Raw genomic sequence first — 60,948 nt, 5'->3', positions numbered from 1 at the left:
AATATATATTATTTAGCTTTGTTACATTTTTTTTATTTATATAGGATAAGAATTAATAATTATTTAAAAGGTCAATTATTACTATTAGTATTATTTTTATTTTTATTTTCATTTTTATCTTTATTTTTAAGTACCACTTCATTAAAAATCATCGAAAATAATTTCGGATAATAAAAAACCAACTTAAATTTTTATTCTAAAAAGTCAGTGCGGGGCCCGCCCCTCGGAACCCGATAATTTTTTTACGAAATCCGAACACCCATTCCGATACGAGTTCAACCATACCAAAATTATCAAATCCCGATAACGGATCGCCCTTCAAATCTTAAATTAAAGTCTAGAGGATTTATACCATTTTCAACTGAGTTCACTAATTTAGTGGTAAAAACAATAATAGATTCATGTAATTTAACCAAAATTAAGTTTGGAATTCTTACCCCCAATGTTTTCCTTGAAAAGCTCTCGAAACATCGCCTCACCCAAGCTTCCTTGGTCCAAAAATGGAAGAATGAGATGAATTTGGACTTTATTCTGCTGCCCAGGGATTTGTTCTTCGCGTTCGCGATGAACAAATTCTCCAACAACCATTTTCAAACTCTTCTCAAATAACCTCTAGTATAATGGTCATAACCTTTTGTACAAAACTCCAAATGATAAATGGTATAACTTTCTGGAAACTAGACTCAAAGGGCTATAACTTTCAGTTGTTGCTCATCTCCTAATTCCTTATATATTCTGAGATATAAGCTTCCAAAGTCAGCACTGTGCAACAGAGATTTCCAAACTCATCCCAGACAACCTGTAGTGTATCTACTATAACTTTTGGTACACAACTTCAAATGACAAATGGTTAACCTTTCTAAATACTAGACACAAAATGTTACAACTTTTATTTTTTGGATCATATCCAAATTCATTATAGATTGTGAGATATGAGCCTCCAAACTCAGACTATTGCAACAGAGATTTCCTTCTTCACGAACGCGAGAACCTCTTCGCGAACGTGAAGAACAAAGTCCTAGCAGCAAAATCCTTCTTCGCGAACGTGAGAGGCTCCTCGCGAACGCGAAGAACAACACCAGAACCAACAACCAGCAACATCAAAATACTCAAACTTGGTCCGGAACCACCTCGAATCAAACCCGAGGCCCCCGGGACCACGTCCAATCGTACCAACCAGTCCCAATACATAACGCGAACCTGCTCGAGGCCTCAAATCACATCAAACAACATCAAAACTACGAATCACACCTCAAATCAAAATCTATGAACTTTGAACTTTCAAATTCTATATCTTGTGCCGAAACACATCAATTCAATCCGGAATGACTTCAAATTTCGCACACAAGTCATAATTGACATAACGAAGCTATTCTAATTTTCAGAATCGGATTCCGACCCCGATATCAAAAAGTCAACCCCCGATCAAACTTTCCAAAAATTTATCTTTCGCCATTTCAAACTTAATTCCACTACAGACCTCCAAATAATTTTTCGTATACGCTCCTAAGTCCATAATCACTATACGGAGCTATTGATAACATCAAAATTCTATTCCGGAGCCGTTTGCTCAAAAGTCGACTCTCCGGTCAACTCTTTACATTTAAGATTCTAAATAAGGATTGTTCTTTTAATTTAATTCTGAATCTATAGTAATTCAAACTCGACCACACCCACAGGTCATAATACATATTGCGAAGCTGCTCGAGACCTTAAGTCATTGAACGGGGCGTTAATTCTTAAAATGACAAGTCGGGTTGTTACACTAACACATCTCTCATACACGATCATCTCACGGGGAATACTTCTATAATTCCCCGTGCCACATAGCAAAATCTGAATATCAGCAGTCGATCAACCAGCTGAGCATCGCAATACCAATGAAGCATCCGTAAGTCAAAACACGATGCGCCTTCTGAAATGCGCACCCTTCTCAGGCAATACCAAGTAGTAATAGTATTCATCTAAACATCTGAAACAATCTATGTTGTCTAAGAATTCATGACCTTCGCTTCAAAACTGAACCGTGACCTGGCACATGTAAATCTCAATCCTACACAACACACCGCATTTATCATCCCATCATATGAAAAGGTATGAGAATCTCTTAATTAACTCTGATCACTAGCAAACTACATACTCAATTAGCCAAGAACCGTCCATTTGATTTCATCCAGGAGAAAATCCCAATACACAACATGTTCCTCACGCCAGTAGGAAATATCCACCTCAAACAGTGATAGAAATCGTCGAGAACTCTTCGAAACCCATTTTCACATAACCAGGACATCAGAACTGAGTCTCTCTAACTCAACCAAGTCGTAAGTCGCCAAACCCAAGATTATTGCCACAAACATTTGTAAAGTCTCACCACATCATAGGTAACCAAAGAACCGATCATACCATTACGATACTGGTCCATCCTACTATCCAGTCGTCCTACTTTCTCCGAGTTTCTTCTGAATTACCCTCAAGTTGACACTTCTCCTTGTCAGAACACTACGATCCTTACCCAAAGCTCACTACAAGACCTCCTAACATAAAACGACACCGCCCTAAGGCCCATAAGCCAATGTATTCTTCTTAAGCACCCCATAAGTACCACAACCTAAACGCCCACTCTGAAAGTATCTTTTGTGAATTTAAAATTATTCTTTTACCTTTCTTTTTATGGAATGTAGAATCTATAGCCATACAGAATTTCCGCAAGTCCAGGCACCATCAAATGCAAATCTCAGATTTTATCCATACAGAAGTCCGGAGAAATTCTCAATTGCTATATATAAACCTCGAACCCATTGGAACTTTCTCGAGAGTCACCCACTTTGTTCAAATCTAAATTGCACTGCGCAAACATGCCGAAAGACACATGCCCCATTATCACAACAACACCCCAAAAAGTAATCCTGCCTTAACACCATCAATCAAATTCATACTTCGTGCGCACTACATTCTTCAAAATAACAACTTAATCATTCTATGATTTTCATATTTTAATAAAGTGCAGTGTAACCCGTATTCAAAAAATTTCTTACTCGAGTCATCCTCGATCTCAAGCTCTGCAAGTCAAGCCTAACCCATGAGTATATCTCAGACCAAAACTAAAATTTAACATATAATGATGAAATTGAATAGTCAATAGCAGGCTCTCTCACATGTCTCAAAGCCATGGATTAAAACACTCGATAACTCACAATACTCATACTCTATTACTGCCATAATACCGCAGTGAGTTCAACAAAAATTCTTCTCAAGCTCAAGCAATACCAACCTTAAAATACCTCAATCATTCGGTAAGATTGCATTTATTCTCTTGACACTCAAGTTAACTTTTTCAACCAGATTCAAATTCAAATCTCAACACATACACTCCGCTAGCAGAAAAAAAACTCTCCACTCAACATTATAAGGATCACACATCCATAAATTACCCCGCAAGTGATAACCCGTTTGCTTGGCCTCAAACCGACATCTGTCTATACCTTTTTACAGCAATAACTACTACGTAATCATTTAACCTTCTTGAGTCCAAACTCATTGACAAGACATGAGAATTTAATTTGTCCCACAATTTAACAACATGAAAGATCCTTCAATACACTCACAACTCGAGACTATACGTCAAATCAAGACAAAAATCAAGTACCCAGTAGCAAACTCTCGAGTTACAAGTAAACTTTATTCGTCACATTCAACCCATCTGAACACATCCCGCAGTCACATCATACTTATCATATAGCCATTCAATCGCTCATCGAGAAACAATTTCCTCTCGTGGGGATATTATCGGACATCTGGGTCCAAATGTACAAGTTCTCATAACTGCAACTGCCGAGTCTAAGTTGCGGTCTAAACCTGGCCTCAAGTCCTTTAGACTGGCCTATCTCGAAAATACAGAATACACATCTCGCACGTCATCCCTGAAATCACAAGCTGGCGATGCACAGCTGATACCGGGCGCTCACATGCGCACACGAATGCGTGGAAGGAATTCAAGGAGTTATGCTTTAAGCTAAATCAATTTCGCATGATAAGGAAAACAATATGGGAAATTATCCTAAATGCTTTGTAGCCTCTCAAAGGTAAGTATGGATGTCATCATACCAATCCGCAAGACTCTACTAGACACTTGCTTATGACTTGTAGAATCTATGAATCTAGGGCTTTGATACCAACTTGTGATGACACAAAATCCAACTTGTCGTGATGATACCTAACCTCACCCGCTAGGTAAGCCAAATAATAATAATCCAATTCAATTAATATTTAACTTACTCTAATACACTTCCCAAGGACTGGTAGTACAAATCATGAGCTTCTAAGATTTGAATTTACAAGCTAGTATGAAATAAATACATCATATGTTCGAAATGTACATAAACAGATTTTTATAAATCTAAGGCTACCATGAACAAGAGACAGTTATGACCGGAACATAGGTACATCTTCAAATTCAGCTCCCGTCGATCACATCAATATCAACATCTAATATCTACATGCAACATGCAAAAGTATAGTATGAGTACTATCGACCCCATATACTCAATAAGTAACAAACCTAACCTTAGGTTGAAAGTAGTGACGAGCTGGAACAAAGGCCAGGGTCCAACACCAATAGCAACAACAATTCATAACAACATAATAGAAGTAATAAAAGAAGTAACTCAGACATAAAAGGCTCAGCTTGTTCACACTTCCAGAAAAATAGGCTTGCTTTTCAAGTATATCGGTGAAAACCTAAATCATTTACCGAAATCACCAAAACATGAGTAGGTTTTGTAAAACTGTGATTTTTCCCAAAAACTTTTCAACAACAGATAGGATGTTTAATTTTGAAATGGCATGAGGAAAATACATCTTTATGCCTACATGTCAATGAGTATGTGAAGTCATGAATTACGCAATATCGTACAACATGAGAAAAAATGCATCTCTATGCATGTATGTCAAGTGTGCATGTCAATGCAATGCAACTAAGTAATAAAACCATATGCATACTCTGAGAGTATCAATTCACTTAGTCCTCCCGGTAACTCAGTCCTCACAGTCACTCAATCCTCCCAATCGCTCGGCACTCGCACTCAGTAGGTACCTGCGCTCACTGGGGGTGTGTACAGACTCCGGGGGGGCTCCTTCAGCCTAAGCGTTATAATCTGCATGGACAACTCACGTGCTATAGTATCAATATCTGGATCCGCACGGATAACTCATGTGCTACACGGATAACTCACGTGCTATAATAAGACAATCTGGCATGCTACGGCTTACAGCCCGATCCCATAATTATCCTCACAATCAGGCCCTCGGCCTCGCTTAGTCATCAATCTCTCCAGTCTCTCGGGCTCACAATGTCATGAAACTAGCCCAAAATGATGATATGATGTATTTATAAATAACAGCAGAGATTGAGATATAATATGCAATGAATGAATATGACTAAGTATGAAATTATAGTTTAAACATATAATTCAACAGTAGAAATGACCTCAGTGGGTCCCAATAATACCAACATTTGCCTAAGCATGATTTCTAACATGAGTCACAACCCAGTTTCTATAACACATAAAAATACATGGAAGAATACAAGTTAATTGACTAAACAACTCTACGGAATCAAATGAGTCTCAATTTCTACGGGTGCACGCTCGTCACCTAGCATGTGTGTCACCTCCAAACAACTCACATAACGCGTATAATCAGGATTCATACCCTCAACTCCAAGATTAGAGATGTTACTTACATCAAACAAGGTGAATCCAATGTCAAATTCCATTATGCGCGTATCAACTTCCGAACGGCTCAAATCTAGTCACAATTAATTCTATTCAGTCAACACAAATTATAGGAATTAATTCCATATCAAAATACTAATTTTCCTAAAAATCCAAAATTACATTCAAAAATCGCATGTCTCAGAACCCGACAAAAGTTACAAAATATGAATGTCCATTCAACCACGAGTAAAACCATACCAATTTTACCAAATTCCGACATCAACTTGACCCTCAAATCCTCAAATTAAACTAAGAGAGTTTTCTAAATTTTCCAACTTAATTGACTAATTAAATGCTAAAAACAACCATGGATTCGGGTAATTTGACCAACGAAAGAATTTTCGTTTTAGCACCCAAAACTCATTCGGAACCTCCCGGACACAAACCATATATGCGTTTCAATCATAAAATATGCTACGAACCTGCTCGCGCACTCAAAACATCGAAAAGAGGTCATCTTGACCCGATATTGACCATGGTCAAACTTCAAATCTTTAACTTAACTAGTTTCTCAACCAGTGATCCAAAACACATCAGAGCCCTCGGGACCCTATTCAATCATACTAACAAGTCTTAAAACACGATACAAACTTAGTCGAAACCTCAATCACATCAAACAACGCTAAAACCACAAATCATACCCTAATTCAAGATTAACGAAACTAAGAAATTTCAACTTTTATATTCGATGTCGAGACCTATCAAATCAAGTCCAATTGACCTCAAATTTTGCACACAAGTCATAAATGACAAAATGGATCTATGAAAAGTTTCAGAACTGGATTCCTACCCCGATATCAAAAAGTCAACTCCCCGATCAAACTTCCAATTTAATTTTCTATTTTAGCCCTTTCAAGTCTAATTTAACTATGGACTTCCAAATAATTTTACAAATACCTTACTAAGATCAAAATCACCATATGGAGCTATTGGAATCAACAAACTCCGTTTCGAGGTCAAATTCACAAAAGTCAAACTTGGTCAACTTTTCCAACTTAATATTTCCTAGTTGAGAATCGTTCTTCCAAATCAATTTTGAATAACTTGAAAACCAAAATGGACGATTCACACAAGTCATAATATATCATACTGAGCTACTCATGCCCTCAAACTACCGAGCGAAGTGCAAATGGTCAAAATGACCGGTCGAGTTGTGACAAGAATAAAGAAAGATTTTCGACAGAAAAAGATATTTTTGTGGCCCACTATGTGGCCACAGAATCACTCTGCGGACCACATGATGGCAGCATAGTGAATCAGAGGCGGGGAAAGATTGGAGGAAGGTCTGTGGTACACTATGCGACCACAGATCAGTTATGCGGTGCATTATGTGATCGCAGAACATATCTGTCGGCCGTATAACCACCACAGACCTAACAAGACGATCCAGTTTTGGAGCGTCAATTATGCGACTGATATTCAGGCCGCATAATGATTTTGCGGTACGGTCTGTGATCGCAGACCCTGTTTCGGTAAGTTTAAGTTTTGGAAATTTTACCTGACCCTATTTTGATAAATAGCCTTTGGAGCTTATTTTGGGGCATCCATATGATGATTTTAGAGAGAGGTAGGAGTAGTTTAGAGGTAGAAAGAGGAAACCTAACATTTTAGTCATCCATTCTTGTCCTAATCTTCAAGAATCAAGAAAGTCAACCACAAGATCTTTATCTAAGAGATCGAAGTGGCTAAGATTTTCGAAATATTGTAGTAAATTAAAAGACTCGAAGCAAGGTATGTTGGCTAAATTTCTCTCTTAGAATTGAATCCCATGGTACTCATGTAATTTATATAAGTCCCAGGTTGTTCATTATAAAAGTAACTATTCTGAATAAGCTTATACTGAAAGATATATGTTCAATATATATCCCAAATGCTTTTATCATGTTATGTTATCATCTGGAAATGTGTTCAAAGTATGGGTTGTGCATTAAAAATATTTTGACTTCAATCCAAGTTCAAACGAAGGCTATTATGCCAAATTTTGTGAAAAACCTCTACGTGCCTAATTGTTCGCATGTGTACTAAAAACCTTGGATTTAAATGCCTTATTGTTGATGGTGATGATATTTGAAAGTGAAAATGGTGAGCACGAAATACTAAATACGATCGACGTGCCAAGAATGATTTTTATAATTGTGGCCACTAGGGCCAATAAAATGAAAAGATGTGAAAGAAGTATGAAATGAGATGATTGGTATAAAAAGGATGATGTCTCGAATGAGACGGCCTAGCCGATCGGGTCGTGATCGGACGCCATGTCGCATACGTAGTGGTGATTGTGCTGGAAATTGTAATTGGAATTGTGTTTGTGGTTAATGTCTCGAATTAGACGGCCTAGCCGATCGGGTCGTGATCGGACTCCGTGCTAAAAGTACGGTGGTATTGATATTGTGAACACTAGTATTGTGACCGATACCAAGTTTGTCATACCCCGATACTAACTTGCGACTAAGGGACTCTGAATATATAATATCATAATTTGGACATGGCGCCACATTGCAAGACAATTTGCGAAGTAAAATAGACAATTTGCGAATGCTGACTAAACTTTGATATAAGGCTGGGCCGACAAGGCCGTCATAACTACTACAACTGACAAACTAACAAAATATACATACCAGACCTACAAGCTCAACATACTGCACTAACTGACAGGATATGTATACAAGCCTCTACTAATGGATGTATTGTGATCGGAATAGGGCCCCAACCTACCCGTAACATATATACATATATACACAAGATGTACATAAAACTCTAGACCCGGCAACTCCGAAGGAGAAACACCTACTGAGGAGGTCTACCCGTCTGTCTATCAGAACATGCACGCATGAAATGCAGCGTCCCCAGAAAAGGGACGTCAGTACGAAATAATGTACCGAGTATGTAAGGCAATAACATAACTGAAAGCTGAAATTGAACTGATAATATAATAAATAAAAGTAACTGGGAGTCAAAGATGATCTGAAAATATACTTACATGCTGATACTGACTCAACTCCTTCAATATACTAAGTAAAATAAATGCCCGGCCCTATAAGGCTCGGTACGTGTAACTGCTCGGTCGTAGTAGGCTCGCTCATAGGCACTCGACCATACTAGGCTCTGTATCTCAACCATCCTGGGCTCGCTCATTGGTGCTCGTCCATAGTAGGCTCGGCAGATATAACTTACCATCTGATCAGAGGTTGCCCAATAGGGGCCTGCTCACCAATTATAGCTCGATGGTGGTAAAAATACTATAATACTGTATATCTAAATGAACAAGAAATGGGAAACCTATTTTAGGGTCAGAAGCATGTTAATACTTTGCCTTGAGATAATGAAATAGGACATTATATTGATCCTAATTTGAGGTTTGATGTTGTTTGAAGTTTCCACTGATATTATAGTTATACTTGCTTATATTATTTATCATTCTATTGAGAGGGTGTTTTGTCATTCATACTAGTACTATTCCATATGTACTAATATCCCTTTTGCCCGGGGCGTTGCATCTTCAATGGATGCAGGTGGTTCTACAGCAGGAGACATTAATCAGTGATAGCGGTACACCCTATTTCGAGCTGACTTGGTGAGCGCCACTTTATTTCGGGATCATGTATCTTTTGTTCCTTGTGTATTGTGTTTGAGGTATAGTCGGGGTCTTATTGCCGACACTATCATATTACTTTTCTGTATCTATTAGAGGTTCCGTAAACATAGTGTGAGATGTATATTGGTGCTGGGGAAGTCAAAAAATATTAGGTTTTGTTTGAATTACTTGTTCCACTTTAGACCGTAAAAAATGTGTGTGTAATTTGAAACTTTAAAAATAAAGTAACTAATAGTAATGAATTGATATTGTATACATGGTATCCTTGTCGTATAATTAATGAAAATATGTATTCTCTATATTCATAAGTGAGTTTGGGTAGAAAGTATCTAACAAGCTTGCTTGAGCGGGTTTACTCGGTTGAGCGTCGATCGCGCTGACTCAGTTATCGGTTGACAGATAAGGGTGGCTATATGAGAGATAAGGGTGGCTAGTGTCAGGGATGATATGTAGGGTTATTGTGTTGGTAATTTTTATGAGATGATGTGGGGTTATTGCGTTGGTAATTTTCATGTGATGTTGTGATTTTTCTTTTGTTTATTTTTATATCTTGTGCAACTTGTCTTGTTGTTTCGGTAAACTTGATAATAATCTGATTTATGTTAAAATTATGAGCATGTGGCTATCGCAGGACAAATTATGTTATATGGATCGGGTTGCACACCGCAATAGGTATGATTAATGTTATATGGGATCGGGTTGCACGCCGCAACAGATATGAAATGTGGGCACGAGGTGCCGGAAAAAAATATGATGATTTTTATTATTTGCACGTGAGTTGTCCATGCGGTTTTGATAGAAATATGGGCACGAGGTGCCGTGAAAATATGAAAGTGGGCTGAGACCCCTATTATAAAAATATGAAAGTGGGCTGAGACCCGTATTTTATGATTATGAAATGAGGTGTCATAGAGTGACTTTTATTGGAAAGAATTATATTCGAAAGATTTTTATTTGAAAGAAGTATATTCGAAAGATAGTTATTTGAAAGAAGTATGTTCGAAAGTTATTTATCTGAAAGAATTATATATGAAAGGTTTATATTTGAAGGACTTAATTAATTGGTTGTACTCGTGTTCCTTATTCATTTGAGCAATAATTATGGTGTTGTTGTTGCCTTGCTGTTTATATCACTGGTTAATTTTGTTGCTATTATTGCTAGTTGTTTTTCAGTACTATTCTATAATACTATATTGCACAGGTTATTTGACTAGTGAGTGTCTTGACTGTACCTCGTCACTACTTCACCGATGTTAGTCTTGATACTTACTGGGTACCGACCGTGGTGTACTCATACTATACTTCTGCATATTTTTGGTGTAGAGCCAAGTATTTGAGATATCGGACTCGGGCAGAGTTAGTGTGTTGATCGCAAGGATTCAAGATAGAGCTACTTGGCCGTCCCAATTCTTTGGAGTCTTTCCATTTTATTGTATTGTCAACTCTTATTCGAACAATATTATATATTCGATCTTTGAGATCATTCCATGTATTCAGTTAGAGTTCGTGACTCAGTATTACCAGTCTTGAGAGGTTGTTATAATTGTTTCCGCTTTTGGTTTCGAAACTTGTATTAAATTATATGTTTAAAAATAACTGGCTCGAAATATAATTGTAATCGGCTTACCTAAACTTAGAGACTAAGTGTCATCACAACGCTTGTGGTGAGATTTTGGATCGTGAGAGTAGTTAGCGCGTTAGTTGGTGGAATAAATACATTGTCTTTTCTGCTATTTTTTCACGTAATAAAAAAAGAACCAGAAAAGGCAATTTAAAAATAACATTAGTTATCGCTAATTCGAATTCGTGGTATTATATTTCAAAGTTTAATGGGAACAAACACGGTGACACAAATCGAACAAAATGAGTCATACTTTATTTGTACATCAAACCAATAAATCATTGAGTGAAAATAATCATTTTCTCACCTCAATTTATTCTTAACTAAAAAAAGTCATGTTATTTGAATAAACATCAGGTGCGATTTTCTTTTTCCTTACAACACAAATCAGTACTACGGAACATAATAAAAGGCAAGTTACGGATCTGTCCGGTCCGTAATATTATTTGATAGAGCGGCTATACAGTATAGTTTTCTCTATATAATCAATATAATTAAGAAGAATTACATTGATTCCCAAATAGCAGCCCACCCAACCACTTAAACTAAAAATAAGTGAAGAATGTATGATATCTGTATAATTAATATACAATATATGTATAATCGTGTATAATCAATGTATACCGATTAGAAAAAGAAAATAATAAATCTAACTGGCTATTTATGTAAAAATGTTAAGAGTAAAATTTGACTACGTAGAGGCCCATGAAATAAGACTGATTATAGTCGAAGCTTGGTGTTGGATCCAATCCAAATACTAAGGGCCGGGTGTTGGGCCGAGATGTCCAATCTACTAAATTTGGTGGGACTTTTTCGTATATATACGAGATTTTAAATTTATTTACCCGGTTTTGCCTAAGTTTGCCTATTTACGGAATGTAACTAATTTTTTTTTATAAAATATATACAAATTTGATCAAAATCTAAAATATATATACAACTTAAATATAATTTTTTCCGTATAGAATCCGGTAAAAAATTACAATTACATATAATTTATATACAATTATATTAGTTGTATATATTTTGCATGCCGTTTCTACACCCGAAATACAAAATATATATAATTTTTTTATGTCTTTTTTTTCGAATTTCAATATGAAATTCCAACCAAAACCACCTCGAATCTTAACCAAATTCTCTAAAAATTGAGATATAAACTCCAAATGATATTCCCAATCATTTACAACAACACCCAATCCAAACAAATAATAATTTTTCAAAATCCGATTTTTAAATTCAAAGCTTCGAAATTTTTTAATGGTTGTCAATGGAGTTTCACAATATCAATTACGTTCTAAAAGGGAATTTTAGTTAACAAGCAAACAAATTAAATAAAAGACAAATTATACAATTTCTAACCACGGTTTCCAACCAAAATCTCAGTGTTTTCGTAGAAACAGAGAATGTGAAACTTGAAATAAATTCTGGAAAAGAGATTTTGGGCGATTGGTTATATGGGGTGGGCGATGAGATACGCTATCTGTGTATTAGTTGAGAGATGTCGGGATTGGGTGTAAGTACGTTGGAAAGCTAATTAAAGCCCTATAATTTAGGGATGTTAAATTATCACTAAAACGTATATATTTAATAAATTATATATCAAACTGTAATTAAGTTAAAACCTTTTTAGTGTGAGTAAATAAGTGGGCGTTTGGACATAAGAATTGTAAAATTCGAAAAAATGGTGAATTTTTTTTTCAAGTAAAAATAGTATTTGAAATTTAGAGTTGTGTTTGGACATAAATTTCAGTTTGGGTTGTTTTTAAAGTTTTGTAAGTGATTTGAGTGAAAATTTTGAAAAACAGTTTTTTTTGTAGTTTTTTAAATTTTCGAAAATTTTCAAAATGAATCTTCAAGTGAAAATTAAAAATTTTATGAACAAACATTAATTTCAAAAAATAAAAGATTTTTTTTTTAAAAAAAATCTTCAATCAAATTTTATGTCGAAACGACCTAAAGTGGCCCGCGAACCTCCAGATGTTAACAAATAATAATGAGAAAAAAAGGAAAAAGAAAAACATTATCTGCCCAAGTTGAAGTAGTATTTTATTTTTCCCTCTAAGATTCCATAACAAAGAGGACACACACTGTAACAAGTAAACAAAAAGCAAGCAGATCCAGATCCACCAGCTTCATTCTCAAGATCTCGATCTCACTTCCACTGATCTTTCGATCCCAGGTAGATCCGTAACCCGACCCGACAAAACCTCCATTGTTATTAGTGCATAAAGTTGGAGTCTTTAGTTTCTAAGTTTGTGCAGTAAATGTAGTTGGAGTCTGTTCAGTTTCAAGCTCTAGTTCATTTCCAAACTGTTTTGATATTCCGAAGATTAACTAAATTTCAAGCGTGTTCATGTATATTTTGGCACTAATGTAGTGTGATTCTTTGCTGATGTTCTGAAGTTTCACTGCAGTTTGAAGCCTACGGAACAATTACATTAGAGTAGAAAAGCTGCAATTAAGCTTTACTGTTGAATTCCAATTATAAAGTATGGAGGGATTAGAGTAGTATTTAGTTTATTAATTGTGATTCAGATACAAGCATTTAGTAAACTAGTGCATCAAGTTTTCCTTGGAATTTATACTATGTCAGAAGCTTACATTCCAATATCATAAAAGACACGTAGAAAGAGGCGGATCAGTCGGATCCAAGATTTTAAGTTACTGGGTGCAGGGTACTACTGCCCCATTACTACTTTGTGGTTGGGTGTCAAAATTAAAGTAAATATATAAGCATACTGCTACAAAGAACCAAGCTTGCTGTGCCTTTAGTACTACCAAATGTTAAAAGAATATTGGCATAGGGGAGTTAATGTTATAAAGTCACCAGTCAAAAAATGTTATCGAAGTCATTTCCACTGCCGAGTTCTTCAAGTATGCCAATTTGTACAAGATATAAAGCAAAATTTTCATATAATGGATATTAATACTCCAATTTTTTGTAGAAGACATCTTATACCACACATCTCTTTTTGCCTAGTTTATGTGTTAGTTATATTGCTATACTCATCAAATGAAACAACAATATCTTGAACAGCGATCATAACCTTATTATTGACTAGTATTAATGTTGGATATGCTTCAGTTATTACTACTCGTCAAAATGTCAAGAAGGCCAACTACATCTCGCCGTCTTGCAGATACTGGGAGCATTCCATTTGTGGGCTCCTTTCACCCCAAATCACGTCCATCTCCTTTAATGTCCTTAGGACTTGTTGTGGTAAATGCCAATATCTTTTGTTATTATTGCCCTTTAATAGTGTGATTATTCCTAATAAAGTTTGACAGTTTTTCATATGAGGGGTTTGGCTTTGAAGAAAGTCAAGGGAAATTAATTTCATGATAAAAGCAAAGTGAAAACAGAGAATCTGTATCTTTTACAGTTTTCTTTAAGAGAAGTTACTTCCTTGCAAGCACGTTTTAAACTATTCCTTCAATTATGTGTTACCTATAGTAGTGCAATTGGAACTGGATTCTATTTTTAAAATAGCAAAATCATGAAAAACTGCCACACCCTCAAATTTGGTTGGAGAAGGGGCTTATTGTAGTTTTTCTTGGATAACTGAAGGGACTTAGTATGGAACAATGCAATTACTGGGGAACTACTCATATTCAAATTCTTATTCTATTGCGAGCTCTTTGGTACGAGTATCTAATCAATTCTCCCCAAAACAGAGAAGCTAAAGTAGAAATGAAATAGTAGGGTCAGAGAAGCCACTAAAACTGAGGGCTTGTTTTGCATGGTTTAGTGTAAAGCAATCCTACGAGGAACTAACAGAATCCCATCAAAGACATGCTTGATTTAAATGGAATAAGGTTTTCAATCTCCTATGCTTAATGTCATTCAAAATAGAAGCTACCTTACTGACAAATACATCTAATTTACTTAGATATATGTTATTACACATTTTATTTTTGTTTCAACACTTGTTGAATCAGCAAGCTTTTATCATTCCATTCATGGACCTCTTTACCATAAAGGATAGCTCATTTTTCTTATTGCTTAGGCAATGTCCTTTTCCTTTTCCATGCTACTCTTCTAAGTATTGATAAAATGTTGCTATTTGATGTTGTGCCAGTCTTGCTTTTCTTAATTGTCAGATCTTGTTACCCAATCCTATAATATCCATAAATTTGATCACTTTTTATGTAAATTTCAGGGTGCATTGCTCATCATTGGTTATGTGTACCATGGTTCAGGTTCGTAGTCATATACTTCTTTATAATGATCTTATACTGGCTAATCAGTTGTTTTTGCTATCATATAATCTTCTGATCATATGACACTGGATGGAAATGATTGCCTCTATCATATTTTTCTAAGATTATTGCACACGGTTATTCTTTTAGATGCCTTCTGAATTAAAAATCCTTTTTTGTTTTCTATGGTAGGTGGCAGAAGTGCAGCAGATGCTTTAAATAGACTTGAAGGTAACCATCCATGATAGCTGAATCAAAATTTTGCATTTTCACTGGCATGACAAAGTGTGCCCCAGTTGCAAGAACTTTCTATCTATATCTAAGGGAAGTGATGTAAAAGACTGTATTTAGAGTATTCCTTATGAAAAAATGAAATATAATCTATTCTCTTGAATGCTTAAAGTTTTTCACTGAAAAAAGATCCAGAGCATGGTATTTGTAAGAAAGGCTTTGATTTCTCATGTAGATTATGCATGCTCGGGTAATAACTAGGAATTTGTCAATGTTAAGCTTACTGGCTGTTGAAAATGCCCAGCCAAATACTGTTTGTTAGTCTTGCTGTTCCTTAACTTTTTTGTTCTTGCTGAAAATTTCAGTTATTGGCTTGGATGCTTGGCTTTGGACTTTATATTTTTTTTGTTTTCAATACAACTTCTTTAGGTGGTATGTCATGCACAGCTGAGCTTCACAAAGCATTACCTGTACTGAAGAAAGCATACGGGGATAACATGCGGAAAGTGTTGCATGTAGGCCCTGACACTTGTTCAGTGGTCTCTAAACTATTAAAAGAAGAGGATACCGAAGCTTGGGGCATTGAACCATATGATTTGGATGAAACTGATAGCAACTGCAAGCATCTTGTTCATAATGGGATTGTACGAGTAGCCGATATTAAGTTTCCTCTTCCGTACCGTTCAAAGTCGTTCTCTCTTGTCATAGTGTCTGATGCAGTGGATTACTTGTCCCCAAGATACCTTAACAAGACTCTTCCAGAGTTGGCGAGGGTGGCTGCTGATGGTTTAGTTATCTTATCTGGTAAATACTGATAACTTTGGTCATTTAACTTTTCTTAAATAGTTCAGCTGATATACATTGTGGAACTAGTGATGTAAAACTGAGGTAGGTTTACTCTGCAATACTATTTACTGTAAGAAGGCAGCTATTCCTATTTTCATGGATGGTTTTGACCGTGTAATAGAAACCATTTGACATATTTACTAAAATATTGGATTTCGTTTTTAGGCTATCCTGGTCAGCAAAGAGTTAAAGTGGCGGAGCTGTCAAAATTTGGTCGGCCAGTAAGTCAATGATCTTTCCATTGTGTTTCCTCAATTATATTTTGATGATGATATATTTATCTATCTGTAGATTAATTTTCATCAACAGTAGGTCATCAGTCATCTTTGTTTAGACCAGAACTAACCCTTCGATAGCATATGCTATGTTCAGACCTAGTTCCTCTGTCCTAGGAGTGGCAAACGGGCGGGTCTGGTTGGATATTGTTCGGGTCGAAAACGGATAAACTATCCGACCCGACCCATATTTAATACGGATAAAAAACGGGTATTATCCATGGCTTCTTGAATATGAACACTTTTAGGAGAATTCCTAGTCCCCCAAATTCGAGGAACCCTCAATTTGAGGCTTTACAAATGTAAAAGTTAAACCCATTAGTTATCCATTGGTTACCCATTGGTTATCCATTTTCTAAATGGATAATATGGTTCTTATCCATATTTGACCCGTTTTTAAAAAAATCATTATCCAACCCATTTTTTAGTGGATAATATGGGTGGTTAACTGTGTTCTTTTAACCATTTTGCCACCCCTACTCTGTTTTGTGCCTTGTATCTTGACTCGTGCAGCTATGTAAAAGGTTTTAAAACATGAGCTACTGTAATTGATGTTTCCTTGAGATTGAATACGGTTGGGAGTTTCTCTTAGCTGAATGCATGAATCGAGATAAAGACAGTTTATGGACAGGAGTTGGGTGGAAACTGCAATTTTTTTTTTCCTTTTCTGATAACAAGGTGAAACAGCTAGCTTCTGCGTATACTTATTTGTAATTGTTAGTATAGCAATGTTATGTTGTTCATTAGTCATTTAGAGTTGAGAGTATGAACTGATAGGGCTGTTATAGAGTTGTACCAGTTGCTCCCACTTTTTGGATATTAATGAGTTTCTAGTCTTCCAGCAGACAAAAAGACATGTTAAATCATAATTCAGAAAGCATATATGGTAAAGAAGACGCTCAAGGAAAGTGCCAATTCCAGCTCACGCTAATTAATTCACTTCCACCCTTAATTTCTGCTGGTTCTTAATCTCTTTCTGCTGTGCTTATAAAAAATTGCAGTCCAGGTGGATAATTAATGTTTGATTCTTGTGACAGCCTTGGCCGTAGTTGCTGATAATTTATGCCCCAATTTGTTCTGCTGTCATCCCAGATAGTTCTTTTGAATGTATAATTAATTGGTTCAACCCCGTTCTCTTCTTTCATAAAGCTGGAAAACTTAACTTGCTTATCTTTCTCTCTGTGTAGGCCAAATTGCGGAGCTCATCCTGGTGGGTTAGATTTTTTATTCAGACCAGCTTAGAAGAGAATGAAGCTGCCACTAAGAAATTTGAACAAGCAGCGGCCAAGAGATCTTACAAGCCAGCCTGCCAAGTTTTCCATCTCAAACCACTTCTTCGTTGATAATATAAGACCCCTTCTGTTCAAAAGATGCGAAGCGTCTTCAGCTATATTAAATGACATGCTCCAAGTATGAAAAAGTTGACAAATTTTTTGGGAGGAAGTTGTTTCTGTAAGATAGGATTCATGAATATGTATAATAGGCTAGGAGCTTGCTATCAATTGGTATTGCTTCTTATTGCTGCAAATGTCATGTCCAGACCAGAATTATTGTTTGAGAACGAGTACTGCATAAGCTAAATCAAAAAGTAATTTATGATTCTTTCGTCATATTGTGTACTTTGTTTCTTCTGAAATTAATTTTGTTTAGAATTCTGATTTTCTTACTGGCATTATAATATGCGCTGCAGTTATGTGAAAGAATTGCTTATTCAATATTTATGTACTGGAGGGTCGTTAATTTCTAATTGGGGGTTGGTGTTTTTGTTGATTTTGCGAATGTTCCATAAGAGCTTGGTTTATACCTCATGTAGAATACCATATAATGTTTATCAATTTTATTGTTGACAGTTGACACAAATTGATTTTGTATCTTCACCGAGGAGGCTGACCAAGACCAATAGCATGGAAATTGATAAGACTTTTTGCATGTCTCAAGAACAGCATACGACAATCATCACAATTTTCTCCCAACGACTTAGGCACTTCTAATGTGCGAATTAACATAATTAATTAAAGAGGGAAAAACAATAATGTGTGTGTATGTATTATTCGTTTTATTTTTTGTCTTCATATGATGATATTTTGAAAAGGAAAAAAAGAAAACAGGACTTGCAAATGAGGTTCTGCTAGACGTTTTAAGTTACAAAACTTCACTATTGTATGCATGTCATATGATCAAATGTAAAAGTGGTGACATTTGTGTTGGGATTTTAAGCTTGTGTAGCTTAAAGAGGGTGAATGAGAAATGAAGGGAAAATAAAATATTTGAGTTTCCCTTGGCAAAGGGACATTGTCCCATATCGGAGGAAGAAAAGGCTTTTGATGGGTATATATATAATTGTTCTTCTTCTAGCTCTTAAAGAGTTAAGAAAAAGGCAAGCCTCGCGCTGTCGTCGCTCGGCTCCGGCTTAATTTTTTTGGACAAAATTTCTTTCAATTATTTAATTAAATAATTAACGAAAAATTCAATCCGGAATAACCCATGACCCGCGACCCGGTTCGGTCAGGCCCGTTTTCTTTCCCGGATTATTTTAAATACATTTTTCCCGCAATATTTCAAACAATTCTTTTCCAACAGCCATGGCTGTTTCTGAAAGGTTGCCAGCAACTCTATAAATAGAGTTTGAATCCCACTATCTTTCGTTACGAAATTTTCTGAGCTTCTTCTTCTTCTTCTGCTGCTGCACAATAAATTCCAGTGTGTTTTACAGCCTTCGAGTGGCTCGCTGTTCACCGGCGTTTTGGTACCAACACTCTGGTGAATTAAATCATTCTATCTTGGGAGGATATATTCCAGCACCTCGGGTACTTGGGGGAAATAATTTCCTTAAAGACACATTGTGTATTCAGTGGGCTCGATTTATTCCTATACTGTTTTTGTTTTTCCAGAATTTATTTCGTTAAACAAGTATTACTAACTTTCTGTTTTATTTTTCCAGAAAGTTTAATTGTTTATTATAGCAATACAAAATTATAACATTCTTAAGGAAATTATTTTATTAGATTCTGTATTTTGTTTGTGAAGATTAAAATCTGTGTGATTTTCTACTCCTTCTGAATTTTACTATTCTGATTTGAAGATATAAAAAACTTCATCAGTGTATTGAAATTCATAAAACGATTTGAAGAACATAAAAACTTCATCGTTTTTCTGTGAAACAGTATATAAAAACTTCGGTTTTATTTATTATACATACTGTTTTTATTAATAACAGTATTATTTACTGTTCTGATTTTGCCATTAATTGAACTCTTCTGTTGTTTACAGTGAGAAATGGCAATTGATAACGGAAATTCTTCTGCGACTATTGCGGCAACGATGATAGCCTCGTCAAGCCGGACTGCTGTTCCACCGGCAGAGAAACCGGAGAAATTTTCCGGAGCCAACTTCAAAGGATGGCAACAAAGGATGTTCTTCTGGCTTACCACACTTGGTATGCAGAAATTCACTAGTGAAGAACCTCCAGTGCCTGCTTCGGATATGCCGGACAACGAAAAATTCATGATTGTTGAGGCGTGGAAGCAGGCAGATTTTCTTTGCAAAGGTTATATCTTAAGCGCTTTAGAGGATGACTTATACAATGTGTACAATGCGATAAATACTTCGAAAGAATTATGGGACGCACTTGAGAAGAAGTACAAAACTGAAGATGCATGCTTGAAGAAGTTCGTGGTTGCCAAGTTTCTAGACTATAAAATGATAGACAGTAAAACTGTTGGAACCCAAGTTCAGGAGCTTCAACTTATTTTTCATGATCTTATTGCTGAAGGTATGGTCGTGAATGAAGCATTTCAAGTGGCTGCAATGATTGAAAAATTGCCTCCTTCGCGGAGAGATTTCAAGAACTATCTTAACCACAAGCGCAAAGAAATGATATTGGAAAATCTTGTGATTCATCTCAAGATTGAGGAAGACAACAAAACAGCCGAGAAGAATTCTCGTGAAAATTCAACGATCATGGGAGCTAATATCGTTGAGGAGACTGCTCCAAAAAGTAAGAAGAGAAAGAGGTCTTCTGGACAGACTAAGGAGCAGAACAAAAAGAAATTCAAGGGTAGCTGCTACAATTATGGAAAAATCGGTCACAAAGCCCCTGATTGTCGTCTCCCGAAAAAGTATAAGAAGAAGGGACATGCCAACATAGTGGAGAAGAATGATGACATTGATGATCTGTGTGCAATGCTTTCGGAATGCAACCTAATTGAAAATTCGAAGGAGTGGTGGATTGACTCTGGAGCCATTCGACATGTTTGTGCTGTCAAGGAAGCATTTGTGACTTACTCTACTGCTGGTCCCGAAGAAGAGCTTTCCATGGGAAATACTGCAACAGCCAAGATTAAAGGTTATGGGAAGATATTCCTGAAGATGACTTCCGGCAAGGTGTTAACGCTCAACAACGTTCTCCATGTTCCTACTATTAGGAAGAATTTAGTTTCTACTTCTTTGCTTGTTAAGAATGGATTCAAATATGTATTTATTTTTGATAAAGTTGTTGTAAGCAAGAATGAAATGTATGTTGGAAAGGGCTACCTCACAAAAGGCCTCTTCAAACTAAATGTAATGGTTGTTGACAGTATGAATAAAATTGCAGCTTCTTCTTATTTATTGGAGTCAAATGATTTATGGCATATTCGTTTAGGACATGTCAATTACAAAACCTTGCAGAAGTTAATTAATTTAGAAGTGTTGCCTAAATTCGAGTGTAATAAATCAAAATGTCAAATATGTGTTGAGTTTAAGTTTGTAAAACATCCTTATAAGTCTATTGAAAGGAATTCAAATCATTTAGACTTAATTCATACTGACATTTGTGATATGAAGTCGACACCATCTCGAGGTGGGAAAAAGTATTTTATTACTTTTATTGACGACTGCACTCGATATTGTTATGTTTATTTGCTTAATAGTAAGGATGAAGCAATTGAAGCATTTAAGCAATACAAGAATGAAGTGGAGAATCAATTGAATAAAAAGATAAAAATAATTAGAAGTGATAGGGGTGGAAAATATGAATTTTCATTTGCAGAAATATGTTCGGAATATGGAATTATCCATCAAACTACTGCACCTTACACACCTCAATCCAATGGAATTGCGGAAAGGAAAAATCGGACATTAAAGGAAATGATGAATTCTTTATTAATAAGTTCCGGATTACCGCAGAGTTTGTGGGGCGAAGCTATCCTTACATCTAACCGAATACTCAACATAGTACCCCACAGCAAAACACAATCTATTCCATATGAAAAATGGAAAGGAAGAAAACCCAACTTGAAATATTTTAAAGTGTGTGGGTGTCTAGCAAAAGTAAAAGTTTCTTTACCTAAAAGGGTTAAAATCGGACCAAAAACTATTGATTGCATTTTCATTGGATATGCTACAAACAGTAAAGCATGCCGGTTTTTGGTTCATAAATCCGATAATCCCGAAATTCACGTTAATACGGTAATGGAATCAGATAATGCTGAATTCTTTGAAAGCATCTATCCGTATAAAACTGAATGTGAGTCTTAAGTGAAAGACCTAAACGACCTGAAGAACCAAAGGAAAATACTCCAAGTATAGAAGATCCAAGGCGTAGCAAGCGTCAAAGAACATCTACTTCCTTTGGACCAGATTTTGTGACATTCTTGCTTGAAAATGAGCCTCAAACTTTTAAAGCAGCTATGTCATCTTCTGATTCAGCGTTTTGGAAAGAGGCAGTCAATAGTGAGATTCAATCAATTTTGGATAACCATACATGGGAATTGGTAGATCTTCCTCCGGGAAATAAGCCTTTAGGTTCGAAATAGATCTTTAAACGGAAAGTGAAAGCTGATGGCACTATTGACAAATATAAGGCAAGACTTGTTGTCAAAGGTTATAGACAAAAGGAAGGCCTTGATTACTTTGACACTTACTCGCCAGTAACGAGGATAACATCTATTAGGGTGTTAGTGGTACTAGCGGCCGTGTATGGTCTTGAAATCCATCAAATGGATGTTAAAATAACTTTCTTAAATGGAGAATTAGAGGAAGAGATTTACATGGAATAACCTGAGGGTTTTGTGGTAACTGGTAAAGAAAAAAAAGTGTACAAACTTGTTAAGTCTATTTATGGACTTAAACAAGCACCCAAACAATGACATGCTAAATTTGACCAAACAATGTTGGCAAGTGGGTTAAAAATCAACGAGTGCGACAAATGTGTTTACATTAAAAACACTCCAGGTCATGAAGTCATTATTTGTTTATATGTTGATGACATGTTGATAATGAGCAAAAACATGGCAGATATAAATGCTACTAAGCGCACGTTGGTTAGCAAATTTGATATGAAAGACTTAGGAGTTGCTGATGTGATCTTAGGAATCAGAATTCACAAGACTCGACAAGGTCTAGCATTATCGCAGTCTCACTACATTGAAAAGGTACTTGACAAGTTCAAGTATTTGGATTTCAAAATTGCCAAGACTCCAATTGACGTGAGTTATGCACTTCAAAAGAATAAAGGTGAAAGTGACTCACAACTGGATTATGCAAGAGTATTGAAAAGTTTTGATGTATATCATGAATTGTACACGACCAGATATAACATGTGCTATTAGTAAACTGAGTCAGTTTACAAGTAATCCCAATCACATACATTGGATGGCAATGAAACGAGTTTTGGGGTATCTCAAACATACCCAAAATTACGCTTTGCATTATAACAAATATCCCTCCGTGATCGAGGGATATAGTGATACAAATTGGATCACTGGATCATCTGAAGTTAAATCCATGAGTGGATATGTTTTCACAATTGGGGGTGGAGCAGTGTCTTAGAAATCCTCCAAACAAACGTGCATCGCCCGTTCTACAATGGAATCTGATTTCATAGCTTTAGATAAGGCCGGTGAAGAAGCTGAATGGCTCCGGAATTTCTTGGAAGATATTCCATTTTGGCCCAAACTTTTGGCACCTATTTATATACATTGTGATAGTCAAGCGGCAATAGGCAGGGCAGGGAGCGTTATGTATAACGGAAAATCTCATCATATACGACGGAGACACAATACCGTTAGATAACTACTCTCTAGTGGTGTTATCACAATTGACTACATAAAGTCAAGAGATAACGTGTCGGATCCACTAACAAAAGGCCTATCTAGAGAGGCAGTTGAAAGATCATCAAAGGGAATGGGGTTAAGGTCTAGGACAAATCATCATGACGGTAACTCTACCTAGCAGACTGAAGATCCCACGAGCTAGCTTCAAAGAGATCAAACAAAGTTATGAATGACGGTTCAACATTGTCAAATAACTCAACCCATTCTCGTGATGAAGACAATGTTCAGAAATTGAGGTAAAGCATTAAGGCTTTTTGATGAGTCAACAAAGCTTAAAGGGTTTTTAATGATTTGCTAAGTCTGGCTGGATATGACCAGATAGTGTGTCTACAAGGTTACACGTTTAGAAATCACCTATGTGAGTGTGAAGTGTAAGCCGCTTCAAGGGGAATGAAAGTAAATGCCCATTCTCTAAGCACTCATGAAACCAGGCGGTGTTCATGGCTGAAACGAACACAACCGTGAGAACCATAGATGGTTAAGGATTGATTGTGTGACTTATGTTGTCTAGGTATACAACAAAACTCGACGGTTCAAAGATATCAAATCTACCGATTGATCGAGTATATCCGATATAAGTTCACTACGAAAAGTTCAAAGAGAAACCTACTTATCCAGATGCAATTAATTCTTGCATGTAAAACACACACGCGCACGTGCATTCCTTTATTTTATAGCCATTCCCCATTCATGTGGGGGATTATTTGGGATTTTAAGCTTGTGTAGCTTAAAGAGAGTGAATGAGAAATGGAGGAAAAATGAAATATTTGAGTTTCCCTTGGTAAAGGGACATTGTCCCATATCGGAGGAAGAAAAAGATTTTGATGGGTATATATATAATTGCTCTTCTTCTAGCTCTTAAAGAGTTAAAAAAAAAGGCAAGCCTCGCGCCGTCGTCGTCATCGCTCGCTCGTCTCGGCTTCGGCTTCAGTCAAAGATCGATTGATTGATTCTTTTTGGACAAAATTCCTTTCAATTATTTAATTAATTAAATAAATAATTAACAAAAAATTCAATCCGGAATAACCCATGACCCGCGACCCGGTTCGGTCAGGCCCGTTTTCTTTTTCGGATTATTTTAAATATATTTTTCCCGCAATATTTCAAACAACCCTTTTCCAACAGCCATGACTGTTTCTGAAAGGTTGCAAACCTTTTCAGAAACAATGCCAGCAACTCTATAAATAGAATTTGAATCCCAAAATCTTTCCTTACGAAATTTTCTGAGCTTCTTCTTCTTCTTTTTCTTCTGCACAATAAATTCCAGTGTATTTTACAGCCTTCGAGTGACTCGCTGTTCACCGGCGTTTTGGTACCAACACTCCGGTGAGTTAAATCGTTCTATCCTGGGAGGATATATTCCAGCACCTCGGGTACTTGAGGGGAATAATTTCCTTAAAGACACATTGTGTATTCAGTGGGCTCGATTTATTCCTATACTGTTTTTGTTTTTCCAGAATTTATTTCGTTAAACAAGTATTACTAACTTTCTGTTTTGTTTTTCTAGAAAGTTTAATTGTTTATTACAACAATACAGAATTATAACAATTTGAACACAGAATACATATGATTTTTTTTATGGGCTATTTGGATGGTCGTTAACCATGATTTTATAATGTACCATATTGTACAATATTATATTGTACTGTATTAATAAATTATATCGTTTGTTGTGTTTTAATAATATTTTTATGAGTAACCACGCAAAAATCACCAAATCCATGGTTACAAAAATTGAGCTTTTTCATAGTTATATAACAACGAAATTGCAATGGATTTATAACACCTTACAAAATAATTTTAAGAACAACTACAACGAATATGATATTAATAAAAATAATACAATAATGAACCAGGGAAAACAATCATGCAAACATGGTAAAAGAGAGAAAATGAATTGCCAACTTAGAGCGCGTTTGGTATATTAAATTTGTGATTAAATTTGATATATAAAATTGTAGTAGGGAGTACGGAGTAACTAATCCGGGATAATTAAATTCCGGGTAAACTTATTTCCAACCAAACGAAAAAACAAAAGAAAAAAAAATGTATGCTCCGGATCTGCAGAACTTGGAACTCGCAAGGACAGAGAGCAAAGGCGCAGAGTGAAAGTGATAGCGTGCAACCTCAGTGTCCATGGCTAATCAATTGAAGAAGCTGAAACAGCCTTCTTCGTCATTTCTCTCTCCATCTTGCCTATTTCTCTCTCTACTCTCTCTCACTTCTCTCTTCCTCGCTTTCTCTCTCTTCAACACCTCATCTCAAAGCACTCCATCGAAGAGCAAATTGTTATACTCCAACTCCTGCAACTTCACCCACGGCCAATGGATTTACGAACCGAGTATCAAGTCCCCGCGCTACGACGACAGCTGTAAGGAGATCTACAAAGGATGGAGTTGCATTGGCAGTAAAAAATCCAATGCTCTTGACATTGTTAAGTGGCGCTGGAAACCCTATCAATGTGATTTCCCTCAATTCGATCCTCTCTCATTTCTTCACCGCTTCAAAAACACCAATATCGGTACTTCTCTTTCTCACCACTGCTAATTTTGTTTTCCTCTGAGCTGTGAAATGTAAGAAATTCTGCATCACGAAAGTTTGTGTAACTTTGCTTTAGCGAATAATTTAAAATCATGAATATTGTTGATCCTCTTGTTTCTCTGTTTAGCAGAGAGCCGGATACAGGATTTAAATATAGTGGTGAACTTAATATATATACAAAAAACATTTTAAAAAAAAGAATTTCATTAAATTTGTGTGTGTATGATATAATATATAATGTATGTATATAGTTCGGTCCGAGACAGTTACTGCCTCCGCGGCCTATATACTAGATTCGCCTCTAGTTGATCCCATTGTAACTTCTCTGTTATAGTTGATTCAAATTGTGATGATAGTTGATGACGGGGATAATATTTCATGGCAACAAGTTTTTTGAAACCTAATTTTGTTTTGTTTTAGTTTCTGACTGGTCTAGTGGTACAGTTAGAACTTATGGATGTTAAACAGTGCAGGGTTTGTTGGGGACTCCTTAAACAGGAACATGTTTGTTTCACTTTTCTGCACTTTGAAGCGGGTCTCTGGCGAGGTGAAAAAGTGGCGCCCTGCTGGGGCTGATCGTGGTTTTACCTTTCTAAAGTACAACCTTACTATCTCGTATCATCGGACAAATCTTCTGGCTCGTTACGGTAGGTAAGATTTAAGAAGTTATTTTCATATTTGTTAATGTAATTATAATCATGTTATTTTGACAGATTGGTAGTCTAGGCAGCGTGCGTCTGTATTACTGGTAATCAATACTTCAGTTTTTGCTGTTATTCTTCTGCTTATTTAATTACTGTGTGCCATGTGCATCTCATGATATTGTCTTCCCTAGGGGGAATAAGGTAGAAGTGATGCTATCAACTAGTTTTTGACAGAATTATAGAGAGGAAGTGTACACTGTAGATCATGGATTTTATCCCCTTATCTGTGTGACTTCTTTAGTTAAATGTTGAGGAAAGTTGGAGTTAGAAAGCATGGTTTCTGGTAACTCAAGATTTCTGGGTCTACTCATCTACGAATAGCAGTGAACTTTCTTACTCATGAATAAACAGTTTCTTATGGGTTCATTGTTAAATTACAGAATGACGTATTACGGCTAACATACTCCCTGTAATTTGTATGATATAGGTGGTCAGCCAATGCCAATGGAGGGGTACTGGAATCTCTTGGATATAAGGAGGGTTATAGAGTGGATGTTGATGTACCAGAAGGAACATGGGCGGAGGCACCGAGTTTCCACGACATTCTCATCTTTAACACGGGTCACTGGTAAGGTTGTTTCTTTGTGTATCACTTCAGTTAAGATTCCTTCATGTGAATGTTGAGACTGCTTTTGCTGTTCTGTGTTAGCAAACTATGACATGGTTAATACTTTTTTTGAGAAAGATATGGTTAAGACTTGATGTTCAATTTAACGTAGTATCTTTGGGTCTGACCAATTGGTGTACTTAACTATGTTGATGGGATTTTTTTTTTCACCTATGTTGATGGGAGCACTAGTAATTTTTTCTACCTATGTTGATGGGATTAGCTCTAGTCATATTGTACTTCATTTTGTGCTAACTTGCAAAAGGAACCAAAACTCGGTTTATCCATTCTCTTTTTCAGTTGTCTGTGGATCCACAAGCTTTACCAATGGGAAAGAAAAGCACATCGTAGTGATGTCCAGAGGCCTTGGGAAGTACAAGATTAACAAAACAAGTAAAACTTTTGTTTCCGGCATTTCAAGTTGTAAAAACTACAAACAATTAAAAGAAATATCACTTCTCAAAACTTCCCATTGGAGAGAGAGACAACCACCAATTAAACGAGAGCTAGGAAAATTGTTCAGTGTTGCCTTTTGATCTTTATTGATTATTATAAATACAAAAAGAGTGACCAAAGAATAGAGTGGAAGGGAAGAAAACAAGTAGCAGTTTTGAGGGTATGGTCACCTATTAACTCCCAGATTTTGTTATATGTTCTCACCGGGCAGGTCCTGTGTCTGAGCTCTTTGGTATTTGCTGATTTTTACTATAATTGCATCCTTTGATTGTGTTGAAATCCTCCTGATGATCCATAATAGATCTTTAGTTTCCAAATCAAAGGTCACCATCAATGAGTGCTTTCTCCTCCTTGCCTCCCCTGAAAGTTCACAAACCATTGAGAGTTGCCTTGCGTGCACTCTGATATTTCAAGTTTTATCACAACATATATATTGAATTATAGGTGCCGAGTCGAGGCATCTCAGCACCTAAAGTTTCTTAAGTTTATGTTTTATTTCAACACCTATAATTTCTTAAATCTCGGTATCTCAGGGCCAATAATTTCGTAGATAGCATTGTAACTTTAATTTCTTAACTTGATGTTTATGGCCCAAGGAGGTGGATTTTATCTGGCATCAGGGTTCAGGTGACCTGCTGTTATTTTGAGCTGACATTCTGTTAGCCTCAATTACTGCATCTTTATGTAGTTTTTTCCCTTTAATTATTTTTACTTTGATTGGTGATTACTTATCTTGCTCCATTCTTCTGTTAGGTGGTGGGCTCCTTCAAAGTTTGATCCAGTAAAGTCACCCATGCTTTTCTTTGAAAAGGGCAATCCTGTGGTGCCTCCAGTGTCCCCTGACAGGGGACTTGATATGGTATTAAAGCATATGGTACTGTTCTGTCCTACTCTTGTGGGTTATCTATAAAGAATAGACAAGCTTCATTTATAGATATGCATTTGATATGCCTTGTGAGACGTTATTCTTTATACTGATGTGAAAATTAGTGCTTTAAAATGCTTCTACTAAGTTGGCCTTCAGGCAACGTGATTGTGCAAATCTTTCAGAGAAGGCAACGTGAAGCTATTCTATGCTGTGCTCTTGTTATTATATCCATTTGTTAATCAGTATTTTGATAGTATCTCATCATGCTAATAGTTTCATAGGGCTTATGTGTTATATTACAGTATGCATGTATAGTTTCCTAGGAGTTACACCTTACCTTAAATGTTGATGGAAAGAACTCACATATTCTCTTCAGCCCCCTTCAGACACTATAACTTCAGTTGCTTGTATACAATGTTGTCAAAGGCGCGCTTAGAGCGTGCTTAAGCCCTGAAGCGAGGCTCAAAACACGTTGAGCGCTTTGCCTCTCTTTGTGGGCGCTTTAGTGTCGCATCAAAGCTCTAAGGCATACATTTCCTTGCTAAAGAGTGTAATCCTGAAAAGGCGACCTTCACCAATTGATATTCACTTTATTGTGAATTATTTTTTAATTTCTTTGTCCATATAATTGTTATTCGTGCTTATAATGATTAGTCTTGGACTACATGCATATTTTTACTTTTTCTCCCGTTGCGTCTTTTTTTATTAAAGCCCACGCTTTATTTGCGCTTAAAGCCCCAACGGACCTTAGAGCTTTTTTGCGCTTTTCGCCTTTGATAACACTACTTGTATATGCCTCAGAAGTTTACATATGCTTCTTCTCTGAGCTTCATTGTGTGTTGTTTCTACTAGATATCTTATGTGGATAAAAAAAGGCGACCGAGCACGACATTGTTCATGCGAACCCAATCCCCACGGCATTTTGAAGGAGGAGACTGGGACCAAGGTGGCTCTTGCCAGCGCTCGCGGCCTCTCTCGCCTCAAGAAGTAACTCTCTCTATTTAACATAATCTGTATTTCTAACTGCGAAAAAAGAAAAGAAGAAAAAACTCTAGTTTACTTGGTGTTTCAGGCAACCTAGTATTGTTGGAAAACACTTGCCTCTTTTCCCTTTTCTATTATAATTGCTTCCACGTTCAACTGGACACTTCTATCTCCACCTTGCTCTATGTGATATAGGTTGCTGAAAGTTATGCCTTTGTGTTGTGTTCTATTTTTGCAGGTGGACGAACTCTTTTCCCTTCAAAACAACGGAACAAATGTGGAGAGTCGCCTTGTGAACCAGCACCTATACAAGGCCTTTGAAGGCACTAGATTTCACATGCTGGACATAACTCATATGAGCGAGTTCAGAGCAGATGCCCATCCATCTACAGCAGGTGGCAAGAAACATGATGATTGCATGCACTGGTGCTTACCAGGAATTACTGATACCTGGAATGACTTGTTTGTAGCATATTTAAGCAATATCAAAGACAGGACCTAAGTTAGGATAATTTAATTCTTTTTCTAGAATTCTTTGCTGTTAGTTTGATACAATTTTCTCCCCTTAAGGGAATTTTGTTAGAACTTGGTTGTGTACATCTCTCCTCTATACTAATAGTTAGCATCTGGAAAAGCTCAATTTTCATGCCTAATCCTGAACTTCAGTATGCATACTTCCAATGGATTCCTTTCTATCCCATTCTTTAAAAATACACAGAAGACAGCCACCAGCCCCTTCTCACAACTCGAAGATAATTGTGCACCTGATACATTTTTGCTAGTAAATTACAAAAAATTGTTCAGTCTGTAGAAAGACGTTGAATCATTTCCTCTCTTCTGACCCAATTGGTCAACTTGTATAAAGTTACTGTTTAAGCAGTCTATACCTCTTATTCCCTTTCCAAGAATGTTTTCTCATTTATTGATAAGGGTCTGAGATACACTTTGAATATGCATTATCAGTTGCCTCAGATTTTTAACTCCCGAGATTCTTGAGGAAACAATGGTGGAAAATCACCCGCTGATGGCGTCGTTGACTGTACCTTTTATTAGTCATGCAATCCCCTTTCTATCAGTTTTTTTTCTATTGTTTGAAAAACTCAAAGAAGGTAGACGAGAAAGACAAAGCAGTATAATTTTCCATGGTAATAATTAGGGGTTACTTTACTCTTGCACGTTGCAACTGATGACTTTTGTGTCCACAAGGCACTAATTTTCCTCGGCCTTTGCGTAATATGCATTTATATGCTAATCAATTCCAAATTTTACAGCGTGATTTCGGCATATATTATCTCCTTAATCTGTGGTTCATGCCATGAAAAATCAACTTTTTTGACTCAAATTACTCCCACGATAGCACATTCGATGTGTGGACTATTAGTGTAGGAAGAATATCTTATCTGCATTCTAACTTTGCACAAAACTAATGTGTGAGATATACGTTTTTCACGAAAACTTTTGTCAAGTAATCGCAGTTAATGAATATTCTTTCATACCTCAATTTGTCAACTTCATCATGTTTGGCTTGGTATATCCCATGAAGTGTATCCTCATTCTTGTTTAAACTAATTAATTCGTGCAAAACTACAAACTAAAAAAATCTCGATGGAAGAAAATAAGCATTTAAGCTACATACGCAGCAAAAATATACAAAACATTACAATAGTATTGCAGTTTAGTTAGTATCTTGTTTTTTCATGTTATATTTTCCATAGACAGGTGCATAAGTTGTTCTTTTTATATAAAAAGAATCACATATGGTAGTGTACAAACATTAAACCCCAACAATAATGTATGTTCCTCATTCTCTCTTTTGGTGGTAAAACAATGGGCTCCTTGCCTGTCTTTTTCAGTTGACAAAGGTTTCGATTTTGCTTAGCAAATGAAATATGTATATTCGGCATGTGAACTTCTATCTTTGTCAAGTCATGCAGAACGTTAAATACAATTTTCAATCCTATACTCTCATTTTTTAATGGTGCTAATTTCTCAAAAGCCCACATTCACGGGCTAGCCATAAGCTTTCTTCCCCGATTCTTTTCTCCTTTTTGTCAAGAAGTTCCTATAAATACCAAGCCATCTCACTTCTCCAACTCACAAACACAATCATCTTCTCCATTTCCACCAAATTTGCCTTCAAAAGCAAAGAAAAAGGAAATGGAGATCTCAAAAACAACTTTTATTGTGTTCATGGTTTTAGCCATGGCCCATTCTTCATTAGCCCAAAACACTCCCAAAGATATCGTTATTGTCCACAACAAAGCCCGTGCAGAAGTTGGTGTCCCACTCCCACCATTAAAATGGAACAACACACTTGCTTCCTATGCCCATGACTATGCCACCACAAAATTAGCTGAATGCAAATTAGTACATTCTGATGGACCCTATGGTGAAAATCTTGCCATGGGCTACGGCGAATTTTCGGCGGTCGACGCCGTTAACCTATGGGTAGGAGAGAAACCAAACTATGAATATGCAACAAATTCTTGCAATAGTGGGATGTGTGGGCATTATACTCAAGTGATATGGCGTAACACACTTCAAGTTGGATGTGCTAGATTGAAATGCCAGAATGGTGAAGCATGGTTTGTGTCATGCAATTATTATCCCCCTGGAAATTACATTGGAGAACGTCCTTATTGATTAATATAATTAAAATGGTTTTAATATATTAATTTCATCCCATGCAAGTATATATGTTACGTTCCAATTTTCAACATGTAATAGGGGAGGTTGTCGTAGTCGTAGCTAGCCCTGCCATCGTCGATCAGTTTTGTGAAAAGCAAATAGGAATATAAAGACTAATTTTGGATATAATGACGATCTCTCTCTCTCTTTATATATATACATATATATGTGTGTGTACATTCTTAGGATGGATTGATACCTAGGGGCAGATGTAGAGTATGAGCAAGGTTTATCTGAATCCAGTATTTTTCTCCCGGAAAATAGCTTATGCTGCAATATGAATAATATCATATTCTGTTCCAATGTAATATACCTAAAGTTTATACATTATCTTCTCTGAATTTACATTTACATGATAGTAACTAATATTACTACTTTCATTTCAGGTGTAACCTTAATAATATTTGTTTATAAAACCATATGCATTATAAATATCTAATTACTATAATTAAGTGTTTGAAAAAGGAGGATCAACTTCAGTACTTCTTTCACTGTTAAATATAAAAAGAATTAACTTAATTAGCCGCTCGCCTTTTAAATCGTATAAACTAAAAATAGCCGGTGGATATATAATATAAGTATAATCAATATATAATACGTGTATAACACATATGTGCAAATAGTAAAAGTTTTATAGTGTATAACTTGTAGTTTCCAAACAACCCAATTCTTGCTGCTAAGGATAATGTTGAATTCCACCATTGATGAGTGGAGAAAGCTCAAACGAAGAATCAAAGAAGAAGAAACAATGGAGGGAAATTCTGTTATAACCGCTTTTTTGAAAAAATGAATAGTGCCTACACTACTGTACACATATATATAGAACTTAACTTTTATAACTAACTGCTAACATAATTAATTAGACAGTTGTACACTAACTATTAATCACGTGTTTATTTCAACACCTCCCTTCAAGCTAGGTGTGGTGAAGATATCTAGAACGCCTAGCTTGGACATCAATTGATAATGATGAGTAGTTCCTAGGCCTTTAGTGAGCAAGTTTGCTTCTTGTTCCTCTGTTGGCACATATGTAGGGTGTATCAGTCCTTTCTGTACCTTCTCCCTTATGTAATGGCAATCAATTTCTATATGTTTGGTTCTCTCGTGAAACACTGGATTGTTGGCAATATGCATAGCTGCTTTGCTGTATGTATGAAGCTGAATTGGAGTCGAAATCTCTACTCCCAATTCTCTAAACATTCCTATTAACTAGATTAGTTCAGACACCGTCAAGGCCATGCTTCTATACTCTGATTCTGCTGAACTTCTTGCTACTGTGGTATGTTTCTTCGACTTTCAAGATATCAGTGATCCACCAAACTTGACTAGGTACCCAGTAACTGACTTTCTTGAATTAGGACAGCTTGCCCAGTCTGCATCACAGTATGCATTGAGTGTCATGTTGCCAGCTACACTCATAAGGATCCCAAGTCCAGTCTCATTCTTAACATATCTCACTACCCTATATGCTGCTTCCAGGAGAGATTGTTTGGGAGCTTGCATGAATTGACTTAGGGTCTGCATAGTATAAGCAATGTCAGGTCTTGTCAAGGTTAAATACAAGAGCTTTCCAACCAATCTATGGTAACCCCTCATATCTGTCAGTGTTGGATCATCATCCAGATTACAATGTTCATCATACTCAACAGTTGTTAGCCTTATGTTTGCTCCAGTGGTGTGATAGCATGCTTAGCACCTGCCAATTCCAACTCTGCTATGAGCTCTAGGGCATATTTCCTCTGGCATAAGAGGATTCCCTTTTAAGATCTACATACCTTAATGCCTAGGAAATATTTCAAGTTTCCCAAGTCCTTGATTTAAACACTTTGTGCAATTGGCCTCTTGAATCATTGTAGTGTCACTGTCTGTGATGAGAAGATCATCAACATACACAAGTATGATGACCTGTCTGCCATTTTCTCCTTTGGTGAACAATGAATAGTCATGTTTACTTTGTATAAAACCTGCTTGCAAAAGAGCTTATGTGAGCTTCAAGTTCCATTGTCTTGAGGCTTGCTTTAGCCCATAGAGAGACTTAAGCAATCTGTAGCCCTTAGTGTTCCCCCCTTGGCTGCTAAAACCGGGTGGCAACTGCATATAAACCTTTTTTTCAAGGTCACCTTGAAGAAAGGCATGATAAACATCCATTGGCCATTGATGCATAACAACTAATGCAATGACAACTCGAATTGTGACTATTTTAACAACTGGAGAGAATGTTTCTTAGTAGTCCAGACCTTCTTGCTGGTCGTATCCCTTTGCAACAAGTCTGGCTTTGAATCTTTCAACCTCTCCATTAGACTTGTACTTGATTTTATACACCCACCTGTATCCAATAGGACACCTTACCTTTAGGGACATCAACTATCTCCTAGGTGTTGTTCAGTACCAATGCATCAACTTCTGCCTTCATGCCTTTAATCCACCTTGGATCCTTCATGGCTCATGTGATGTTGCAGCTAAGTAAGACTGGTAGGTGGCTGAAAGGGCACTATAATTAAGATAACCGGACATTGGATATATGCAGTTGGATGAAAAAGCTCCATTAACTGGGCAGACATAATCTTTTATCCAAATAGGTGGTCTGGAACCCCTAGTAGACCTCCTAGGTTGTGTAGCTGGGATCTTCTCAACAGCTTCAGCAACTGGTACCTGAACATTGTGGTTTGGATCAACTGCTATGAGGTTGTTTTCCTCTTGAACCAACTCCTGATCATGCACTATGCCCTAATTGATAGCAGGTCCTTGTTCATGCATGTGAGTTTGTTGCTGGTGCAAAGGCTGACTTCCTTATTGCCCATTCTTCAGCTCTAGAAATACACGAGGATGTGTTCCATTCCTTGCCAGTTGGAAAGGGAAAATATCGTCCTTGAAGGTGACGTCTCTACTGACAAAAAACCTTATACTTCTCAGATCATACAACCTGTATCCCTTCTGAGACACTGAATATCCCATGTACACTACAGTGATGGCCTTAGGAGAAAACTTGTCTACATTTTCTATTATTGTGGCAAATACAAATATCCAATAGTCCTTAGGTGAGACATACTAGGTGACCTTATGTGAAAGGCTTCATATGGAGAATTCCCTGCTAGGACTGAGGAATGTAGTCTATTGATCAAATAGACTGCAACTGTCACACAATCTCCCCAAAATTGTAAAGGAATGCTTTCTTGAAACCTCAATGCCCTTGCCACCTCCAGGACATGCCTGTGTCTTCTTTCCACCACTCCATTCTGCTATGGATTTTGTGAACAACTTCTTTGATAAAGGATGCCATTATCTGTCAAATATTCCCTGCATTCGTGGCTCACCATTGTCAATTTTGAGTATTTTTACATTCTTCCCAAACTGTGTATTGACCATTTAAAGAAAAGACTTCAACACAACAACAATATCACTTTTCAATTTCATTAGGAAGACCCTAATTATCTTGGAATGATCATCTACAAGAGTTAGAAAGTATCTATTTCCATTATATTTATGTACTCTATATGGACCCCAAATGTCTACATGAATCAAATGAAAAATATTTTCAGCTCTCCTATTACTCAAAGGAAATGACTTTCTTGTTTGCCTAACTGGAGGACATATAATACAATTATTGAGCTCACAATCCAGAAACTTCTTATTCTTAAGAAAATCTAACTGCTTCGTGACTTTAACTGATATATGCCCAAGTCTCTTATGCCAAGTGGTGAAGTCTGCATGCCTTCCCTTTACAAGACAACTGTTGATTTTTTGTGCTATTTTGCTCTTGTTAGACCCTTTTGGGAACATGATATAAAGGCCACCTTCTTCCTTACCAATTTCCTTCACCCTCCCAGTGTATAGGTCCCGAAAGACACAAAATATTGGGAAAAAATTAATTGAGCATTGCAGCTCCTTAGTTAATTTTGAGACTAATAATAAGTTGTACTTTAAATCAGGCACACACAATACATTATGTATTATTCTGTAAGATTATAACTCCCCATGCAGATGACAAGCACAGTCTTACAATTTGGTAGATTCACATTACCTTTCCTTGAATTAGGTAAACCAGTCATTGTTTTCAACATATCACTACTGAATGCCATGTGGTCAGTCACACCAGTATCTATAATCCAGAAATTAGTTAAGTTTTCTAATGACTGTGAACTAGAATTAGCTGCCATATTTGCTGCATGCTCCTCTGTCTTATCCTTATTTATCATCTTCATGATTTGGTTGTACTGCTCCTCAGTGAAGAAGTTAAATATCCCTTGGTTCATCCCAGTATTGTCCTCATTTGCAGCAATACCTTTCCCTGAACTGCTGTCACTCACAACAATGTTACCTTGCCTATACTGACGTTGTATCTACCCTTTGAAACCAAGTGGATATCCAACCAACTTATAACAAGTTTCCTTTGTATGACCTTTATTTCGACAATACTCGAAATACAAGTTGTTGAACTTCTTAAACTTTGGTGGATTATCTCTAGAACTCATGAGTGCTGTGGAATCCTTTATTTCATTTATCACATTGATATGTAGATTAGTCTCAAACGCTCTTCTTAGATTTTCTTCATTTATCAACATTGCATAAGCACGACTAACAGAAGGTGATGTAGATTGAAGTAAGATCTGACTCCTAATAGCATTATAGGACTCATATAATCCCATTAAAAACTGAAAAAGTTTCTGCTGCTCCAAGTGTTCGATGAAATCTCTGGTCCTGGCCGTAACAAGAAGTGAAGGTATCATAGAATTATACTCATCCCACAATGATTTCAGTCTAGAATGATATACTGAGATTCTAGACTTATCTTGAGAAATGGTAGCTATTTCTCGTTGAAGATTATAAATCCTAGAACCATTGACCTTGTCAAAACGATCCTGCAAATCCAGCCAAACCTCATGAGCATCACTCGTATACACAATTCCAGTTACCAATTCTGGTAATACAGTGTTCATAATCCATGTCAATACAATAGCATTCATTTTCTCCCATTCTTCCCCCAAATCGGTGGTGAATTGCGCCTTTGTACAACTCCCATCGATGAACTCTAGCTTGCGCTTAGATCGCAATGCAATCACCATCGTCTTTCTCCAAACTGAATAATTCTCAGTTCCTTTTAGCTGAATCAATATTATGACATTGCCAGGATTATCAAAAGTCTACAAATACAGAGGATGATGAAGATTATCAATGTCCATATTTTCCATGGTTAATCTTCAGAAAACAGTGTCAAAAATTTGTATCAACAGCTTCAGAAAATGAATTAACTGATTAATCCCGAGCTTTGATCGATCTACTCGAGCTCTGATACCATGTTGAATTCTACCATTGAAGAGTGGAGAAATCTCAGACGAGGAATCAAAGAAGAAGAAGCAGTGGAGGGAAATTCTGTTATAACCGTTTTTTTAAAAATGAATAGTGCCTACACTACTGTACATATATATATATATATATATAGAACTTAACTTCTATAACTAACTGCTAATAAAATTAATTAGACAGATGTACCCTAACTATTAATCACGTATTTATTTCAACAGATAATGCAATAACGTAACTTGACTACATAAACTTTCCACTTTTATCATTCCCAGAGACCTAATCCACAGAAACATAAGCATACTAATATTATCGAACATCTAATTGCCTTACAAATCAACTCTTGCTTTCATAAACACTGCAAAAAAAAAAAATGAACAATGCCAAAACTATGCAGTGATTGAGGCAAGATTTTCGCTAAGGGGTTTTAAAAATGAAAAAAGTTTAAAACTTAGAAGAGATTGTAGCTAGTGGGAATTGAACCAATAACCTCACAAAGGCTTTGAATTCCCTTAACCACTGAGCTATGCTTTTGGAATGTGATCAAGGGGATTCAAAACATACATAATATATAGAGGTAAAAATAGATTTTGCCTTATATATAAAATATAGTTTTTGGCAAAGGGGATTCGACCGTTCAGGTAACCCCCTAAATCCACCCCTGCACCTCTGTATTGCCACTTCTCTCGCACCCTAAAAACTATCTACGCAAGTGAGAATCACGTGACAAAACAAAAAGCTTTGAAAATGAATAAATAAATAAATGATAATAACAATGGGAGAAAACTATTAAAAACATAGTAGGTGAATTCGAACATAAGTATAGGGGTCTTTAGTGTAATTAATTAGAATGCATAATTGAATGCTTATAAATCGTACTTAGTGAACAAAAAACGCGTAAGATAGCGATTTATAAGTCGCATTGATTGAATGCTACTAATAAATCGCAATGATTGAATGCGATTTATTTAAAGCGATTTAATTGATGCGATTGATAAGTCGTAACTGTTGAATGTAATTTATATGTTGCAGTAGATGAATGAAATTTATAACTCACTATTCAACTGCGATTTATAACTCTTGTTTGAACAAGGAATAGAGTCGCTAATACAAACACGCTTTCTCCTCATCGTAACTGGCTAACCAGTTTCCCCTCCACTTCCGATGTATTCCTCTATTTTCGAAGGCGAATGAAGTAATATCGGCTGATTTTTAGCAGAGATAACCTACATTCAACCTCCAATCTCTTTACAAAACAGTCCAAAATGTTCTGATTTCAGGCAATTCCATTGTGTATTGTTATGAGCACGATATATGGCAAGGTTTCCGTATTTTAAAATATAGATTTTGCTCCATTTGAGTTGAACGTTTCCATATTCTTTTTTTTTTCAAAATAAGAATAGGGTTCTGTTGATTATGATCTTGTGGTGTTAATAGTTGTTTTGAGTTTGTATATTGGTTTTGAATTTGTACTTTGTTCGGACAGTTAAATTACCTTACTCGAATGTTTATAGAGAGCCGAAAATTTCAAAATGCAATTAGTTGTTCATGGTTCAGTTTAAAAGTTAAAAAAAACATCATTCCCCTGTCCTATATAATAGGCCAAATGGCCTCGTGACCATTTAAAATTTTATTAGTTTGCAAACCCGATACATGAACTTATAATTTTTCCATTTGAACACTCCAACTTAACGGAATGAGTACTAATAAATACATTCAGCAGAGCGTGTATATCAATTGCACTGACATATACAACACGTCATATGCTAGACTATTTATTACTTGACATGTGTTATTTGTGGGTCCTATTTAAATGCTAAATCAACAAAAAAAAGAAGTTACAAATGCAAAAAAGAAGAAAAGAAAAAATACCTCACACTTACCCCAGTAACCCGTACCCAACAATCCCGCTTATTCTTCGTTCACCACCTCCCTTCCTTTCCTTACTCTTCTTCTTTCTTCTCCTGTATCTTTTTTTTTTCATTGTTCTTTCTCCCCCTTATTTCTAAATCAAATTCACAGCACCATTATGGTCATGATTAGACCATAACAAAAAAATAATTAATTTTAGAATTTCATAAAAAAATCAATAGAAATTCATGATTTTAAAATAGTGGAGGTCGCCCAATACTATTGCAAATATCTTTTCTTTATTGCTGCTATTTTGGGAATGATGAATTCGATGATAGAACAACGATAAAGCTCAGGATATCTTCCGACCACTAGTGGTTGAGGGAGGTTAGGACGGAAAAGGTGGCGGAGACTAGCAAATGAAAGAAAATATTATTGAAGGGGGAAAAGGAAGGGGAAAAAAATGGAGAAAGGGGATGGGAGGGAAATTAGGATAGAAAATGAAAAAAATAGGGTAGGAGTAGATGAGAGAGGTTGGGGGGGGGGGGGAGGGGAGAGGGAAAAGTCCTTTTTCCTTTTTCTTTTTTCTTTCTTGTTCAGTATATTTTATTCTAATTCTATTATTTTTTTAATATAAAAAATATTATCCACGCACCTTTGCAGCGTGATTTGCACATAATTTAGCCAGTTGTCACAGGCGTGGTTTCTGTCCGTCGAAACCTGCCTGTGCGGCAGCCAAGTCTCGCACTTGACTTCAGCCTTCTCACAACACTTGGCCAAAATTACAGGAACTTTGAATTTTGAATAATTTCGGGCAGCTTCAACGTAGTAAGCCTTAGAACTGATTTAGGCAACGAATTAAAAGTAAGGCAACGGTAAATTGACAAGAACACAAGGCACAATTTACAGAAATTTCTTCCCAACTTTGTATTTAACTCGAGCATACAAAGAAACTCAAACTAAAGTACAACTGTTTACAAAAATGAAGATCACTCTTGATCCTCAGATTTTCTCTTAAAGACTACTCTCAGCCTTATGTGTTTTCTCTTTTGAAAACAGACTTAGGAACTCTTTCCTAAGTTAAACATGCACTCTTACATATTTTTGGGTCTCTCTTAAGACTACTCTTAGTCTTAGATCTCAAGACTCCTCTCTCTTTTCTCTTGATCACGAAATTCCCCCACATATATATAGATATAGGGGCTGTCACTGGCAGATCTGAAAGGGCAACTTACAAAGGGGCAATTCCATTCTAGTGCTTTTCTCAGTCAAAGCACTAAATAAGCACTTAACCATTTAATGGGGCACTCACCCACGAAATAGCCCTCTTCAGCACTTAGCTCTGTTTTGTGGAGCACTCAGCCCTCTTGTGGAGCACTGGTCCCACCATCCACTGAAACAAGCCTGTCACACAGCATTGCTAAATCTGTCCTAACTTGTAGTTGACATCCTCTAACTATTTAGGCCTTTTTCCACATGAAATGATAATAGATACAAGCACTACTCAGACATGGGTACACGTTATTACAAAAAGGTAAATATCCACTACTTCGGCATGTGCATTGCATGTGCCCTTTTTACTTGGTCAGCCGTTGCATGCCCAAGGCTGGCATTACGCCTAGACTTAGCGCCTTTTGACATTGCTCCGCACCAATACCTTGTCCGCAACATGCTACCCATGATTTTTCTGCACACGCCCGACACTCTTGTCATACACACATTGCTTTAGCCGTGTTTCTGCCTTGTCTTTGTTAACACTTGTTTCCTCTCTGCCATTGTTTGTCTTTTGTCTCACATAGCCTTGCCTTAGCTATTGAGACTCCTCGCTATCATTCCGCACTGTCTTGATTTAGCTTAGCCTGTACTTGGCGCTACCACAAATCGAATCGCCCGTACCTTTGTCTTTGGCGCGCATGCCGTGCCATGATGCACCAATTTGCCCACACTGCATTGTCAAGCCTTTGCCAAGCCTGTCTTGCCTGTCCCAAGACCTTGGCCATCGCTTGCCTATTTATCTTTTTCCTTGGTGCTAGCTCACGCACCTTAGCTTAGCAACACTCTTCCTACCCTTGACAACACTCTCATTGCCAAGTAAATCCCAAAGAGATGGAGGTCTAACAAATCACCCGTACCCTTTGAAACTCGACGTCCTTGTCGATTAACTCAACCTATGAGTCCTAAGGGGTTGACAATCAACGCCCCTCAGTCTCCTCTGTTCTCAGCCATAATTGTATTGACACCCGTCATTTGTTTGTCACCGGTCATTGCCTCCAATGCAGCCCTCCTATATGCGACAGTCATAGCATTTAACACTGCCTTCTTTGGGCAGTCTCTTGCTCGATGTGGCCCATCACAAAGGAAACAACCACTGAATCTGCCTTTCTCTTTGCACTTGGAAGTTCCAGCCTCCTGCTTTTCCTTTCCCTTGTCTTCATTAGCATTGCTATTTTCACTTTTCTTCCACTCCCTTGCTTTGTCCTTCTTTCCGTCGTTGGACTTTGAAGTAGAAGATTCTTCTCCCAAGTGAAAATCATCCAATGCATCAGCCGCATTCACGACACTTGCGAGGTTTTGTATATTCTGCCTATGTAATTCCAATTGTGCCCACTGTTGCAGCCCGCTCATGAAGTTGTGCAATTTATCTTCTTCCAACATATTGCTTATACTCAACATCAAAGAAATGAATTCATTGACATAAGCTCTCACTGATCCGGTATGTTTCAATCTTTTCAGTTTGTCCCGTAATCGAGGACGTATTGTTTGGAAGGAATTGATCCTTCAACTTCTTTCTAAGCCACTCTCACGACTCAATCTTTGGTCGGCCCAGACTTTTATCTTCGGCTACACGGGTGCGCCACCATAACTTAGCATCTTCACTCAAATACATGCTAGTCATTGTTACTTTATCCTTTTTGTCTTTCACACGAATAGCATGAAAGTACTACTCCATATCCCAAGAAAAATTCTCCAACTCGCATGCACTTCTTGCACCTCCAAATGCCTTTGGTTCAGGAATTTTTACATGGAGACGATCAACGCCACGTTGAGGAGCATCCTCACCCACAGCACATCGTAGAACCACTGTCTCGCATTTCAAATCCTCATTCTCTTGACTCAGCCTTGCCAATTCCGCCTCAAGGTTGGCAAGCCTTGTCATGAGGGTCTGAATTTTGTCACCTTCAGGGACATTCCCAATCAATGCATCCAATTTCGTTATCCTCTCCCGCAGTTCAACATTACTGCCAGCCATGTTCTCGAACAAGACCACTAAATCTGCCATTGCTCGTCGTACCTCTGTCACGAACTTGCACTACTCCCAGTTCAGAGTAGCTCTGGTTTAGCTCTAATACCAGTTATCACGGGAGTGGTTTCTGTCCGTCGAAACCTGCCTGTGCAGCAGCCAAGTCTCACACTTGACTTCAGCCTTCTCACAACACTCAGCCAAAATTACAGGAACTTTGGACTTTGAATAATTTCGGGCAGCTTCAACGTAGTAAGCCTTAGAACTGATTTAGGCAACGAATTGAAAGTAAGGCAACGGTAAATTGACAAGAACACAAGGCACAATTTACAGGAATTTCTTCCCAACTTTGTATTTAACTCGAGCATACAAAGAAACTCAAACTCAAGTACAACCGTGTACAAAAATGAAGATCACTCTTGACCCTCAAATTTTCTCTCAAAGACTACTCTTAGCCTTAGGTGTTTTCACTCTTGAAAACAGGCTTAGGAACTCTTTCCTAAGTTAAACATGCACTCTTACACGTTTTTGGGTCTCTCTGAAGACTACTCTTAGTCTTAGATCTCAAGACTCCTCTCTCTTTTCTTTTGATCACGAAATTCCTCCATATATATAGATATAGGGGCTGTCACTGGTAGATCTGAAGGGGCAACTTACAAAGGGGTAATTCTATATGTCAGCTGCATCGCTTCCACATAGGCATGGTCAACGGTCAACAATGTTTATTAGTACTCATTTTATTAAGTTGGAGTGTTCAAATGGAAAAAATGTAAGTTCATGTATCGATTTTATAAATCGATACAAGTTTAAGTGGCCACGAGGCCATTTGGCCTGTATAATAGCTTCCAGCTATTTCCACCTCCAATGTATCTACCAACATTGTTATTTCGTGAATTAATAATAAGCCTACTGCCACTTTTACAATTGTTGGGGAAGAGAAGTTTTAAACCATCCCAAGTTCTAGTATTCCAAATGTCATCCCATGAACTATTAATATTTGGTAAATGACCTTTTACAACGGGTAAATAACCTTCCGAGAATATTGAAGTTGGGATGCAACTTCAGTTCTTTCGCCGTTAATATAATAATCGCCTAATGTTAGTTTTTAGGCCTTTTACTGAAGTCGCCTGGGCTTTAGACAAAATTAGAAGACTTTTTTTTTTCTTTATTTTCCATTCCATAAATTGAAATGGGGCTAAAATAGACCCCCTCTGGTGAAGAACTCAGGATCAGCTATATACGAACATGTGATCTGATGGGGCGTCTTGTCAAAGTTGACCTATAGCTTGTTTGGTCAGAAGAGAACTTATTTTATAATGTAAAAAGAAAAGAATTGATAGGTTCTACTCTACTGAATAGTAGCAAAAGTTATTTTTCAGAAGTTAGTAAATATAGGTTTTCTCCGGAAGTACTTTCAAAACCTCGGTCAAGTATAATATGCTTCTAACTTTGGCAAAAATATTTTTTAGATTAATTAATCAAATACAATATGTTTCTATGTAAAAGTATTTGTTTGGAAGAATACTTTTAACAAAAGATACTTTGAAATTAACAAATTTTGAATGTTTGCCCAAACAGGTAGGACGTTCACCTCCATGTGTGACACCAAGAATAGAAATTATTAATTAGTTCAACTAGGAACTACAACTTCGAGGGATTGGGCATCGTAGATCCTAAATGGTACGGTACACTCAAGTATTATTTAATGGCGGCTTTCCTATTTGTGGAAAAACTAGTTGCCACTTGCATGCAATCACAATATTATTTTATGGAGGCTGCGCTTAATTATACGTTTGCTGTCGTTTAATTAATATTAAAAATTTAAAAGGTCAAATTGGTGGAATTTTTAGTACCTGTGGATTATGTTAAAAGTAATTCATATCCATAGAATAATTTCAAAAAGCAGAATAGGGATTTTATCATCTAATCAACTATAGATATAAGCAGAAAATATACCTTAAGTATCGATTTTATATACCTGCGTTTCATCTTCTTCTAGTCTAGAAATAAGAGAGGAAATCAACGACGTCAATAGCAGATAACGTTGAGGTATGATCTTGTAGTAATTGACACTTAACGGGTATGAATTCCTTTAAAATATAGACAATAATATAAGTTATAAGGATGCTTTCACTTTCTAATTAAATCATTGTTTACCCGAAAAACGGATAGAGTTGAATTTGTATGTAGTTCTAAGGGTACGTGGTATAATTTGACACGAATCGTGAAAGTAAGTAGAAATATCAAATTTTGACCGTAAAGAATGAAATACAAACCAAGTTGAATGGAGAATGATTTATGAATAAGCTAGATGAATCAATGTATAAAGCTCAAAAGGATAATCTCCCAAAATGAGAGTGTCTCAATAGTATATGAGTTATGTTGTATGAATTCCTTGATGATCCCTCGTACGGAAATAATAGCCATCCTTCTTATAATGAAGGGATCCTACTTTGAATATAATTAAAAATACATAGTGGGAAACCCATGATAAATTAGCTTTTCTCTGATTCCCGGACTGAGTTATGTTCTCGGACTTCGAAAGTCCCGTTGACTTGATTTACCACGAGGAGGGAATTACATTTAGCCTCCACGACCTCGGCTCCCAAGCTTTTAGCTAGTTCGAGACCTGCAATCACGGCCTCATATTCGGCCTCATTATTAGTCAATTTTGTAGTTTTAATAGACTGTCTAACTACATGACTTGTGGGCGATTTTAGTACGATGCCCACTCCGGACCCCTTTGCGTTCGAGGCTCCGTCCGTAAAGAGGTTCCAGATTCCCGAAGAGGTATCCGATTTTATCAGTAATTCCTTTTTAATTTCGGGTACCAAGGCCGGCGTAAAGTCAGCCACGAAGTCCGCTAAGATCTGATATTTGATAGCGGTTCGAGGTCGATACTCGATGTCGTACCCGCCGATCTCTATGGCCCATTTGGCCAATTGACCTGAAAGCTCAGGTTTGTGTAAAATATTTCGTAAACGATAAGTTGTCACAACATGTATCGGATGGCACTGAAAATATGATTTTAGTTTCATAGAGGCACTTATTAAAGCAAGCGCTAATTTTTCTAAGTGTGGATATCTAGTTTCGGCCTCACCTAAAGTTCGACTGATATAATAAATAGAGAATTGCGTACCTCGTTCTTCTCGAACTAGGACTCCACTTACCGCTATCTCCGAAACAGATAGATACATATAGAGTTGTTCATGTGTCTTCGGGGTATGAAGCAATGAGGGGCTTGATAAATACCGTTTTAGATGTTCCAAAGCCTGCTGACATTCGGGAGTCTATGCAAAATTGCTTTTCTTTTTAAGTAGAGAGAAAAATCGGTGGCTCCTATCCGAGGATCTCGAAATGAATCGTACCAGGGCGGCTATCCGTCCCGTTAGCCTTTGCACGACCTTTACATTATCTACCACTGTGATGTCCTCGATTGCTTTGATTTTATCGGCGTTAATCTCGATTCCTCGATTGGACATCATGAAGCCGAGAAACTTGCCCGAGCCAACCCCGAAAGCATATTTTTCGGGATTGAGTTTCATATTATACTCCCTTAGTATGTCTAAAGTTTCGTGCAAATGCTTTAAATGGTCCTCTGCTAGCAGAGATTTAACTAACATGTCATCAATATAAACTTCCATTATTTTTTCTATTTGTTTTTCGAACATTCTGTTTACTAGGCGTTGATAGGTTGCACTAGCGTTTTTCAGGCCGAATGGCATTACGTTATAATAGTAAGTCCCGTACTTAGTGATAAATGAGGTCTTTTCCTGATCCTCTGGGTTCATCTGTATTTGGTTATTCCTGGAATAGGTATCGAGAAAGCTGAGAGTCTCGTGGCATCGATCATACGATCGATATTAGGCAAAGGAAAAGAATCCTTAGGGTATGCTTTATTCAGGTCTTTATAATCTATACACATTCTAAGCTTGTTTCCCTTTTTAGGGACTACCACCACATTTGCCAGCCATTCAAGGTACTTTACTTCCCGAATGGACCCTATTTTAAGAAGTTTGATTACCTCGTCTTTGATGAAGGCATGTTTGACCTCGGACTGAGGCCTTCTTTTTTATTTTACCGGGTGGAACCTTGGGTCCAAGCTTAGCTTATGAGGTGTGATTCCCGGTGGGATCCCTGTCATGTCAATATGGGACCAAGCGAAACAGTCTATGTTAGCTATAAGAAATTGAATAAGCTTTTTCTTGAGCTCGGGATCTAACCCTGTGCCGAGGTATATCTTTCGTTCGGGCAGATATTCGATTAGTATGACTTGCTCCAGTTCTTCGATCGTAGATTGAGTAGCGTCAGAATCATCGGGGATCACGAAGGATCGAGGGATCCCATGTTCATCATCTTCGTTAGTCTTCCGATTCTCTAATTAGGTCGGAGCTGACGTTTGTGATTGCTATTTGGTATTCCATTCCTCCTTCGAACCCGATACTTTTGCCGATGATAGTGAAGATATCGGAGTTGCTTCTTCGACGGCAAACATTTCTCTTACGGCCGGTTATTCTCCGTAAACTGTTTTGACTCGCTCTGATGTTGGGAATTTCAGAACCTGGTAGAGGGTCGAAGGTATAACTCTCATATTGTGGATCCACGGCCTTCTAAAAAGGGCGTTGTACCTCATATCACCTTCAATTACGTGAAACTTCATTTTTTGGGTAGTTCTGGCCACGTTTATTGGCAGAATTATCTCGCCTTTGGTAGTTTCACATGCCATATTGAATCCGTTTAGAACCAGGATTGCAGATACGACCTGGTCCTGCTGGCCGAGCTGCTCTACGACCTTCGATCTAATAATGTTGGCCGAGCTACCTGGATCGATCAACACACGTTTAACTTTAGTTTTATTCATAAGTACAGCTATTACCAGTGCGTCGTTGTGAGGTTGCATGACTCCTTCTGCATCTTCATCATTAAAGGACAGGGTTCCTATGAGTGCCTAATCCTGAGTTCGAGATCATTTTTGTCTTATAATCGACATCTTAGTGCGTTTAAGTACCGACCCCTGAGGGGTATCGATCCCACCGATGATCATGTGGATGATATGTTGTGGCTCTTCTTTTTCGTTTCGTCTGTTGAAATCCCTGTTTTTGAAATGATTTTTGGCCCGATCACTTAAAAATTTCCGAAGGTGCCTTTATTGAATAACCGTGCTACCTCCTCTCTTAATTGCCTTTAATCTTCCGTTTTGTGGTTATGAGTGCCATGATATTTGCACATTTAATTGGGATTCCTCTGGGTAGGATCGATCTGTATAGGTCGAGGCCATTTAGTATCTTTGATGCGTCCGATAGCCGACACGATAGCGGATGCATCGATGCTGAAGTTGTACTCCGTTAACTGAGGTGCTTCCCTGGGTCCGGTATGCCTGTCGAAACCATTCCTGTTCATTAGCCCCCAAGACCCTTGGCCTCAATCATTTCTCTTTTCACCTTGTACGGGGTTACGTGAAGGTTTGCTACCCCTACGATCTCCGTTATACGACCGATATCGATCCTTGTTTGCCCTTGGTTCTCGGTCGATATCCCTTTTAGTATCGGACCCAGAACCCAACTGGTCGTCTTCGACTCTTATTTTGGATTGATATCGATTGTGCCCATCAACCCAAGTAATAACTGGGTACTCGATCACGTTATGCTTCAGTCGCCGTGAATCCATCGAGCTTCGTTCGTTTAGACCTTGAGTGAAAGCTTGAACAACCTAATCATCTGTGACTGGTGGTAGATCCATTCGTTCCATTTGGAAACGAGATATGAATTCTCTTAGCATCTCATTATCCTTTTGTCTTACCTTGAATAGGTCCAACTTCCTAGTCTCGACCTTTATGGCCCCAACATGTGCTTTTACGAAAGAATCTGCAAGCATATCAAAATAATCGATAGAGTTAGACGGTAAATTATGATACCATATCATTGCTCCCTTTGACAGGGTTTCACCGAATTTTTTCAATAATACAGATTTGATATTATCGTCCTCTAGATCGTTCCCTTTGATGGCACATGTGTAAGATGTGATATGTTCGTTGGGGTCGGTTGTTCCGTTATATTTAGGAATCTCGGGCATGCAAAACTTCTTTGGGATCAGTTTAGAAGCCACGCTCGGGGGGAAAGGCTTTTGTATGAATTTTTTGGAATCTAAGCCCTTCAATATCGGTGGTGCCCACAGGATCTGATCAACCCTGGAGTTATATATTTCCACTTTTTTGTTGTTTGCCTCGATCCTCCTTTCTCCTGACTCTATTCGTTTTGTTAGTTCTTCGAACATTTTAACAATTTCGAGATTAGTCCCCGATTCTTGCTCATTTGACCTTACTATAGTTGGCCCCGTTTTGTGGGTGGCTTCTTGGGGTGGACTGGGCTCGAGTCTAGTCGGTGCCTGAGTTTGGCTCTATAATTGGGCTATTACTACTTGTTGAGCTTGCAACATCTCGAAGATCATACGCAAACTGATTCCGTTTTCCTCATCATTTTGGGTATTTTGAGATGCAGACCGAGTTCCACCATGAATGCTATTTTCAGGGTCGGAACGTTGGTTCGCCTCGATGGCCGCATGTGAATTAACGTCTATTGTCTCTTCGACCCGAGCTCAAATGGGATCGACGATTGGCCTTCCACCCCCGGGGGTTAAGTTGTTGTTCTCATCTTGAAGGCCAACTTCGTTGTCGATAGGTAGGGCCATTAATTTGAGAATTCGTCGTTTTCAACCTGAAATCAAAGATACTTCCAAGAGCAAGTGTAAAATGGTGTATTTTGTAGAGATTCGTACCAAACAACCACTGTTATCCTTAGCCTCATGGTGGGCGCTAAACTGTTTATCCGAAAAACGGATAGAGTTAAATTTGTATGTAATTCTAAGGGTATGTGGTATAACTTGACACGAATCGTATAAGTAAGTAAAAATATCGAATATTGACTGTAAAGAATGAAATACAAACCAAGTTGAATGGAGAATGATTTATGGATAAGCTAGATGAATCAATGTATAAGCTCAAAAGGATAATCTCCCAAAATGAGAGTGTCACAATAGTATCTGAGTTATGTTGTATGAATGCCTTGATGATTCCTCCTACAGAAATAATAGCCATCCTTCTTATAGTGGAGGGATCCTACTTTGGATATAATTAAAAATATATAGTGGGGAACCCATGATAGATTAGCTTTTCTCTGATTCCTACCGAGATTTTCTCCCTTAGTGTGGCTGTAACGGCTCTTGTCCCTTGGCTCGATCTTGATCGGACTCGATATTGACTTGAGCTCGATATTGACTCGGGGTCCAGTATTGACTTGGGCTCAGTATTGGTCGGTCTCTGGCTCTTAAGCTTGATAACTCTGCTTCACATCATAGCTCGATATTGGCTCGAGCTCGACAATGGCTTCGAGCTCGGAATTCGATTGGTTCCTAAAACATGAGCTCGGTGACCTGGCTTCAGATCTCATCATGATATTACGAAGACGCTCCTCGGTCCATTATGTTTCAATTTTGACTAATCATACGAAGGTCGAAACCGGTTTGACCTTATACAAGCATATTCCGATTCGGTTTTATAGAATTTTATAGAATTTAGACAGCACCGATCCCTCCAACTATACAAGATCGATTACTCAACTTCCCGTCTAGTTAAACAAATTCAACTTTTTCCTGCGTACTATAGGTTAAAATACACCGACAATGTATAAAATTATGTTTATAATATAAATTCATGATTTATCATTCGTGGCAATAATAGTATTCATCAATAGATTGATTTTTTTAATGGCGGCTTTGCTTCTTTAACGAATAGCTGCATGATCTAACATTGTTTGAATTAACGGAGGACGGAGCCATAATTTATACTATTCTTTTCAAATATGGGTAAAGATTGTGCTAACAAGTAACCTATGAATTCTTTTCTTTTTACAAGTTGCAAACTTTTTAACTCGGTATTCTTCCCTATAAAAACCCATCCATACTATGCCTTGTTTCTCACTAAAACCAAAAATGGGATCCTTAACAACATTAGTTGCTTGTTTCATTACCTTTGCAATATTATTTCACTCATCTCAAGCTCAAAACTCTCCCCAAGATTATCTTAATCCTCACAATACAGCTCGTAGACAGGTTGGTGTTGGCCCCATGATATGGGACAATAGGTTAGCAGCCTATGCCCAAAATTATGCCAATCAAAGAATTGGTGACTGCGGAATGATCCACTCTCACGGCCCTTATGGCGAAAACCTAGCGGCCGCCTTCCCTCAACTTAACGCCGCTGGTGCTGTAAAAATGTGGGTTGATGAGAAGCGTTTCTACGATTACAATTCAAATTCTTGCGTAGGAGGAGTATGTGGACACTATACTCAGGTGGTATGGCGTAACTCAGTACGTCTTGGCTGTGCTAGGGTTAGATGTAACAATGGTTGGTTTTTCATAACTTGCAATTATGATCCACCAGGTAATTATAGAGGACAACGTCCCTTTGGCGATCTTGAGGAGCAACCTTTTGATTCCAAGTTGGAACTTCCAACTGATGTCTAATGAGTGCACGTACGTACATGAGCACGTACATGAACAAATTATCATGAATAAAGGAAAATAAAATGCAGTGCTATGCTATGTGATTTTAGCTTCCCAGTTGGATAATAATCTGATGGTGTAGTAACTGGAATGTTTGGACTCTAGTTTCTGTTTTTTTTATTTTTAATTTTAATCATATTCTAGTTTTACAGCTTTTTGTTTGCACTATGGGGTGTGTACATGGTAGCTTATTGCTTTCGGTCCAAATTTGCCGTGGGAGTTGACCAGTTTAAATTTACACACACTAAATAATGGAGTAACTTTTTTTTTTTAACACTATCAGTCAATTAAAAGATAATTCATAACAATAAATGAGATTAATTAATAACACTAAAAAGAATTAACTTTAAGTGATTTTTTGGCTTTTTTTTGTGGTCCACAATATTTAATTTTTTCAAATATCAAGAAAGAATTAACTTCTTTTTTCCAAAGTTGTCCTTGGAGTAAAGAGCCTAGGAGCATTTGTTGTATTTTTAATGAATAAATTAAGGTTAATACGGTCAATTATATTGTTAGTTAATGTTAAAAGATAAATTTTTTAATATGTAGGAAAAATAACCAAAAAATTACTTAAGCGGATAAAGTAGTTTTTGTTACTGCTACAATAATCGTCTTTTGCACTAGTATGGAGTATAAGTTAAATCTATTTTCATCCTTGTACTAACAAGACCGTTTCGTTACTTGTGCTGTATGCGCGCCTAAGTGTTCGTATATGATGGACACGAAAACAATTGTAGTAAGTATTACTTAATCTTTTTAAAGAGTTATATTTTCTAAGAAAAAGAGATAAGATAATGATGCGTATTACAACAGAGGAATGATACCTTCTGCTTGCGGAGTTGCGCCTAGCCATTGGAATTAGTTTGTAAAGAGGGAGAAGTCTAGTTTTGTTATTAACACTTAAGTCCTAATATTTTTACTTTACAAGTTTTTAGTATTGCAATTAAGTCCCTGGACATTTAGCTATCGAGCAGATTTCATCCTCTGCAAATACAGTTATTGGCAGGATAGTTGGGCGGAGGAGCTCGTACTATTCTTTGCTCAACACTCTTATCCTTTTACAACTTTCATCACATATATCTATTGTAATAGTTGATAGGGTTTATTAATATTTAAAACCTCCTAATTTAATTTAGCTTAGTTTAGCTAGTTTTTCTTCTTCTCTTCCAAATATTGCACTGTTTCATTGCAACTGCATCATTTGGTATCAGAGCATTGCTCTTGGACTGTGAGTAATGGCTTCCGATATAAAGAACTTGGCTGATGCTGTCGAAATGCTTTCGATAGAAATAGCAAACATCACGATGTGTCAAAACCAAATAGAAGAGAATCGAGATAAGGCCTTTAACGAGCTGAGGGAAGCATTGTTTGAGCTAAGGGAAGCATTGTTTGAGCTGAGGGAAGCATTGCTTGCGGAGTTGCACCTAGCCGTTGGAATTAGTTTGTAAGGAGGGAAGAGTCTAGTTTTGTCATTAACACTTAAGTCCTAATGTTTTTACTTTACAAGTTTTTAGTATTACAATTAAGTCTCTGGACATTTAGCTGTCGAATATCTATTGTAATAGTTGATAGGGTTTATTATATTTAAAACCTCCTAATTTAATTTAGCTTAGTTTAGCTAGTTTTTCTTCTTCTCTTCCAAATATTGCACTGTTCCATTGCAGTTGTATCATTTAGTATCAGAGCATTGCTCTTGGACTGTGAGTAATGGCTTCCGTTATAAAGAACTTGGTTGATGCTGTCGAAAGGCTTTCGATGAAAATAGCAAACATCACGATGCGACAAAACCAAATAGAAGAGAATCGAGATAAGGACCTTAGCGAGACGAGGGAAGCATTACAAGCTTCAGAAAGGCACCAGGATAAGGGCAAGAGCTTATCTAAGCAAGATCTGGGTGTTGAGCTTTATTCACCAACAGTTGGACCCTTTGGAGGAAATGGAGCGCAGGTTATGAGAAGCTCTTATAATCTACCTTCTACTCAACCATTGAACCATCCTGTAGTTACTGGACCTGGGATGATACAGTCTCCATCAGTAGGTGTTGGGGCCAATCTTGGAGGCACACCATCTCAATAAAATTAGCCTATGCCAACACTAGGAGGATATAATGGAGCTGCTGTCACAGGAGGTTCTCATGGTGTTACACACGCAAACACTCTATCCAGATTAGGGAAATTAGAGTTTTCTCATTTTGATGGTAAGGATCTCAGATCTTGGCTCTATAAGATTGAGCAATTTTTCTCTATAGAAGAAATTCCTACTGTTCAGAAAATTAAGGTGGTTTCCATTTATTTAGAGGGAGTTGCTATAGAATGGCACCAAGCTTATATGAAAAGTAGAATGCACTTATCTTATCCCAGTTGGGATGAGTATTTATATTCCTTAATCGATAGATTTGGTGCTGAGTATGATGACCCCCTAGCTGAGCTCAAGTTGTTATTTCAAACTGGAGATGTGAAAGACTACCAAGACCAATTTGATAGGTCCATGAATAGGTTATCCCCAATGGAGTATGCCATCAGCTGTTTCATAGCTAGTCTTAGGCATGAATACAAAGATAATGTCAAAGCTTACAGACCAAATTCCTTACCTCAAGCTTACTGCCTGGCCAGGTTACAAGAGTCATCTTACCAAGCTCAACACATAACCATAAAACTTTTTCCTTCTCCCACCCCTTTGGTAACCTCAAAGAACACCTCTATTGTCCCATATTCAGGTTCCAAAGCACCTTATAAACCCCCAGAACCCAACTCCCAGTGGAGCAAGGGCAGAGAAAAGAAGCTGATACCAGTTGAGCTTAATGAGAAAAGACTAAAAGGTCTTTGTTGCTTTTGTGATGAAAAGTTCTTCCTGGGACATAAATGTAAGACCAACAAACAACTATTTTTGTTGGAGATGGAAGAAGGAATGGAACTTGAAAATGATAATCAACAACTGTATGTAATGAAAGTTGAAGAGGTTCAAGAAGAGGAAGTCTGTGAAACCAGTAAGGAAGCTGAAGCAAGAGGAGAAGTTGATCCTGTAACCATCTCATTGAATGCACTCAATGGGGTAACTGGCTTCCACACCTTGAGAGTCACAGGCTACACGGAGAAGGGTCCTGTCAGTGTGTTGATTGACAAAGGAAGTACTCCCAACTTCCTTGACAGTGAAGTAGCTAAGAGGTTTGGTTGCCAAGTTCAAAAAGTCAATCCTCAACTTGTTAGTGTTGCAGATGGTGGCACCGTGTATGCTACTGAGCTATGTAAATGGTTGAAATGGTTGCTACAAGGAACCACATTCCAAACTGATTTCTTGCTGCTGACCTTGGGAACATGTGACATGGTACTAGGAGTGCAGTGGCTTCAAACTCTTGGAGATATCAAGATGAATTTCACCCAACTCACCATGGAATTCCAGCTTCATGGAAAGAAGCACCTGCTATAAGGTGATGCTACTAGACTCAAGACAGTGGATGCTAGAACCCTAGGAAAGATGGCTGAAGGTGAAGCTCAGTTATTTATGGTGAGAGTCATACCTATAGAGGGTTCTAAAGATGCAAAAATCCCTCAATCTGCAGGGATAGAGCCAAGAATCAGTAACCTCATAGAAGAGTACCACGTTCTATTTTCAGAACCTTCTGGGCTTCCACCTTCTAGAGGACTATTTGACCACATAATACCTTTAGAAGCTTGTAGCAACCCAATTAACATCATACATTATATGTACTCTTCAACTCACAAGGATATGATTGAGAAGCTAGTCCAAAAAATGCTGGACCAAGGCATTGTTCAGCCTAGTTCCAGCCCATATGCTTCCCCTTTGGTTCTAGTTAGCAAGAAGGATGGATCATGGAGACTATGTGTATATTATAGAGCTTTAAATAAAGCTACTATCAAAGACAAGTTTCCAATTTCAATCATTGAAGAGTTGTTGGATGAACTTGGTGGCTCTAAGGTGTTTACAAAGATTGACCTCAGATCAGGATACCATCAGATAAGAATGGATCCTGATGATATAGCCAAGACAATATTTAGAACTCACTCAGGCCACTATGAGTACTTGGTGATGCCATTTGGGATCACCAATGCCCCTTCTTTCTTCCAAGGCCTTATGAACCACATCTTCAAAGAGTACTTGAGAAAGTTCATCTTAGTATTGTTTGATGACGTTTTAGTGTTCAGCAAAAGCATGGAGGAGCACCCGATACATCTTAAGCTAACCTTTGAGTTATTGGTGAAGCATAAGCTATTTGCAAGAGAAACCAAGTGTTCATTTGGAAGCAACATGATTGAATGCCTTGGCCACTTTATCTCTGCTGATGGTGTTGCTACTGATTCTAGAAAAAATTACTGTTGTGCAAGACTGGCCTGTCCCAACCACTATTAATCAGCTAAGAGGGTTCTTGGGGCTGCCTGGATATTACATAAGGTTTATACAAAGGTATGGGGTGATTAGCAAACCTCTTACTGACCTATTGAAGAAGGACAATTTTAATTGTAATGATAAGGCTACCACAACCTTTGAAGCTCTAAAGACAGCCCTGGTTACTGCTCATGTATTGGCTTTGCCTGATAGCTCTCAACAATTCATAGTGGAGACTGATGCATGTGACATTGGGATAGGAGCAATCTTGATGCAGAAAGGACACCCTATAGCCTACATCAGTAAATGGCTCTCCCCCAGGCATCAGACCTTATCAGTATATGATAAGGAACGCTTGGCATTGGTGTTGGCTATCACTAAATGGTCACAGTATCTGAGATGAAGGCATTTCATAGTAAGGACTGATCAAAAGGCATTTAAGTTTCTTTTGGAGCAAAAGCTACATATAGGTACTCAAATGAAGTGGATAGCCAAGATCATGCAATTTGACCTTACTATTAAATACAAGAAAGGAAAGGAGAACAAGGCTACAGACTCACTATCTAGCTGGGACAATCTTGTTCCAAAGAATCATTGGAAGCTGGCAGAATGATCCTGAGTCGCAGGAATTGATCAAGAAGATACAAAGCAAGGAAGAAGGAAATAATAGTTATTCTTATGATAACCAACAGTTAAGGAAGAATAGGAGGTTAGTTGTGGAAAATGATACAGAACTAAGGAAGGATATGATTCAGCAATGGCATGACCTTCCCATAGGAAGGCACTCAGGTATCAACAATACTTGCAGAAGGAGGATAGGGAGGATATTACTACACATGTTAAAGAATGTGTTATCTATCAAAAGAGCAAATATGATAGTTCTCCTTACCCTGGTCTACTCCAACCCCTGGTAGTTCCTAGCATTGCTTGGTCAAGTAGTAGCATGGATTTTGTGGAAGGACTGCCTAAGTCCAAAGGCAAATCAGTATTTTGGGTAGTGGTGGATAGTTTAACCAAGTATGCCAATTTTGTGGAAGTCTTTCATCCCTATACAGCTGCAAACATAGCTCAACTATTCCTGGATAATGTCTACAAACTACATGGTATGCCTGAGAATATAGTTAGTGATAGGGAACCAGTGTTTGTCAGCAAAGTCTGGCAAGAGCTTTTTTCTACTCACGGAGTTACTTTGAGCACATCTACTGCTTATCATCCCCAATCTGATGGGCAGACTGAGGTTCTCAATAAGTGTTTGGAGACCTACCTAAGATGCTATTGTTCTGATGCTCCACAGGATTGGTACTTGTATCTGCCCCTCGCTGAGTGGTGGTACAATACCACGCACCACTCTGATACCCAAACCACCCCTTATGAAGCTCTTCAACCTCCTCCTATACATTTACCTTATCTCCCTCGAGATGTTGATGAACAAGTAGACAGGAGCCTTATAACCAGAGAATTCAAGACACATCTCTTCAAGCACCACATTAATCAAGCTCAACAAAGGATGTTCTCTCAAGCTAACCATCACAAGTCAGATAGGCAGTTCCAAGTAAGTGATTGGGTCTACTTAAAGATCCAACCTTACAGACAATTCACCTTGTCTACCAATCACTTTTGAAAGCTAGCAACCAAGTACTATGGACCTTATCAAATCATTTAGAAAATTGGTACAGTTGCCTACAAATTGAGCCTTCCCTCTAACATCACCATACACCCCACCTTCCATGTTTCCCTCCTAAAACCATACTACAAGGTTCCTGATAATATAACTCATCCTCCAGTCATGGACATTACCAGCCCTTACTACCCTACTCCTAAGTCCATACTTGACAGAAGAATGATCAAAAATGGGAACAAAGCTATAGCCCAAGTTCTTGTGCAATGGGAGCAGATGCCTGGAGATCAAACTACCTGGGAGGATTATCATGTCTTGAAGACAAGGTTTCCAGCTTTTCTTCCTTGAGGACAAGGAAGATTTCAAGAAGGGAGAAATGATGCGTATCACAACAGATGAATGGTACCTTCTGCTTATGGAGTTGCACCTAGACGTTGGAATTAGTTTGTAAAGAGGGAGATGTCTAGTTTTGTCATTAACACTTAAGTCCTAATATTTTTACTTTACTAGTTTTTAGTATTACAATTAAGTCCCTGGATATTTAGCTGTCGAGCGGATTCCATCCTCTGTGAATACAGTTATTGGCAGGACAACTGGGTAGAGGAGCTTGTACTATTCCTTGCTCAACACTCTTATCCTTTTACAACTTTCATCACTTATTGTATACGGGTAAAGTCGAGCTCATGGTGCATTCTAGCCTCCGATAAGATAAGATAGGCTCGAGATATGGCAATAAGGGACCGAAATCGAGCCAAAGTCCCACCGGGCTAGAACCCGGGGGGCATGACGTCTGCCTTCAAGAATATCAGGACCATGATCCAAGAATCGGTCCTAGCTTCGAACGAATTCGAACAACATTGTCAGACAATCCAGCATAGCCAACAGAAGGCCGAAATATCTGTGACTGGCCGAATGTTACGGCGAGAATCTCGGCACGTGTCGATAAGGAACCAACAATCAGCGAATCAGAAAGTTTTTTACCTTTTTATAGAGTTGTACCTAAAATAGGACTCCCCTACTATATAAATGGGGTTTAATCATTCATTTGACACATTGTAAAATGCACTCGAAAATAATACATTATTATTTTTCTCTGTCTTTAAGCTCTTGTTCTTTTTCATCCATACCGGTCTTTGTGAGCTTCGTTCGAGAGTGGCTATTTTACTTAGGCTCAAACTATCCAACTCGTGTGGTTTGAATTTGTTTCGTCTTTTTTTATTCAATAGCAACTTAATTTATTACTTTGTATCAAGTTAATCCGCGTATCCTTAAAACCACTTATAAATTTAATTATTATTCGATTTTTTGCAGGAAACCTTCAGCATATTGAAATAATACAATATGAAGCTGAACCTAGAGAAATGTGCATTTGGAGTTGGGTTCGGCAAATTCCTCAGATTCATGGTATCCAAGATCAGCCCCGATAAGATCAAGTCCATTGAAGATATCACTGTTGTGGACAACGTGAAGGTCGTACAAAGGTTAACCAGATGCATAGCTGCCTTGGGACGATTTATTTCGAGGTCATCCGACAAGAGACACCGTTTATTCTAACTATTGAAGAAAAACAATAACTTCTCATGGACCTCGGAGTGCCAACAGGCCTTGGAGGAGCTCAAGCGATATCTATCGAGCCCACCGCTGCTTCACATGCTGAAGACAGACGAACAACTATACTTGTACTTGGCAGTATCGAAGATAGCGGTAAGTGGAGTTCCGGTCCGCGAAGAGAAAGGTACGCAATTTCCAATTTACTATGTTAGCAGGACTCTTGGCGTGGCCAAAACTAGGTACCCTCACCTAGAAAAGCTGGCACTCACTTTGCTAAGCGCCTTTAGGAAGCTAAAACCATACTTTCAATGTCACCCCATATATGTTGTAACCAATTAACCATTAAGGAATATAATGCATAACCCGAGCTCTCGGTACGGTTGGCCAAATGGGCCGTAGAGATCAGTGGGTATGACATCAAATATCGGCCTCGGACCGCCATTAAGTCTCAAATTTTGATAAACTTTGTGGCTGACTTTACACTGGCTCTAATACCCGAGATCGAAAGAGAGTTGTTGTTAAACTCGGGGACTTCTTCGGGAATCTGGACACTCTTTATCGACGGCGCCTCGAACGCAAAGGGGTCCGGACTTGGAATTGTCTTGAAACCACCCGCCGGTAATTTAGTTTCACAATCTATTAGGACTGTAAAATTAACTAACAATGAGGCCGAGTATGAGGCCAAGATTGCAGGTCTCGAACTTGCCAAAAGCTTGGAGGCAGAGGTGATTGAAGCTAAGTACGACTCCCTCTTTGTGGTGAACCAAGTTAATGGGACGTTCGAAGTCAGAGAGGAATAAATGCAAAGATACCTGGACAAACTGTATGTAACATTTACATCGGTTCAAAGAGTGGACTCTACAACATGTGCCTCGAGATCAAAACAGCGAGGCCGATGCCCTTGCTAACTTGGGATCGTCGGTCGTGACGATGAGTTCAACTCGGGGGTGGTCGTACAACTCATGAGATCAGTAGTGGAAGAAGGTCACGCCGAGATAAACTCAACAAGCCTGACTTGGGACCAGAGAAACAAACATATAGAATATCTGAAGATCGAAAGGCGGCCCGGTTCGGCCTCTGCGAGGACTCTGCATACAAAGGAATCGAGGACTCTGCGTACAAAGGCGGCCCGGTTCGGCCTGTCCGAAGACGGTAGACTGTTTCGGAGAATGATCGATGGCCCACTCGCAATATGTCTAGGACCCGGAGACACCGAGTATGTTCTGAGGAAAATCCATGAAGGCACCTGCGAAAATCATTCGGGCACCGAATCGTTAGTTCAGAAAATAATCAGAGGCGGCTAGTATTGGATCGACATGGAAAAGGACGCGAACGAGATTGTACGAAAATGCGACGGATGTCAAAGGCATGCTCCGACGATTCATCAGCCCGGGAAGCTGTTACACTCGGTCCTATCGCCCTGGCCGTACATGAAATGGGGGATGGACATTGTCGCCTCTTTCTATGGGCACCCGGTAAGGCTCAATTTATATTATTTATGACTGACTATTTTTCTAAATAGGTGGAAGCCCAGGCGTAAGTGAAAGTCAGGGAGAAGGAAGTCATTGATTTCATCTGGGACTATATAATATGTCGGTTCAGAATGCCGGCCGAGATCATGTGTGATAATGGGAAGTAGTTCATCGGCAAAAAAGTAAGCAAGTTTCTCGAAGATCATTAGATCAAAAGAATCCTATCAACACCATATCACCCTAGTGGGAACAAGCAAGCGGAGTTTACAAACAAAACTATACTCCTGAACCTCAGAAAAATATTGACCGACGCCAAAGAAAAATGGAAATAAATCTTGCCGTAAGTCCTATGGGCATACCGTACGACCTCGAAGTCCAGTACCGGGGCTACCCCATTCACATTGGTTTACAGTGCCGAAACCCTAATACTGGTTGAAGTCGGAGAACCGAGTCTCAGGTTCCGATATACAACTGAAGAATCAAACAACGAGACCGTGAATACGAACCTGGAACTGTTAGATGAA

The 60,948-nt window shown here is 37.8% G+C and overlaps 4 protein-coding genes across 4 annotated transcripts; all 4 read left to right on the top strand.

The window, feature by feature from the left end:
* The first annotated feature begins 13,026 nt into the window (after nucleotides 1–13,026).
* Nucleotides 13,027–18,155, top strand: LOC107768381 (putative pectin methylesterase CGR3). The gene is made up of 7 exons (XM_016587506.2): nucleotides 13,027–13,172; nucleotides 14,079–14,213; nucleotides 15,154–15,193; nucleotides 15,386–15,424; nucleotides 15,854–16,228; nucleotides 16,436–16,491; nucleotides 17,733–18,155. Exons 2-7 carry the CDS (start codon nucleotides 14,097–14,099, stop codon nucleotides 17,886–17,888), a joined length of 783 nt encoding a protein of 260 aa, XP_016442992.1. The 5' UTR covers nucleotides 13,027–13,172; nucleotides 14,079–14,096; the 3' UTR covers nucleotides 17,889–18,155.
* A 7,478-nt stretch (nucleotides 18,156–25,633) lies between these two features.
* LOC107768380 (protein trichome birefringence-like 13) lies at nucleotides 25,634–30,452 on the top strand. The gene is made up of 6 exons (XM_016587504.2): nucleotides 25,634–26,160; nucleotides 26,654–26,831; nucleotides 27,312–27,452; nucleotides 28,701–28,821; nucleotides 29,668–29,802; nucleotides 30,038–30,452. Exons 1-6 carry the CDS (start codon nucleotides 25,776–25,778, stop codon nucleotides 30,299–30,301), a joined length of 1,224 nt encoding a protein of 407 aa, XP_016442990.1. The 5' UTR covers nucleotides 25,634–25,775; the 3' UTR covers nucleotides 30,302–30,452.
* A 1,160-nt stretch (nucleotides 30,453–31,612) lies between these two features.
* LOC107768384 (pathogenesis-related leaf protein 4-like) lies at nucleotides 31,613–32,616 on the top strand. Its single transcript, XM_016587510.2, has one exon. It carries the CDS (start codon nucleotides 31,957–31,959, stop codon nucleotides 32,440–32,442), a length of 486 nt encoding a protein of 161 aa, XP_016442996.1. The 5' UTR covers nucleotides 31,613–31,956; the 3' UTR covers nucleotides 32,443–32,616.
* An 18,222-nt stretch (nucleotides 32,617–50,838) lies between these two features.
* LOC107768379 (basic form of pathogenesis-related protein 1-like) lies at nucleotides 50,839–51,590 on the top strand. Its single transcript, XM_016587502.2, has one exon. It carries the CDS (start codon nucleotides 50,840–50,842, stop codon nucleotides 51,398–51,400), a length of 561 nt encoding a protein of 186 aa, XP_016442988.2. The 5' UTR covers nucleotide 50,839; the 3' UTR covers nucleotides 51,401–51,590.
* The last annotated feature ends 9,358 nt before the right edge of the window (nucleotides 51,591–60,948 follow it).

This window comes from Nicotiana tabacum, unplaced genomic scaffold, assembly GCF_000715075.1.
Source record: "Nicotiana tabacum cultivar K326 unplaced genomic scaffold, ASM71507v2 Un00001, whole genome shotgun sequence".
NCBI classification, from domain to species: Eukaryota; Viridiplantae; Streptophyta; class Magnoliopsida; order Solanales; family Solanaceae; genus Nicotiana; species Nicotiana tabacum.
This window is presented reverse-complemented; position numbering and strand designations above follow the sequence as displayed.

Excerpts from the sequence above, each read along its gene's own strand:
- LOC107768381 (XM_016587506.2), top strand. The coding sequence starts at position 14,097 with ATGTCAAGAAGGCCAACTACATCTCGCCGTCTTGCAGATACTGGGAGC. Across the intron at positions 15,425-15,853 it reads TGCTTTAAATAGACTTGAAG|GTGGTATGTCATGCACAGCT; the intron begins GTAACCATCCAT and ends CAACTTCTTTAG. Across the intron at positions 16,229-16,435 it reads TGGTTTAGTTATCTTATCTG|GCTATCCTGGTCAGCAAAGA; the intron begins GTAAATACTGAT and ends TTTCGTTTTTAG.
- LOC107768380 (XM_016587504.2), top strand. The coding sequence starts at position 25,776 with ATGGCTAATCAATTGAAGAAGCTGAAACAGCCTTCTTCGTCATTTCTC. Across the intron at positions 26,832-27,311 it reads CTTCTGGCTCGTTACGGTAG|GTGGTCAGCCAATGCCAATG; the intron begins GTAAGATTTAAG and ends TGTATGATATAG. Across the intron at positions 27,453-28,700 it reads ATCTTTAACACGGGTCACTG|GTGGTGGGCTCCTTCAAAGT; the intron begins GTAAGGTTGTTT and ends TTCTTCTGTTAG.
- LOC107768384 (XM_016587510.2), top strand. The coding sequence starts at position 31,957 with ATGGAGATCTCAAAAACAACTTTTATTGTGTTCATGGTTTTAGCCATG.
- LOC107768379 (XM_016587502.2), top strand. The coding sequence starts at position 50,840 with ATGCCTTGTTTCTCACTAAAACCAAAAATGGGATCCTTAACAACATTA.